This window comes from Enhydra lutris, unplaced genomic scaffold, assembly GCF_002288905.1.
Source record: "Enhydra lutris kenyoni isolate GAN:26980312 unplaced genomic scaffold, ASM228890v2 scaffoldscaffold66, whole genome shotgun sequence".
In the NCBI taxonomy this organism is placed as follows: Eukaryota; Metazoa; Chordata; class Mammalia; order Carnivora; family Mustelidae; genus Enhydra; species Enhydra lutris.
In genome coordinates, this window is record NW_019154150.1 from 8,592,775 (window position 1) to 8,664,863 (window position 72,089).

Here is a 72,089-nt window from a genome sequence, read left to right on the forward strand (position 1 = left end):
TGCTGATCCCTCAACCCCTTTCCCTTTGGCAAGCATCAGTTTGTTCTCTGTATTTATTGGTCTGATTCTATTTTTTGTTTATTTATTTGTTTTGGTTTTAGATTAGCAGCTTTATTTACAACTGATCAATATTGGAAGAAATCCATATGTTTTTCAGCAAAATAAGTGAGTGGATAAATGAACTGTAGTATAGCTATACAACGAGATATTATTCAGTAATAAAGCAAAATGAGCTATCAATCCTTGAAAAGACATGGAAGAATTTCAGAGGCATGCTGGTAAGTGAAAGAAGCCAATCTGAAAAACTACATACCATATGATTCCAACTATATGACATTTTGGAAAAAGGAAGACTATACAGACATAAAAAGATCATTGGTTGTCAGAGGGAACTTTTAGTGCAATGAAACTATTCTGTGGGCTACTACAATGATTGATGCATATCATTTTACATTTGTTAGCCTATAGGATATCTAACACAAGGAGTGAATCCTGATATAAACTATATAAATTTAGTTAATGATGTATAAATATTGTTTTATTAATTATAACAAATGATCACACATATGTTAATAAGAAACTAGAGAGTAGGCTCATAGGGCATATAAAAACCCTATTTACCAAGGTGCCTGGGTGGCTTAGTCAGTTAAGAAACTGACTATTGATTTTGGCTCAGGCCATTATCTCAAGGTTGGGAGACTGAGCCCCAGATTGGGTTCTGCATTGGGCCTCTCTCTCTTTCTCCCCCTCTCCTCTTCTTCTTTCTCTCTCCCACACTCATAAAAACAAAAACAAAACAAAACAAACAAACAAAAAAACCCAAAAAACAGAAAACAAAAAAAAAACAAGACCAAAAAACTATTTACTTTCTAATAAGTTACATGTAAATCTAAAACTTCCCCCAAAACAAAGTCTGTTAATTACAAATAAATAAATAAATAAGTGTGTTGAAATTCTAGAGCTGAAAAATTAATACCTGATGTTAAGAATTTGTTGGATGTGCAAAATAGAAACAATAAAATACAATTGGTGAAACTAAAAAAATTAAATAATGAAGGGATAATAATGGGATAATAATGAAGAAGAAAATAGAATAACAGAGAATGATTTCAAATGTTTAATATACAATTAATTTAATTTCCAGAATACTGGAAAGAAAGAGAATGGATCAGATGACATTTTTAAGAAGACAATTGCTGAGAATTTCCAAAACTGGTGAAGAACATTGGCCCCCCTATATAAGAAACTTAGTGAACCCCATCCAAAATAAATTAGAAAAAAATTTCACCTTGAGCATCCTAATTAAAACCACTGAAAACCAAAGATAGAATGAAATTCTGAGAAGTAACCAAATCCCACCCGCCCCCCCAGAGGTTTTCTGTTTTGTTTTGTTTTGTTTTGTTTTGTTTTGACTTTTGGAGAGTTTCCAGTCTGGGGCTTTTATGAATAAAACTACTATAAACATTTGTGTACAAGGTGCTGTATGAAAATGAAAATAAGACTTCATTTCTCTGGAATAAATGCTCAAGGGTACAACTGCTGGGCCTTATAGTAAATCCATTTTTAGTCTTGAAAATAATTGCCCAACTAGTGTTCATCAGGTACTGGTTTACATTCTCTCCTGAAATATATGAGTGATGTGGTTTCTCCACATCCTTGCCACCTTTTGGCATTATTACTAATTTTAATTTTAGCCGTTGTGATAGATGTGTTGTGATATCTCATTGAAGTTTTAACTTTAATATTTTTAATGGTTAATGATGTTGAACGTCTTTTCAGTAGCTTATTTGGCACCTGTATATTCTCTTCGGTGAAATGACTGTTAAAGGTCTTTTGCACATTTTCTAATTAGATCATTTGTCTTCTTAATGTTGGGTTTGGAGAATTTAAAACATTCTGGGTATTAGATTTCTGCCAGGTATGTGACTCAGAGATATTTTCTCCCAGTCTGCTATTTGTCTTTGCATCCCTTCCATAGTGTCATTCACAGAGCAAATGTTTTAAATTTTGATGAGGGACAATTCATTTATTTATTTATTTTTATGGATCATGTTTTTGTTGTCAAGTCGAAAAACTCTTTGCTAGTTCTAAGCCTGGAACATATTTTCCCTGTATTCTTCTTTAGAACTTTTATAATTTACATTTTAAGTTCATGATTTATCATGAGTTAATTTTTGTGGGAGGTGTGAAGTTTAGATCAAGTTTTTGTTTTGATTTTGGCTTTGGTCTTTGGGTTTTCTGTTTGGGTTTTTTTGTGTGTGTGTTTTTGTTGTTGTTTCTTCAAGCTGATCATATATCTGGAAAATTTACTGAACTCAGTTATTGGTATTAATAACTCATTTTTTATTTTAGTGCTTTTTCTATGTAACATTATAGTTTATAATAAGAAGACTTATTTAAAATTAAAATTTTTAAGAATTTCAAACAGCTTAAGTACAGTGATATAGTCAAAAGGAACAACAGACTTTCTCTCAGAAACATTGGAAACTGGAGTCAATGAATTGACATTTAAAAGATATTGAAAGTAAAAATGCGAACAGTCTAAAGTTGCTTAATAAGCAGAAGTATACTTCAAAACATTAACAATATCAGGAGTAAAACGAGGCAATCTTCAATTCCCATGAGAATTACATGGGTAATTTGAGAATATTTGAAAAAAATCTTATGCCAAGAAATCCTTCAATTTAGATGAAACAGATAAATTTTTTGAAAGACACAAGTCACCAAAATTAACATAAAAATAGAATATCTGAGTTACTCTGTATCTATTAAATCTGATAAAATAAAAAAGTAGTTAAGTTTCCCCAACAAACATATGCAGAGAGTACTTCACAGGCAAATTAAATCAAACATTTATAGAAAGAATACCAATCCTACAGAGACTTATTTAGAAATCAGTAGAAAAAGAAATACTTTTTAACTCATAAGACCAGCATTAGTTTGATACTAAGTCCAGAAAAATATGCTAGAGGAGTGGATAGCTACAGATCATTATCCCTTTTGATCACAGATATAAAAATCCTTGACAAGTATATGCAAATCTATTTCAGCAATATGTAAATAGGAAAATGCATCGAGGTCAGGTCAAATTTATCCCAGGAATCCAAGTCATTTAAAGTTAATACAACTTACTACTTATACAAAATAAAGGAGAAAAAAAATATATTATCATCTCAATAAAGACAAAGCATCACAAAATTTTAAATCCATTCATGGTAAAAATTTTGAGCTAATTAGCCATATGGGAGTTTTTATAGGATGGAAATCAACAAATGCTACAATTTTTTTTTCTCCTGCCTCTGAAGAACTGATTGTTAAACATTTACTGGCACATCACTCATCATACAATCTTATGGCAGAAGAAGAAACAGTAGAGAGAACTACAAGCACAAACTTTCTGTAATTAAGAAAGGTTCAGGAGTACCTGTGTGGCTCAGTCCATTAAGCATCTGCAGGAGTAAATTAGAACTCTGGAGTTTGACCCATGTTATCTGTGTCAAATTTCCATATTTCTGTCTCCCCTTGTGGCACACATTGAAGAGTAAAGAATGAAAACTAAAATAAAAAGAAGATCAAGCAGGATATAGTCTCTTTCTTGCTTTCTTGTTCTCCCTATATATAAAAAGGGAAGATTAAAAATTAGCTCATTCAAGCAAAAATAAACTATTGGGACTACATCAAAATAAAAAGCTTCTGTACAGCAAAGGAAAAAATCAATAAAACTAAGTCAACCTACAGAATTGGAGAAAACATTTGCAAATGACATGTTTGATAAACTGTTAGTATCCAAAATATATAAAGAATTTATAAAACATATCATCCAAAACCCAAATAATCCAAGTAAAAAAATGGGCAGAAGACATGAACAGACATTTCTCCAAAGAAGACATCCAGATAGCCAACAGACACATGAAAAGATATTCATTATCACTTACCATCAGGGATATATAAATCAAAAATACAATGAGATATCACTTCACACCTGTCAGAATGGCTCAAATCAATAAGAAACAACAGGGGATGCGGAGGATGTGGAGAAAATGGGGAACCCTCTTACACTGTTAGTGGGAATGCAAACTAGTGTGGTCACTCTGGAAAACTGTACGGAGGTTTCTCAAAGTTGGAAGTAGAACTAGCTTGTGATCCAGGAATCACACTTCTGAGTATTTACCCAAAAAATACAAACACATTAATTCGACGGGACACATGCACCCCTATCTTTATAGCAGCATTATTTACAATAGTTCAGATATTTAAAAAGTCCAAGTGTCCATCCATTGATGAATAGATAAAGAATATGTGATATATATATATGTACTGACTATATATGCTTGAGATATATATACATTTGCATGTATATATATTGTGTGTGCATCTATGTGTGTATGTATGTGTGTACATATACATACATATGTATATATACATATACATATGTGTGTATGTGCATACACACATATGTATATATATCATGGAATATTATTCAGCCATAAAGAAGAATGAAACCTTGCCATTTGCTATGATGTGGTTGGGGCTAGAGAGCATCATACTAAGCGAAATAAGTCAGAGAAAGACAAATACCATATGATCTCTCTCATATGTGGAATTTAGGAAACAAAATAAAGGGGAAAAAAGAGAGAGACAAACTGAGAAACAGAGTCAATTGTAGAGAGCAGACTGATGGTTACCGGAAAGGAGGTGGTTGGGAGGATGGGTTAACAAGGGATCGGGATAGAGGAATGCTCTTCTCGTGATGAGCAATGGATGCTCTACAGAGGTGTTGCGTCACTTTATTACATATCCGAAATTAACACTGTATGTCAACTGGAATTAAAAACTTAAGTAAAACAAAACGATTTTTTTTAAAAAGCTCATTCACTTCTCTTTGTCTAGCTCATTCAGTAAAGAGAGAAATTGACACAACACAAAACTTCTTTGTTGTTTTACCTCTGAGCTGCCTCATGGAGCTTTATTTCTCACACCTCCATTCAGAGTTTTTAAAATGTATCTCTTTCTTTGTCTCTTGTATTTGTCGTCTTTGGAGCATTTTTAGCTAGAATTATTAACTAAAAAAAGCAGTGACAGATGTCTCACTAGGCATGCTGGGGTTAGGTTCAGACAGGAGAATACAGTGCAGTTCAATAATGCTCTTCCTTTGAGTACTTCTTGCTCAGCAAGAGATCCCTTAGCCATCCAGAGGATTCCTTCTCCAAATTCCAAATTTACTGCAAGGAAAGCCAAGACACCTATATCACATAAAATGAAAATAAATTTATGGGGACAATTTACCCCATAAATTCACATTCGTAGGTTTTGTTTCCTTTTCCCCCTGCTTAGAAAGGTAGCTGAGCGTATTGGAACGCTGCGGATGTTGGACCGTCAAAAAGCCAACCTTTTATCCCAGCACTGCCTCTTGCAAGCCACAAGTCCTTTAATGTCTCTGAACACCAATTTTCTTTCCTATAACAAGGGATGGCAATACCCACCTCAGTAGTCATTACGGGATTAAATGAAATCCTAATAAGAACTTGACACATAGAAAATGCTGGAGAGCCATTGCTTATGTCATTAGAATTATTGCAGTAATCATCATTGCTATAGGAAATAAAAGTTGTCATTGCTAAGATTCACCTGTCTTTGGTAATAGCTAGGCTCATTAAAACAGGAATAATGCAGTAAGTTTATCTTTGAAATTAGGAGGGGGCTGATGGGTATTGAGTTTATATAGTTATTTGAAAGCTTTGATGGCATACAATCTCTCAAGATACTTGGCAAAAATGCAGGTTCCTATGTTCCAGCTCTGCTCTGGAACTTGAGGGTCTGCACCATAGCAAGCAATCTTACTGTTGGGCTGGCACAAAGAAAGGGCTACTTAAGATGGAGAAAGTTCCCGCCACAAAACCTGAGCTCGGACAGGAGAACAAAGACCCAAGCAGGAATCTGACCCCCCCCCCACCCCCCACTCCCCACTCCGGGCCCCCGTGGACCAATGGGACCCTGACAAGCAGGAATCTGAGACCCCCGCCCCGGGCTCCAGTGGACCAATGGGACCCCGACGAGCAGGCGAAATATCCAAACAAGGGAAACTTGCCAAAAGACCCCTGAACTCCCTTCGAGACCCCTTAAAAGCCCCTTTCTCCCTGCCTCGGGCGCGACTTCCCCCACTCTGCTTTCCAGAGTCTGGGAACCTCGCCCGAGGGTGCCCTCTTCCCATCGCAGTTTTCCTGGCTCCCCTTCTCCTGAGCCCTGAAACTTCGCTGGAGAGTGCCTTTAATAAATCTTGCCTTGTGCCTACCTTGCCTGGTGTGTTTAACTCCCCGGAAAACTTTACACTTACCATTCTCTTGCAGGGCATTCCAGGAACAAATCAGGGGCAAATACTGATTTGTTTCTGTGATGGGGCATGCAGTCTGCATTTGTTATCTCATTTAGTCTTGAAGGTTCAAACTGGAAAAAAAAAAAATAAAGCTGCTAGATTTTAGATGTATTTAAATATATCCAAAACAGAGTGTGTTTTAAACCTTTGCTTAACCTATGCATAGCAGGTCTATGCATGGTGTGAGGCCTGCCGGGCCCTCAGCAGAGAGTCACACATCAATTTACGTATGCTCAGTCAAGGTCTTCTTGAACCATCCCCCCCCCCCCCCCCCCCCGGCCCCCAGGGCCTCATGGATGATTACCTAGGGGAGAGGGATTTACAGAGCAGGCTTGCCTAGCAGACGCCCTGTCCACAGCCCTATACCTGCCTTAATGTTCTGCTGTAATTGTTGGGACATTTACAGTAATTTTTGCACAAGGCGTTTCTCATCTTCTTTGACACTGAGTCCCACAAATATGTCCCACAATGAGGAAGTTTGGTCATACCAAGACCTTAAATCACTCTTAGGTAGCAAATGAAGTAAAAGTCTCAGATATGGATTTATTTGCCCCAAATCACACTGATCAAAATGCAGAAAGCCAGGATTTAAATTCAGGTTGGTGTTTAGCCATAAGATCCTTATTTTGCAAATAACTGCGGAAGTCTTCTGGGAAAGGTCCTCATCCATGAGGCCCACAGGCAAGAGCCCCAGCGAAAGATAATTGTTAAGTCCTAGTGACTTGTCTTGCAGCCAAGCAGACAGCAGCCCTGGGCCCTCCTTCCTGACTTACTCCTGCTCCAGTCCTCCTGCAGCGGCTTGAAGCCCGTTTCCCTGGACTGGTGGTGCAAGAGGGAGAAAGATAACCAACCACATTCCTTCTTTTGCACCCATATTTTCAACTTAAAAATGTTCACTAATTTTTGTCCTACTCATAATTAAAGCAAAAACAACAGTAACAACAACAACAACACAGACACACACAAGTGCTTTCTTCTTTTTCCTATGTTCCATTTTCCTCTTTTGTTTTACATTCAATGTGCAAACCATGCCAGGATAAACTCCATCTTTCTCTCCTCCCTTCATCTTCAATGGCATTTCCCAAGGGTGTTTTTAAAGTGAAGATGAAAAAGTAACACAGAGGGAATACCAAAAAAGAGGAAAGAAATGCTAAGTGGTTAAGAACTGTTTTACGGTTTTCCTGGTGATCTGTATCTGAAACAAAAGCATTTGGTTTTGTTTCATGTATAATAGAACTAAGCTAACTCAGTAACACCTGTAACTTCCAAGCCCCAAATATATGTCCCCACAAAACAAAAGTATAGTCCCGGTGTTAGGGAGAAAATGAGAGGCTAAACATAGGAGGTAGTGCAGTGAGGAACAGGCCACAAGGTATTTGCAAGCAGGCAAAAACGGGTTTGTCTTCCAGAGGAAGCATTTGAGCATTGTGTCACTTGGGAGTAATTCTGTGCTTCTGTCAGTCTGGGTTTCCTTGTGCCTGAAATGGCAATGGCACTGGATACATCAGAAGGTAGATGCTAAATTTAAATAAAAATGGATCGAGAGCAGACAGAAGAGGGTTAATTACCCTCTCTGGGAAATATCCATCTCCTAGAAGTGCCCCCGCTTCTCAGCTTGTTTCCATCAGGAGAGATGGTGGAAAGACAGATGGCAAAATGGACAGATCAAGCAGGGTTGAGAACAAAGCAAAAGACCCACATAGCTGAGAAAATTAGTGGAACAAGAGAATTTGAGCTGGTCACCAAGTGAGGATGGAGCCAGAGAAAGTATGAAAAGCTAGAGGAGCAGCTGGCCGGGGAGATTCTAAGAGCCTATATGTCTCTCTTGTAAGAAGAGATCAAGGGCCCAGGTTATTTGCTAAAGGGCCAGCTTTGCCCTCATTCCCAGTTTCTGGTACTTTGGAAATTTCTGCCAGTCCTTTGCAGTTGTATATAAACATTGTTTAATTATAAAGAAGTATGTAAAGGAGAAATAGAAACATCTCAGGGGAGAGTAAGACAGTCTTGACCTCTGATGACATTCTTCCTGGAGACATATTCCAAGATAGTGCTTCCTAAACTGTAGTATGCCTCAGAATCTCATGGAAGAAATTTGTTAAAAATGACTGAGAGACACACCTCCAGAGTTTCTGATTAGTAGAACTGGGGTAGATCCTGAGAAGTAATATTTCTAGTAGGTCCCCAGTGATGCTGATGGGGCTAGTCCGGGGACACTTTGAGAACCATTGCTTGAGGAAATTAGTTTAACTGCAATTGGAAACAGTTATTAGGACCTCCAAAATTAACATATTGGTGGTTATGTCTTATCTGCCAGTTTCCTATTTTCAATGTTCAGCACCCAGTGCCATCAAACTGCCATCAGAATTTACTGGACACGACTGGTCCCCAAAAATGAAGTCTGCATCTTCTAAATTGGAAATCTTTCTTTGTATGTCTTCAATGTTTGATTTCCCCCCACTTCAAAGGCGTACTTTGTTATACTTTCAGTAATAGTTGCTTACAGAAGAAAGGGGTAAAATCCTTACATGGGAATATAACCTTTTAAAAACCATTATAGAACCCAGCTGAGCCTCTGAAAAGTGCATTAGGAGGATAGCTGTGGAAGAGGCATTTTGAGGAAATCTCCCAGATTGCAATTTGCAGGTCCTTTTAACCACCTCCAGTGTCCCAAAGATCTCAAGCTTTCATTATTACAGATAAAATGATATTTCCAGGGTTTTCCCTTTGGTTGCCTAGGATTCCAACATGCCAACACATGAACCCCTGTTTATTTTTTTTCTCTTTTTATTTCTAACTCCTTGGAGCTGTACTCAGAGCTTGCCCCAAGCAGTTAGTGTGCTGCAGATGTGTGAGAGCATGGTCAGCAGACCTTGACCATCTTCAAACCACAAAATAGCATTCATGTGAATAAAATCAAAGTGGAAGCAAATAACAAGAGAGTGATACCCTGAGTCAAATATTTAATCCTTTCTGGTATTTGCCTCTCACCCCAGTAGGTAAAGACAGCAGGCTTATGTGGGAATGGCTTGCTTAAAGTTTGGAGCCACACAGGCATTAGGCTACATCAGAATAGATAACTAGAAGGAAACAAAAATCATGAGTCCGTTTTTTGTGGTTCTACTGAATGGAAATGACGTTTCAACAGCAATTTAAGAAAAAAGACATTTGATTGAAGATGCCTACCCATGTGACCAACTTGTGAATGACTCGCCAAGTGGCCTCCACCTGTTTTACTCCTGTGGGTTATAGCTATCCCTATTTAATGGCTTCAAAATGAAAACTAAAAAAAAATTAGGGGGTGTCTGGGTGGCTCAGTTGTTAAGAATCTGCCTTCAGCTTGGGTCATAAACCCAGGGTCTTGGAATTGAGCCCCGCTTCGGGCTCTCTGCTCAGTGGAGAGTGTGCTTCTCCCTCTCCCTCTGCCCCATTTTTGTGTGTGCACACTTTCTCTCTCTCTCTCCTTCTCTCTCTCAAATAAACAAATATATAAATTTAAAACATAAAAAATTAAAATATTGAAAATATTCATTCATTAACTTAATATAACATTAATAAATCCATTAAATTTTAACAGAAATTACACATTAAAAAATGACTATATTTCCCCAAACCAAAATGAATTTAGTGAGAAGAAAGCATAGTTTTACCTTTCATAATTATCTTTAATTTCTGACTTAATAGAAGACAACTGAATTCTCACGGTGCCTCTGCATGAAATGAATTTTGTGCCCTTTTGTTTTGGATAAAGTAAATGAAAAAAAAAATTGGCCTCATACATACATGCAGTTGGAAAAGGGAGGGTGATTTTTCAGAGCCTTTTCAGATAAATATGGATATTCTTCTTTGAAACTACACCTACTCTTCACAAGTGCTCATTTTGTAAATGTTAGTTAAAATGTAGAACCTGAAACCATATCAATGAAATTTTTCATACTGTTATATTAAAACTCATTGGTCTCGGGCACCTGGGTAGCTCAGTGGGTTAAGCCTCTGCCTTCGGCTCAGGTCATGATCTCAGGGTCCTGGGATCGAGTCCTACAACGGGCTCTCTGCTCAGCCGGGAGCCTGCTTCCCCCTCTCTCTCTCTCTCTCTATCTGCCTCTCTGTCTACTGTGATCTCTCTCTGTCAAATAAATAAAATCTTTAAAAAAAATAAAAATAAAACTCATTGGTCTATCTTGCTTGTTAAATAGACATTTTACTCATGCATGGTTTCATAACCCAATACGCACGTGCACACACACACACACACACACACTCACACCTAGGTTATACCAAGGAAATTTTGAACAGAAAAAAGTGAAGCAGTATTAACAAACCAAAATTGACATGAGGCAAGTAGGATAAAGGATCTGAAGAGAAATCATTCTTCTTCAATATTTGGGGTCTCAACAACATATCTTTTTTATCAATAAAGCAAAAACTGTGATAAAAATAGGGCAATTCCATGTCCCTCCCTCAGAAGTTGGCAGGTCAGAAAATAAAGGAAAAAAAAAATAAAGGTAGACGTAGAGGAAATTTGAAGACTAAAATGAACAAGTCTTATTTCATAGATGCAGTAGGAATAAAAGAAGGATGAAGGAAAGAAAGAATCTTTGAATCTAGTAAATATAGAACGCTAATTCTTAGCAAATGTGCTTAGCAAGTACATGTTGATGTAAGAAAAGATAGGGTTCAGAAATCACAGCCAAGAAAGAATTCTTGAGTTGTCTTTGGTGCAAAAAGATAGTTTTATTAAAACAGGGGGATAGGACCCTTGGGCAGAAAGAGCTGCACTGGGGTCATGAGGAGTGGCCAATTATATACATTCAAGTTGGACGGGGTTAGGGATAGCTAAGTTTCTAAGGAATTTTGAAAGCAAGGTTTCCAGAATCTTGAGAGGTCTAACTGATGTTGAAAAAAAGTCATTTGCTACCATCTGATAAAACCTGAGTCATGAGACCCTCAGATGTATATCAGTAGGTCATATGCTTGGGGGATGATTGCCAACATGTATCAAGGATACCAAGGATATAGATAAAGAAAGTTTCCAAAGGAATTTTTATATGTTAACGTAGACTTACAGGATCCTGGGGGTTGGGCTAAAATTGCCTTTTGCCCTTAACAAAGTATTAGTATCAGGCAAATGTGTTCCTAGAGGAAGGTCACTCTGCTTATTTCAAGGACTTGTGAATGGGCCGTAAGTAGAGAGGAAATTTTTCTTTTGCCTTTATTTCCCACATCACATGTGATATTGTATGATGTCATATTAACCTGCAAAGGAAAACTTCACAAGTTACAAAAATAAATCATAGATGCCGTTCTCCTGACCGTGATGCAAAAATGAACAAACAGACACAAATAGTAGAGCTCCCAAGTATCTATCCAATGAACGTTTAAATTATTGTCCCTGTGTAGCAAGAAGTAATCAGAGGAAATATAACAGACAATCTGCATTAACCTTAATGTAAATCATCCCTGGAGAGTAAGGTGGAAAGTGTATGTTTGTTTCCATCCTCCTGCAAAATGCAATTTATCTTTATAATAATAATTTTACAAAATCAAAAAATTGAGCACAAAACACTGTATGTCTATTTCTATTAGTGGCAAATGACAAGCTTAATCAATTAAAATAAAGGTGGGGGGATTTTGACTCACTATATGCAAGGGTCCATTGAGTAGATTTAGTTGAGACATGAATGAGTTCAAGTTCTTCAAGTGATGTCCTTAAAACCTGTGGTCTTTTTCAAATGTTGATTTGGTGCTTGTTGGGAGAAACTACAGCAAGCATTTCTAGATTTGCATCTTAATAGCTTAGCAATTGCAGTTAAAAGTGAATTTCCCTTTCCTAATAATTTTAGCAAAAAATCTGGATAAGAATTTCATCCCTAATGTTGTAACTCCCTGCAATAGCAAAGTGAAGTGTTTGTGGGAAGAGAGAGAATATGTCATTTCAATTGATGGCAAGAATACAATTGGTAATTTTTGAAAATGCTCATTTGGAAAGCTAGATTTTTGCCCTAGGAATAAGAGGAAAACTCCAAAATTTGATTAAGCCCACAAAGAGAAAACAATGAAGCTTTAAATAAGCATAAAATAAGATTGAAATGAAATATGACTAACATATTACAGGATGATAAAATATGAAATTATAAAGATGTCAATTGTTGCCAAATTCATCTTCATTGAAATCCCCGAAGAATTTTTAAAGACTCTTAGCCAGGATATTTTAAAATTTATCTGCTCCCACCAGGAAAAAAAAAAAAAAAAAGTGAAGGAAATGTTAAGATGTTTATGAAATTATGAGAAGATCTTTGTAGGTATCAGAAAAAAAAATACTCTAAAGAAATAATAATTAGTCCACCATAATATTAGCATGAGGATTTATAAATAAATGCCAGATTCAATGGAGAAAGACCTATGAATAACTAACTGGAGGTGATCTTTATGATGAATTTCACACTTTAAATCACTGGAGTCAAAAGAGACTCTTTAATAAATTAATGTGTTGATGTACTATTGGTAACATTTTGGGGAAACAGATTTCTTTTCCTCACCCTGCAAACTAGATTTCTCCATGTCAGCAGATTTATTCTTGTTTGTGCCTATTTCCATTCATATTTATAAAAGCACAGATTACTTTATCTTCATAAAAATGATTAAAGACCAAAGAAAAGGGAAGAAGAAGTAAAAAGAAAGAGAGAGGAGAGGGAATGCAGGAAGACAGGGAGGGGAGCTCTGTCCCAGATGGGAATTAGGTTTCAGAGAGAGGTCACAGATGGTCCAGCAGGTAAAGCATGATTAGCACCAAGCTCTGGAGAACTGAAGGAGTGGTATAGAACTTTGTGGCTGTATAGGGAGGGAGAAGTTGAGAATAACTCTGAGGTATCTCAATTTCTTTCCTTTTTTACGATTTTCAAAGCTGAAGAGGCCAGATTTTAAAATTTAACATCCAAAATAAAATTTTTATCTAAGAAATTCTAGCAATTTTATATTCCCAAACCTACAATTTTTATAATGCTTTAAATCTAAGAAGAGATTATGGTAGATAATCCTCTCTAGAGGAGATGAGTTTGGGGTAAGGGTGGGAAATAAATGAAATATATTTGCTTTTCGCCATTTAATTGACAACCACATAAACAGGATTAACTTGAATTAGAAATATATCTCATTTCTACAAATCCCCAATGCTCATGTCCTTGCTGTCCTCCTTGGGTTGGTTCTCATTGGCTTTCACAGTTGTCTTGACTTTTTAAATGTCCTGTTCTCATAGACATTATTTTCTCAGAGCAGCCACCTGGAATTACAGTCATTGGTAACCATGAGGATGGGTTTCCTGGGGCCAACCTCCAATCTGGTGGAGTCCTATTGAAATGCCAATCAAAGTTCTAGGTGGCAAGGGAAGAAGGCTTCCCCAGAGCATTCATATTCTGAAATGTAAATTATGGTTTGCCTTGACTTCCACTGCAATCTTTAAGATGTCCTCCTCCCTTTGTTCAGAAAACATTCTCAGTGCAGCTGGGAATGCTATTTTCAATTAACAGATAAATCTCCATGTGAGGAAAGTAAGCCTATTAACATTCTTAAAGTTGAGCTTGGAGGCTTTTTCTCATAGGCCATGTCAGCTTTGCACTATGTGGGAAGAATCATGGTTGGGGTGGAATATGATCGATTTAAAATGGAATAAAACTGGGGCACCTGGGTGGCTCAGTGGATTAAGCATCTGCCTTTGGCTCAGGTCATGATCTCAGGGTCCTGGGATCGAGCCCCGCATGGGCTCTCTGCTCAGCAGGGAGCCTGCTTCCCCCTCTCTCTGCCTGCCTCTCTGCCTACTTGTGATGTCTCTCTGTCTGTCTCAAATAAATAAATAAAATATTAAAAAAAAATAAAATGAATAAAGTTTTACCAGGAAGTATGCTTATTAATAAGAGTTTAGGAATCATAAACAAGCAACCCTTACCAGACTATTTAGGTTTGTGTACCACCATAATTAAAGAGCATTTTATAAATACAAATAGATGAAAATCTATTTTGTAATTCAAATGATCACTTTTAAATATTTATCTTCCTCTGGGTATGTTAGAAATAATGAGGAAAAATGACTTTTGAGGAAAGTCAAGGTTATATGCACACACTCAGGATCACACATACATGGACACACTGACGGCCTGTTTGTACCTTTTCCCAACTGTGCTAGAATTGAATTATTACTTTCAACAAGTCACCCTCCTGTCAGGATGCACATTTGCCCCTCATTTTGCCATCTCTTCCACTAAAAGTGAGTGCCTTTCACCACCGCTTGATTTTGGCCAATAGGATATTCGCAGACTTGAGGCAAGCAAAGGTGGTCAATGAATGCTGTGCTTGAAAGTGTGTAACAACTGGCTCTCCACTTCTTAACCAGCCTAAGTGCAGAGCCAATTGCTGAACAACCCAAGGAAAAAGTTTCTGATTTGGTACAGTTAATGACTTCCATGGTATAAATACTCCCACCACAGCCTATTTCAAGCTACCCGTGAGACACTGGTCTCATGTAGTATGTAGTAACAATGGCATTTTATGTAGTAACAAGAGTATTTTATAGGATGCCTACAGAAGGGAAGGAAACATTCTTCCTCCACCCTTCAAGGTCTTCCAGCTGGACTAGAATTAAATTGACATGAGACAGATTAACAGGAGAAAAACCTAAAAATTTATTACATGTGCACAGAGTTCCAGTAATGAAATTGGGATTTAAAGAAATGACCAAGGCAGGCAGTTTTTTATATTTTTTAGAAAAAAGGACAATAAATCTGAGGAATTGATAGGACAAAGATAACTTAACTTGGTAAGCTTCAATTAGTAAGAAACTCTGAACAGAATTTGGGTTGGGTTAGTAAATTAATAAAAAGAAACAAGGGTTGTTTGAATACACTTCTGGGCTCTAAATTTCCCATCTCTGGTGATAAGGATGTCTCTTTACCTCTTGGTACAGGGAGGGCACTCTTCATACCGAGATTTATATCCTGTTGTCAGGGGGACAGAGGGCCTGAGTGTCCTTCCTGCACAGGCTGTCTCTTAAATAACTTTTATTTAAAATAATCAGTATGCCAAAGTGGCACATCTGGAGGCAGCCTGCCCTTGGCCTCTACCATATGTGTATAATAGACCTAAATGACCTCAAGAAAATGTAAAAAATAGTTAGAAAATAATTATTAGAAAATAATTTTATTTTATTATTATTAATATAATATTTTATTATTAATTAAAATTATTAGAAAATAATTTTATTATTAGAAAATAATTGTTATTAGAAAATAATTATTTCTAATTATTATTATTTCTTTTTTTAAATTTTATTTTTTATAAACATATAATATATTTTTATCCCCAGGGGTACAGGTCTGTGAATCACCAGGTTTACACACTTCATAGCACCCACCATAGCACATACCCTCCCCAATGTCTATAACCCTACCCCCCAACCCCCCTCCCCCCATCAACCCTCAGTTTGTTTTGTGAGATTAAGAGTCACTTATGGTTTGTCTCCCTCCCAATCCCATCTTGTTTCACTTACACTTCTCCTACCCCCTTAACCCCCCATGTTGCATCTCCTCTCCCTCATATCAGGGAGATCATATGATAGTTGTCTTTCTCCGATTGACTTATTTCACTAAGCATGATACCCTCTAGTTCCATCCACGTCATCGCAATTGGCAAGATTTCATTTCTTTTGATGGCTGCATAGTATTCCATTTATTTTATAAAACATTTTATATTCAAAACTCATTTTGTAAAAAATGAGTTTTGAATATGTCTTTGTTTTTAATATATTTAACTGTTTCTTTGCATAACTTAAGCTTTAATAATAGCTGTTTTTAACAAGCAGCTCACAAAAGGCTGAAAATGTAATGGTCAACTCTTGTAAATAAGTGCAACCAGCTGAAGCACTCCCCTGCCTGGAATGAACTTTTCCCATTGGCCATTCCCTACTCCACCCTTGTCATTGCTCTGAGAAGAAGGCACCCCAGCCAGCTCACTGGCTTAAGGGAAATAAAGACATGAAGCAGTGTCTCCCAGCTTATTCACGAGTCTGCAACTTGAAGCAGAACAGCCCTGCTAAGCTTTGCCAAAGCTTGAGAAGACCTACAAATGCTGAGATCCGTGGACATGAATGATTGCTATTTCAAGCTACTGAGTTTGGAAGTAATTTGTTACATAGTATTAATGCAGTAGTATGTGACTAATATATCGACTTTTTAGAGGGGAAAACAAACAGTATCACATTATTTTTATGATAAAATATTATTGATATATTTTGATGTTGATATTGACATATGATGATAAGAGCCAGTAAGTTATTAATCCTTATCTGAGCTAATTATTGTTATTTTTGTGCTTTCTGTGGAAAGTAATTTTAAACAATATGAAGTTATATCCTGGATCACCTGGCTGGCTGGTTTATTACCAGGGGTTATTGAATTACTTTAATGATAGCATTTGCTTGAGATTTACAATTATTTTGATGCCAAGTAAGTATTCATAGTAACAGCATTTAGCTATTCATGTGTTGGTAAGCAAACCTGACATCAGTAAGGTGTGTTTTGATGTCAACGTGTCCAAAGTCACCCCAGGTCTGCATCTGTGTTAAATTACCAGTAATATAGATATACTTCTTTTCACAATAATAACTCACAATCAGAGGAAAGTTCTACAGATGAGACTCTGTGCTTAAGTTTTTAATAAAGTGAGACATTGATTTGACATCATGAAAATGCCAATGCAATAGAGCCAATGGAATTAATTTTATTTTAGTTGTCTGATGAAAAACAAAAGCCTAGAAAAGAATTTAGTATGCAACCATCTATATACACAGTGTAGTCATAGTGTGTGGGACAATGGTGGTTTCCCAATTGTTTAAAAAAAAGGCGGGGGGAGACAAAAAAAGAAGGCCCATCAATTAGACCTTACAAGTATGCTGGTCTTAAAATCACATATAGATTAGCAAGCAGTTTCATACTCGTATCACAACCAAAACATGTTCTGCCAGAAACATGTCGCTCCTTCCAACTTCCACAGCTCCCACTCTAGTCTAAGTTGCCAGGGGTTCATACCTGCTCCCAACCTGAGCACTACTCTTTTTGCCCTTGTTTCTTCTCATTCTGCTAAAACAGAACTCACATCAGGTTATTCATCTGCTCAGAACCTTCCAAGGCCTTCCCACCTCACTCAGAGAGCCTTCCAGTGTCTTAGGGATCCTTCTCACCTCCCTGCTCTCCTTTCTCTTTCTTCACTTTCCTTTCTCTCCAACCCTGTGTCTTACTGCTTTGCTCAGCCTAAGAGCACACCACCTCCAGACAATCAGCCACCATGGGTTAGAATTGTGAGACCTTTAGTTCTTGCTGTGCCCCTGTGCCCCAAGTTTGCTTCCCATGTTATTCTTACAGCTGATTCCTTATGTCCAGACTCCACTATGACTGTCTTCTTAGTGAGGCCTTCTCTCACCATCTTACTTGAAGTTGAACACCACGCCCTTTCTCTCATTACCTCTGTCAGTACAAAATAACTATTTGTTATATTATGCCAATTACTCTGTTTATGACCTCTTCACACCCACAAGAATAGAAGCTCCATGGTGGCAGGAATTTGGGTCTATTTGGTTCACTGTGGTATGTTCAGCACCCAGAACAGTGTCTGCACATGGTAGGTGCTCCACAGTTGCTGATTAGATATTTGCTTATAAAGTTGTGAAGGTCAGATGGGGTCACCTATGTATAAGGCTTGGCATTGATCCTGTTTTATAGAAACCTCCCAACAACTGTTCATGATAATCATGATTTTCTTTTTCTTACTGAAAGTCAAATGTAGGTGACAATTGTAGAGGAGGGAAGAGTGACTTAAAACTTAAGAGACGAGCACATTTTTAAAAAGTGTTCTAAATAAATCTCTAACAGACCTGATGATTTTTCAAAACTATTTAGAAGCTCTGGACTTAACATTATAAAATACCAAATTTCAAATTTGCTCAGATCTCTCTCCATTTCAGTTCTCAAGAGAAAGTAAATAAAGTGACAGATGAAACAAATGTGATGAAAGGCTTACATTCTTGGGTACTTCTCCTTATGTTCGAACTCAATAAAGAGCTGACTTGTCTCTGGAGCCTTTGCCAGCAAATAAACACACTTTTCCTTTGCTGGCTCCCCTTCCTGCCAGGCTTAGTAACTATGCATTGTTCCGGGCTCTTCAGTTTCTTCTCTTCAAGGCATTGTCCCTCAATGAACTCACTCCTCACGTGTTTTTAGCTATCACCCGTGCTCAGATTTTATCAACTTTCCCCTGGTTTTCCTCATTTCTCATTCTTCCAACAGTTTTACATCCCTTGCTATTTCTCAGATCTCTTTATATCTAACTGTCATAACTCTGTTAGGAATGTGAAACGCTCTCACCAGGATGTCACTTGCCTAAGTGATTCCACTGACTTCACTCTTTTTTACTTTGTTGCCTTGGAATGTTTCACCAAAGATCTTAACTCTTTTTTTTTCTTTCTCATAGTAATTCCTTGCATCTTTTCTTTCCCTTTTCTACCTGCAGTTGCATTTACAACAAAGTATATTGAAAAGCATTAAGATATGTTTCCATTGTTTTCTGATTATTCATGAATACTATTATTATAAAATATTTCTTCAATATGAAGTATATTGAGAATAAATATCCAATATCCATACACCTATCACTCAGAATGAGAAATAAAACATTAGAAGATGTTGAAGCCCCTTGTCCACTCTTCCGCAATCACAGTTTCATTATCCACAAATGACAACTGATCTACAGAGTTCATTTTTTATCTTTCCTAAGAATGACTTTTAAATGTAAAGGTATAAAATTTTGTTCATATTTGTTTCTTTAAACAATAACTACTATTTTTTTCATATTTTGCATTTCACGTAAATGTTGTCATGCTCTTTTTATTCCCAGCATCATGTTCAGAGGTTCATCTGTGGTAACATACATACTTCTAGTTCATTCTTTTTCACTGCTGTATAGTACTCTATCATTCAAATATACCGCGATTAATTTTTACAGTTTGCAATAGATTATTTGTTCTCCTCTAACAACTGCTTAAATAATCTTTCCTAATTGCCAATTTAGTTAATCCCCTGCCCCACTCAAGAACAGAAGTAGCTCTTCTTTGCCTATAATAACACTAATTCTGCTACGGCTTTCATCCCCTAATAACATCTTCCAAATATACCACAGAAAACTAGCCAATTGAGTAATTTTTATTCTCCTTTACTCCTTTATCTACTTCCCTGTTGTTTCAAGCTTTTACATAATTTAGACCTGGTCCTTCTGATTTAATCTCTACCTTCTTCTCTTTCTTGCTTCTGCTGACATGCTTCTTACACTATTGGCAAATACTCTTTTTCATGAATACTCAGGAAAGTACCCATTCTATTCTAGAGTATTCATTGGACCTCCACTGGAAATGAGTGGGATGCAAAGACAGATAAAGCATGAAACATAACCCCTTTAGAGAGTCAGATAATTATATGTCCAGAAAGAGACTATGGCGGTTCAGCACAGTGAATATAACATTCAGATGTTATGTAAGGTGCTGTGGAAACACAGACACAACTTCTTGCTTGCCTTTGGGAGAGAAGGAAGTACAGGATTTGGGGAGCAAATAATGGGCCCATAATGAGATTTAAAAGATGAATAGCCAGATGAGAAGGTGAGATGGGAAGCAAATGGAAGAGGAAGGAAGCTGAACAAAATTTTATGAACTACATCCATCACACCACACATGCACAACATGGATTGAGAAAGTTTTTTGTTTGTTTGTTTGTTTTGTTTTTATAGATTTTATTTATTTGTTTGACAGAGAGAGAGAGGGAGAGCACAAGCAGGCAGAGCAACAGCCAGAGAGAGAGGGAGAGGCAGGCTCCCCACTGAGCAGGAAGCCAAACGTGGGGCTGGATCCCAGGACTCTGGGATCATGACCTAAGCTGAAGGTAGACGCTTAACCAACTGAGCCCCCCCAGGCAGTTTTAAACCTTGAGAGTTAGGGAGTAATCAAGGGATCAAAGAGTTAATACATCTAAAGGGCTATACTTCTTTTGTTCCCCACACCCAGTAAATACTTTCTAATTGTTAGCCAAACAGTAGAAGGCCTTGAATGCCAGGCTACAGTACTTGGATCAGGGCAACTGTGAAAAGGGATTTAAATGAGGTAAGCTTTGCTTTTTAGAGGGAACACTCTGAGGGTATTGTGAATGGATAAGACAGGAGAGAGGAGCATGAGTCAGGAGGAAACTGAAGTTCCCACTGAGGGACAACTAGGCCAGGGGAGAAGTCGTTGCAGTGAAGTTGAGGAGGAGGTGGGTTCAACAGCCACTGAATGTGGGAACTGAGGGAGAAGAAGGAAGACGCATGAAGGAAGTAGAATGAAGAAGTTCTCCTTAAGAAACAGAGTATTTCCCTTTTGTTCCTCACTGAACCATCTAATAATAACTTAAAGCATGGTTTTCAATGCAGTGTGTCCAAAAATGTGTCTGATGATGACTGAGACTAGGAAACAATGTTCTCTAGTAAGATGTATTATGACATATGGGATTAATGGATCATGTTTGTTAACAGCAATTAGAGCAGTGTTAGATGAGTAGAACGAGCATGGTTTTTGGTACTTAAAGAAAAAAACAGGTATTAATTTACAAAAACAAAAACATGCTTCTGAGAATGACTCCTAGATTGAGACTTACAGCCACTTGTTTTATGATTGAGAAAATTTTGTCTCCAGAGTACTATATTAATTGTGGCTGTCAGATTCATGTTCTTTAATTGTTCTGTGAGATGAATATAATATTGTAAAATGTTAATATCATACTGAAGCTTAAAATACAATCAGAAATACATTATGGCAGCTTCCTAACATAGACACCAAAATTTAACTAGCTATTTTAATTCAATAGTCATTAAATAAACTTCCTTTGTCTTCTATGTTTATCAGAGATCAGGAAGTGTTTTAGGAAGTGGAGAAACAAGGATAAAGAACAAAAATTCTGCCTTGGATTAGGTCACAGTTAGCCCAGTACAAATAGACAATTACAATAGAGAAAACCCCAAATGTAGCAAAAGCATGCATAAGACACAAGGATAGTCTGTTGAAGGTTTGAGATCCAGGGAAGGATGGGGAAGCATTGCAGGGTTTTAAAACAGAAATGGGAAAGATCTGAAATATGTTTCTAAAGCATCTCTTTGGTTGCAATGTGGGGAATGGATTGAATAAAACCAACATGAGAGGCAGGGGAATATGATACTCGATTGTTGGACTGGCCAGTTGAGAAAGAATTCATCCCTTAACTAAGGCATGAGGTAAAATGCAGGGGTTGGGGGAAGGAGATGGTGGCCAAAGGAGTTTTGGAGCAGAGCAAAAAAATCATGAAATTGGTAGTCTATTGAACAAGTGGTGACGTAGGTATACGATGTCTATCTAACACAAATGGATAGACCGCTACATCTCAGCAGAGGTGACATGGCATGGTGGGCAAGGGCACATTTTGCCACAACTTGAATCCTGGAATCACCACTTATTTAGCTGCGTGTCCATGGGCTTGTTTGCTTACACAAGCCCCTTATTTTTCAAGTCACAACAATCATCAGAGTCCTTCATCTCTAGAGTAAATAAAACCAGCCAAACTGCATAGTTACCGTCTTGAGACCTTACCTCTCTACTACCTACTTCATTGAGTTATTGTGAAGATATAATGGATTAAAATATAAAAGTGTTTAAAATAGTGTCTGACACATAGGAAACACAATGGGAGTGTTGGCAATTGTTATCTTATTCCAACATCCAGGTGCATGTTCTGGTAGCATCACAATGCCCTTCTGAGAATTTCCAGAGGATGTCTTATATCTTCTTCTGCATCCTAAAAGTAGATGATGCTTTTCTGCCAGAAGGAGAGTGTCACACACAGGGAGAGGCTGGCACTCTGCATGGCTCTCAGCACCCCAACCTTGCTCCCACTCACCAGAACTTCTTCCTCCTTTTTAATTAAGGCCTCGTTCAGCATCATTCAGAAAAGTCCCTCATGCTTAATCTGTGACTCATAGTCCAACCATTTGAACAGTACAAATGTTTCCTCTGCAGGAAGGAGCAGATGCTGTGGTGGAAAACAAGGAGGGGAGAAATAAAGCAGGGAGCCTCATAAATGCGGAGGAAGTTGAGGCTTAAAGAAATCACAAGTTTTCATAGACATGTTAGCTTATACAAGCTTCTTATTTTTCATAACACAACAATCATCAGAGACCTTTGTCTCTAAAGAAAATAAATCCACCCACGGTCACATCAGTTACCATTCTGGGAGCGTTGATCTGCCATTGGATGCTGCACCAGGTGGGAAAGTCTTCTCTCCAGGTAGTAATAAAAGAGTTATCAACTCACTCTGGTACTCCTCTGGGACCCAAAAAGAAAAAAAAATAATCTAAGTCTGGCACCTAGGTACTTTCCTCAGTGGGTTGTCATGGCAACAGGGTATAGCAACTGTTTTCGGGATTCTAAGACCTTGGCAATTCTCACGCGTTTCTCTGCCTCAGCTTCTATGTATGCATAGACATATGGATACCAGAAATCATGCCAGAATTGAGAAAAGGATTTGAAATTCGTGCCAGAATTCCTCCGGGTTACACAAGACCTCAGCCGACCTCACAGAGTTTAGCTTTGCTCTGCACCACCACGGATAGCACTACCCATCCAGTTCCATTGCCTGCTGGGGCCCAGTTGCTCCAGCTGTAAAATGAGACAGGTGGACTCAGCAAGCAAAAAGGTTAATGCAAGCTCCACAATGTTTTGAATCTTAAGAATTTTGCAGAATTTACTTCTAGAGTTCTTCACGGTTGAGCTTGAATATACTGTTGTCAGAAAGAATAAAAAGCCTCCATTAGAAGTATTATTGATGTAATTATTTACTCTTGATCATGTAGTTTGTTATTGAAAGAAACCATTTAACTTACTGTGTATGATACACATAAGAAGGCATATACATATATATATATATACACACATATATATAAAATTGTGTGTGTGTGTGTGAGAGAGAGAGAGAGAGAGAGAGACTCCAGCTTTAACTCAAGCTTTATTCTCCCCAAGAACCCAGAAAGGAGAAAAAAAAAAGAATTCAGGAAAGGTTATACTTTTTATGAGTTCAGCGATTGTGTTATTTTGTACACTATTACATCCTTAGCACTTTGGACAATACTTGAAAAATGTAGATGATTAATAAATCTTTGGGGGCATGAATTGAATGAATGAATGAATGAATGAGTATATTAATGAAACAGAATAGGTCTACTTAAGTTTCTTTAGATTTGGTAAAAAGTGACTCTTGGAAAGAACTCCTTAAGTGTTGCAGTTATCTAATGTCATGTAACAAACAGCCCTAAAATGCAGTGGCAAAAAAATTTATTTAAAATTTTATACTCAGATTCTGTGGGTCAGAAAATCAAAAAGAGTATACTGATGCTGGCTCTTTGTTCCCCTGAATGCCTGGAGCCTCAACCGGGGATGACTTCAGCAGCAAGCACCAAAAAATATGGGACTGAGGGATCCACTTACAAGATCCTTCTTCATTCCTAACTGTGGTGCTGCTGGAGACTGCTGAAAGTCTGGATTTATCTGGGAGAACTCTCACATGGGGCTTGAGCTTCAGCCAACACCGGGGCTGGCTTTGGAGAGGAAAGACTTAGAGCATGGGCAATCCAAGAGATTAAAGCAGAAGCTGCAAGACTTGTTTTGACTTAGCTTCAGAAGAAAGTGTCACTCTGTCATGTTTTTTGACTATGAGTCATTAAAACTAGTCCAGACTCAAGAGTGAGGGACAATGCACAGTCCCAGTTATGCTGGGATGAGGGACTGAGCCACCAGTAGCAAGAAGGATGGCAGAATACAAAAGGCTTTGTTAAAAAATATGATGCCAGTCTGATTTCTGTTTCTTTGTACATGGTCTGCATTCTCTCTGAGAGCTTTTACAGCATTCTTTGTGTCTTTTCTGTCCTGGGATTTATTTCATTATGTTGAAACATGCATTTGTCCTTATTAGCTCTGCTAGGCATTCTATGAGCCACTTCAATCTTGGGTTTTTTAATCTTCATTTAATTATGGGAATGTATCTTCATAAAATATTTCCTACCCTCCATTCTTTGACTCCTTCTGGAACATTATTATCCAGTTTTTACCACTTTAATTCACCCTATTTTTCTTGTATCATAGCCCACTACCTGCTAAGAAAATTCTTTCATCTTATCTTTCACTTTCATAATCAAAGTTTCATCAGTGTCCATTTTGGTACTTATACCATCCATTAAATGTTTTATTTTGTCTACAAAGTATTTGATACAAAATATTTCTACCTGTTTAAAATTTAAAACTTCTCTTTCTGACTTCGTATTGCCAATATTTCCCTATTTTAAAGTATTTTTACTGAACTCATTTACAATAGTCATCAGCTTGATTATTTCTTTCTTTTGTAAAGTGTTTGCAACTTTCAGGTGTCTAGTCATGTTGATGTGGGACATGAGCCCTGTGATAATATATAACGTGGTGGGTAAAAGGTCTGACCATGGTGGGCATGCCCTTTGAGATAGCGCAGAATATCTTCGGATGTTTCTCTGTGCCATCATTCTCACAGGCAATGCTGCCAGTCAGCAAATCATCTTTAGGTTTTTAGGGGGAAATGACATATTATAAAGAGATATTTTTCATAGTTGTAATCCACCAGCCACAGAAACTGGAAGGGGCTAAAATAATGAATACTCAAGAGCTGTTTTAATCAAGCCTTCATCCCAGAGGTTCTTTTATGCTGCTTTCATACTAAACATTCACCACCAACAACCTGGTCATTGCAATTTCTTTGGGTAAAGGTCAAGAAATAGCTCTTTAAGTGGCTATCTTCTCAACTGTCTCAAGTCCATAGCATGCGCGTGCGCGTGCGCGCACACACACACACACGCGCGCGCGCGCGCGCGTGCGCGCGCACCAGAGCATGATGATAACCCTATATTTTCCTCAAATCCTCTTACCCTTATATTTTCCTGATTTCTCTGGGGTTAATTTTAAGACAGGAGACCCAATACCCCATGTTAATTTTTCATCTCATCAAAAATGGAAAACTCCTCCAGTATTTTCTTAAGTTTATTAAGGGACAACAAAATATCATTATTCCTAAGTGCGCCAATTATGGATGTCGCTAATGCGGTGCCCATAGAACATACGTGTTCAAATGAGGCTTTTGGAACTTCACTTCAGAGATAATAATTATGATGATAATTATAATCAGCATTACCATCATCATCATCATCATCATCACTGTTGCTGTAGCTATTATTGTAAACATTCTAAAGTATTCACTAGGTCATATGTGCCATATTCTATAATAATCATTTTATATATACAGTCATTTGAAATCTAGGGCCTCTGGACAGGTTCCTTAATAAGGTCATATGCAAAGCTTCAGAATTCAGAGATTAAAATAAAACAAAAGGAAATGAAGTGAAGAAACCAATTCCTTATTCCAGTCTCTCAAAGAGCACAAACAGAAACTTAGCCTGCCTCCTTTCCTCACTTTCCCAGCTCTTGGCTTTCCTGAATTCTCCAGACTTCTGTTGTATACTCTCCTCCCACCTCTCTACTTTGTTATTTATTCACCTAACTTCTCTGCTAATCTCTTCCCATCTTACTCTGAGTCTTAGGTCTAACTCTTTTTGGCTTATTCTGTATCACAAAGGACTTCTCTGGCAGAGATGCACTCTAGATATGGGTCAGACACTGGAAATTTGGAGTTATAACTGAAGCATTCTTTTTTTTTCCAAGATTTTATTTATTTTTGAGAGAGAGAGAGCAGGAAAGCAATAGCAGAGCAAAGGAAGGGGCAGAGGCAAAAGGAGAGGAAGCATGCTCCCTGCTGAGCAGGGAGCCTGATGCCAGGCTCAGTTCTAGGACCTGGAGATCATTACCCAAGCTGAAGGAAGTCACTTAACCGACTGAGCTTCCCAGGTGCCCCTGAAGCATTCTTTTCAGTAGAGTGAAGAGTGGGTGAATCTCTGAGTACTTCCTTATTAATATTTTCTTCTCACAAGTCTATGACCTCATTTACTTCTCTCAACAACTCCATAACTATATTTTTCATGTGAAGACAGCAAGTCTCAGAGACATCAAATTCTTGCCCCAGGTTATAGTAGACTGTCTCGTGAATGAAGAAATAATGATTTAGAGACAGATTGTCTGCTTTTGGTGTCCATGCCTTCACTACTCTACAGTATCGCTATACTTCTTCTTGAGGTACAATTCCAAAAAGAACATCAAGGTCCAGACTCTCGCATAAACTCTCTTTTTTATATAAACGTTTTTGTCAAGGGAGATATTGTATTTAAAAGAATCTGTGTAAAATAAAATAAAATAAAATAAAATAAAATAAAATAAAATAACTTGTCCGAGTATTCTGAATTTGCTTCTGCTTATTCAAGTGTATCTCCTTTCCCAAAAGAACTGCTCTCCTGAGGTCATCAGTGCAATTTTAGTCTAATTTAATAGACCTGTTACCAGTGTAACAGCTATTAACAACCCATTAGTAATCATTCAGGCAAAGCTAGACAATCTCATGTACCAAAGCTTTTATCGTGGAATTTTAAGTCATTAGATTAATAAATAATAAACTACCTACCAGAGATACTCACTATAAAAGACCACACTTCAAATGTGCTGGCATACTTTATTAAATATAATTAAGTTATCCAACTGGAGTGCTGAGGCAGCATTTCTCACACCCTGCAGTGCTCATGAACTTATAACCAGCTCAGGAAATCCAGTCCTCACAATCTGAAACTAGGATTCATTTTCCAGTTGCCTTGGAAGGCGAGAATGAGGTCTGTCTACTCATTCAAGAGATATGCCTGCAGAATGCCAACAGTCACCCCACCTGGAGAGATCTTGTTATATTTGGTAAACTGAAGAACCAAAAGAAAATAATGGAACTTCTAAGGTATGACACTTCATTTGTACCTGTGGGCCAAATCTCTAACAGAAAAGGGGAAACAAACATTTAGACAACAATTTAGAGAATATTTTACCTGCTTTCTTAAAAAATTTAGACAGAAAAAAAATTTAGACAGAAATAAACTGGTTACTTTTTTGTTTCTGGTGTGAAAAACAAGGAGAATGGAGAACAGTCAATTTCAGGGTTCAGAATCTGCAAATCTGTGAAAACTTTAAGTCCAAATGATAGGCTTTTTTTCTCTCTGTGCATTATTCCAGATCAAAATAGTTAACTTCCTGGTACTTAGCAAATAGATAATGAATGAATTAAAGAATAAATGAACTTTATATTTCTGTAAGGGTTTTTTTGTTTTGTTTTGTTTTGTTTTTTAGCTTACAAAATATATTTACTTATGTCCTAATAAGAAATGGCAGAAATTGGTACTATTATTGCCTTACAAATAAAAAAGTCAAGGCACATACAAAACAATATGGAAGAAAAGACAAGGACTTTGGAGTAAAGTGGATCTATCATAAATTTTACCTTTATTGCGGCACCTGGGTGGCTCAGTTGGTTCAGCATCTCCTTTGGCTCAGGTCGTGATCTCAGGGTCCTGGGATTGAACCCTGAATCGGGCTCCCTGCTCAGCAGGGAGTCTGCTTCTCCCTCTGTTCTTCCCCCTGCTCCTGCTTTCTCTCCCTCTCTTTCTCAGAAATACACAAATATAATCTTTAAAAAAAATTACCTCTATCTTCACGCTAGCTTTTTGTTCAGACATCTCTCTCCAGGCTCTGCTCTCCCAGCAATCCAACGGTAATACAAATATCTACTTCTGGAGTCCTCATAAAGTGTAAAGGATCGTGTACCAGGAAATAACAAGTATCAGGTAATTCTTCCTTCCTTTCTGCCCCATTCTCTAGCTTAGCTTATGGAAATCTTGAATGTTGATCTTGCTTTATGGCAATTAGAAAGATGTTACTGCTTTTGCTGCTAGATGTGGTTTCTTTAAATTTGCCAACCTTGAGAAACATGATATTCTGATGGAAATTGTTCGTTAATTTTACTTGTTGACCTAATCTTTCTCTATCACTCACATATTCCTATTCCATCCCAGAGTAGGACCATGTTATATCCAATGCTAAAGGAACATTCAATAATGCTGATCTTGTCTTAACCTAAAATTTTGATACTTGGCTTACTGTGGATTTTCTACATTAATTTTCAGTTTTATGTATATTATACTGAGGGGCACTTGGCTGGCTCAGTTGGGAGAGTATGTGACACTTGATCTCAGGGTCGTGAGTTCAAATCTCACATTGAGTGTGAGGTTTACTTTAAAAAAGAAGGAAGGAAGGAAAGAAATTAGGAAGGAAGGAAGGGGAAGGGAAGAAAGAAAGGAAGAGAAATAAATAAATAAATAAATTACATTGAAATATTATTTGAATAATGAGTTTTTTGATAACTCACTTTATTTTTGCACCTAAGTTGAGCATGTCATTTGCCTCATTTCGTTCCAGGCCCTGCAACCCCACCATCATCTTCATATGTTCCATTTCAGTTTTCATCAGTCTGAGCTTGCTTAAGCTAACACACACCAGAAGTGTTCAAAAAGTAGGGGAGACCTCTGCCATTGGGTCTTAGAAGGCCCTGGAAGTAGAAGAACTTCAACTGTTCCACAACATTGAAAACATCAAGGCAAAACACAGTCTGTTAAGCCCAGAGCTTAACTGGAATGATTTTATTTGGTTTGATTGCTTGCAAGATTTTTATTTATTTATTTGTTTGTTTTTATTTATCTTTGCAGCAAGCTATGAACAATCTTAATTAGCAATTGAAGAGAGGAGAAGAAGATGCTCCCTTCGGACACTGTTCTGCCCGTCACTTTCCCAGAGTTGGGATTTACAAGATGATGGGCTCAAGGAGTTCCATTAAATCTCTCTCTACCCTTTATCTCGTGGCAGCAAGAATTGCACTTCTCAGGGTTGTCCAGAGCCCTAAACATCCCTTTCTCCATTTTCTCAAGAATATCAACTCAAAATCATACACACCAAATAGAGAGGAACACAGGTGATACTGCAGGAGTTGAACCCTTGTGTTTCCTGACCAGCATTAGCTCTGCTGGAGTCAGAGCATATGTTTGCAGCTGGTTCTCAGAAGGACATGGCATTGGTTACCTCACTGATAAAAAATTAAATGCTGAGCTTAATATTGATAACAGATCCCATTTTGGCAGATGCTAAAAAATGAGAAAACAAAATTGACTTGGTACAGGAAAAATGAACAGTATGACCAGCAAGCATAATTTACTTTAGCACTTCCTAAAATACTGTCTACACAGGATATTAATGATAATTAACATTTATCGCCTGCTTATGAGGAGCCTGGTGCTGTTCTTGGTTCTTTTGTTAATATATTTAACTGTTGCAATGACCTTATAAGATAGTTATTATTTTCAGGATTGTTGAAGGTCACTCTGCCAGCCCATGGGGCTCTGGCAGACTCTTGAATCAGTGCCCTAGACACCCATATGTACCACTCAAGCTACTAAGGAAAACTAGCATTAGAAAAATTCAAGTAAACATCTTGTTTAGTGGGTACTGTTATGGATGAAATGTTTTGTCTCCTCAGAATTCATATGTTGAAGTCCTGTGCCCCAATGTGATGGTTTTGGATATAGGGACTTTGGGAAGTAATTAGGTTTGATACGATCCCAGAGGTGGGGCCTACATGATAGGATTGGTATCCTTTTAAGAGACTCCAGACTAGATCTCTTCACCATGTGAGAACGTAACTAGAAGGCAGCTGTCTGCAAATCAGGCAGAGGATTCTCACCAAGAACTGAATCTTCTAGCACTTGGATTTTCTAGCCTTCAAAACTGTGAGAAAAAAACTAGTATTGAAGCCATCCTGCCTATGCTATTTTGCTATAGCAGCTGGAGCTAAGACAGGTGCAATACATGGTATGTGTACTCAAGTATGTATATGTATTTGGGATCTGTCTTTCCAAGGTAGAGATTTTGGAGGACTGTGTCAAGCAAGGTCAAATAGATTTTTTATTGCAAACCTTATCAGAACCTTTAATAGGCTAAGGTGAACAGGGTTCTCCAAAAGAAGAGTTTTGAGTTAAAGTTTTCCAACAAAGGTATTTGACCTGGACTATCCCACTGTGATGGAACATTGTTTCTAGGATGCAATTCATTTTGCCTTGGTCCTTTATTGTTAACAGTGGCTGCCTGGATGGTAGCCAGAAGTTCACTACCAACAACAGGTCATTGACACCACATTGGAGGATTCTGCCTGGTCCTGAGTTGTCACACCACCTCTGAGTGAGGAAAGTGTGGCCATATATGCCAGTCCCAGCCCTAAGAGACACATACCAGGCATGAGGCAAGGCTGGCCAGGCAGCCAGCTGAAAGTGTAAATAATGACTGAGAAAAGCATGCAGAATCTTTGGGATTTCTTAATGGGCACTTACTGCCCTGAGGAAAGGTTAAGGAGAGACTTGATGGCACTTGCTGAGTCTGTTGCTGTGTAAGTCCCATCTCTGGATCTCTGGGGAAGTAGCTGGTGCAACAGTTATCTGATGTCAGTGGTACAGACACTTAGCAGATGTGGTGGCGCCACACTTACCAGCGTGCGAGCTACAAGGGAGGATCTGGCTGTGTGAGCATGGGAGTGTATGCGGATTGGTGTAGATGTGTACCTATGCTGCCCACCCAGCAGGAGCAGAATTTGAAAGGTGGAGTTTGACTTGAGATTCGTTGCGCACTGATAGAGGTAGAGGTAGCTTCATTCTCGCAGCTGCATTTTTAAAGCAAAACCCATACACATACTCATTCTCTTCACACATACGTGAGAGAAATCAAATTGCCCGGGGCACCCATGGGAAAGGCGTGCTATTACTCTGCTTCCGAAGCAGTTGTCAGATCTCTGGTAATATCTCGAACCAGAGCCTTGCCTATTATGTGACAAAGACTCTTAAAAGCCTGATAGCTTGTTCTAGGGGAAATTAAAAAAAAAAAAAAAGGAAGAAAGAAAGTGAATAGATAGAGTTATTTGAAATTAAAGTTGAGAGGAAAGGAAAGGCAGAAGATTTATATGAATATGTGATATTTTATCCCTGTTATGCATTTTTATCTTCTGTTTTTCAGGCAAATAGTGCCCAAAGTAGGGCTGGTCTCAAAGCAGGTCCTCAGAATTCTGGAATTGTGTTGAATTAAATTGAATCAAATCAAGCCAAATCAAATAGATTCTGTGAGTGTTCTCCTCTGTCCAAGGAAAGATTATTTAGGACTGATTCTGGATTTAAGAGAGAGAGCATTAACTCCCAATGTGGCACATGAAGCAGGAGGAAAATGAGGACAAGAGTGTCCTGGGCAAGAGTTTCTACCAAGCATGAGAAAGTCTCAGCCTTTATGTCTAGAGTGAGACCAAGATCAGAAGCAAAGTTTTAGACGGGAAATAGATCTGAGAATGTAATTTGGAATTTAGAGCCCAGAGAAAATCCCCAAATTCCTGTGCTCAGGGCAAAGCTTATTGGGGCTGGGAGTAGGTTATTAATGTGGAATATTTATGATGGTCTAGTCAGTTGGTCAGGAATGATAGCATGGGGCCTGATGTTCAGAGTTGGAGCCCATTGTGGTGACCAGTCTTTTCAAAATTTCAGGAGCAATGGCTATGAGGACTATTAGGGCAATGGAATCATTAACAAGTCTTGGTTTGGGACACTGTTCCTGAAAATCCTCACCTCTCTCAAACCCAGAGCATTAGAAAATGGTTAGGTTGCTTCATTCATGTGCATACATGGGGTTGAAGCACATGAGTCAAGCAAAACATCTGTCCATATTAAATAAGATGATTTTCACAGAAATAATTGTGACATTATTTCCTCTACTTATTTTGTACATCCAGAAGTAGAAATTCACGTGAATGGTGCAAAGTGTGTAGCCCTGCTCCCTTGCATTAAGTAAATATAGAACCAACAATCTGGCATGCTCTTGAAAAGATAGCAAATCACCCTCCCACTTCAAGGCTCTATTTTATGGGCCCCAGAATGGTTATCATGGCGTTAGAATCATTTAAAAATCTCTAGGACTACACGACCCTCAGCTAACTACTACTTAACCTTCCAAACCTCCCATTTTCCCACTTGTAAAATTTTGCTAAGAGTAATTGCCAGCACCCACCGGATGGTCACTCTTTGCCAAATTCCATTATAAGTATATTATATGAATTCAACTATTTTAATCCCCACAATCACCTAGTAACTCAGACTACAACTACCACCATTTTGGAATGTGAACTTGAGGTATGAAAAAGATAAAAACCTCATCCAAATCACATTGCTCCTAAGTGAGAGCATCCACGTTTGAACACAGGCCATGATTTCTAAGTCAATTTATTTAAACAGAAAGTTATGCCTCCTTTCAGGGACATTCATTCTTATGTAATATGAATATAATAAAAGTGAAATCCTAAATAGGCACATGGTAAGACCCGCTAAATGTCATTTTCCCCCTTGTCTTGTCTTGTCCAGCTTACTTCCCAAGCTCTCCCTAGATTACGGGCAGGGGAAGGGAAACTGAAGTGTATGTGACTTTTAGCTCCCTAGCTAATTCTGATAGAACTCCAAAATTGAGAACTTTTATATTCTGTGAACCCATTTCACAGTTTTATAACATTCATTTTCAGGAGGTTCCTTCCTGACTTCTGACTTAATTCAAACATGAGGAACTATAAGGTGTTTTTCTCTTGCTCTTTTAAGAATTCTGTTTTGTAACATTCCTAAGAGTTTATGATTATGTCAAACATGCCAAGTTTGTTTGGTCAAAAATCGTTTGGCTCTCTGACGGCTCTATTTTCTCACGATGTTTACTTGTACAGCCGTTGCATGGTTATATCCACAGACATCTCCTGACAGCCAGTACATTCTGCTTCTTGAGTTGCCAACAACTATTTCCAAAAATTAAGTCTGAGTATGATGTGCTGCAGTATCCTGATTCATTAACTGCAGGCTGAGCTACACTCATATTCCATCTCTGTTTTTTTCTCCTTCTCCGCATCCTGGGCTTCTTTATAGAAATCTTTGGAATCCTAGCAGGTAGCTTAAGAATAAGAAGAATGTCAGGTCAGTCTAGAAACATTCAGTGTCTCCACAGATTATCATGCGTTTAGGGTTTGGGGTATCTTCTCTTTCATGATCAAAGATGAGAAATATACTTAGAAGTGCCATTGTTTTTTTCATAGTTGGGTGAATTTGACCTCTGTGTACGCTTATGAACCATTGCAAAGCAATTTAGCACAGTGGAAAATGAGAGCAATAAGATAGGATGAGTATATCTATGAGGCACTTAAAGATTCATGTCTTATTTGAATAAAATTGGGAAGTGGAAATTCCGTAGCATTTTACAAGCATGAGGAGAATACTGCCCTCTTACTCCCATGGATTATGAATTTTTCAGATGGACTTTGGAGGATATCCATGAGCCACTGAAGTGATATTTAAAATTTTATAGTGGAATTTTGTGGGCAGGGTATTCAAAGTTTTTTGTTTTTGTTTTTGTTTTTGTTTTTAGATTCTTCAAATGGCCTGGGACAAAGTAGATTAAGGGCTAGGGAAAAAAAGTATGTGTGAGTTCAGTGTTCATATCTGTATTGATTGGAAATTTGGCCTACATGTCACTTGTTACATTTTTTTAAAATAGTTCAAAGACTTTTACTGAGTGTCTAACATGTGCCAAGCACAGTGCCAGGTGCTAAGGGCAGTATGGAACTTCAGCTCTTTTCCCTCACAGACCTAAACCCTAATGGCGAGTTTGGGGGCAGCTCTGCATTGACTCCTTGCCTCTGCTTGCCTACCAGGTCTGCCATCCACTCCACTTTCTCTACTTCCTTGTCACTTGAAGTGGGGTCTCCAATTCTTGCCCACCTCCTTGCCCAGGTCCCTTTTGTGGACCTCGCTGAGAATAGGGAAATAATGAAAGGCTTTGAATATGTTTTTCAACTCTGAGAAGAAGCTAGACTCTCTTCTAGCATAATAAAATGCAGAAGTTGCAGGTAGAGAAAGTTAATCTTCACAGGGCGAAGTGTCTGACACTATTTTGAAGCTCCTGCATGATTTCAGACCTCGATGAAGGTGTTAGTCTTTACATCCCTCCCCACCTTATCTTGTAGACCTTGTGCCAAAAACGATGGATCTTGACATTGCAAGGAGGGAGATAGATAATGGAGGGATTCCTGAGAAAAAATGTAGAGCACTTCTGCTGACCAAGGCCCATAGCCATGGGATATACCTTAAAATCTAGAATGAATTTCTTCATCTGTGGAGACAGCAAAAGCACATGTGTGTTGAGTAGACAAACTATTTAAAAATCTCCACTATCCAATGGACTATGTGTACCTTACAATTTATCATTTGAAAGTGAGGTAAAACACAGGCTAACATTCTCCAGGAATCTGTATGTGCCTGACCACCTAATACATAGTTTTACAGGAACAGTACCACTCTGTTCTTTCTTGATATTGCCAACCAATTCAGCAACCAATTTTTAAGATTGGAATGCCAAAATCAGTCAACATTACTCATCTGTGGACCGTTAATTAAAATAGTACATTTGTCAAAGTTAAAGAAGTAAGGGACTTGTAAAGGGAGGGAATGGGTGTAATGGTACCAGGAAACCTAAGCTATTTTGGTTCCAGCAACTATCAGCTTAACTCTGGACTTTGTGTGAGAAGGATGAACAAAATAAACCATGAAGACACAGAATAGGTAAGTGACCCCAGTTTGTGGCACAGAGGGAGAGAATTTGAAGGATAAAGTTCTTGTTCATCCATTTACTCTGAAAAAGTTGTAAAGTTAGCTCTGAGATTGAAGTTAATTGCAATGGAAATTTCATATTATAAATCAATTTTTTCCTAAATATTACTCTGTGTAATTGGGTCAGAAATATTAAGTACAGTGCTCATTCTGCTTTAGAATCCACAGCCTGTGGGAGATATAGCTGCTACTGTTGTCTTGGGTCTGATACTGTCCTAATCTTCCTACTTCTTTACTCATGCCCACATCCTCAATTTGGGCATTTGCAGGGGTAGAATCTGTTTTGGTACGCTAACACTTGTCCCTAAAGTGAAAGTTGGTGTTTTCAGACAAAGAACTACATTTTATTTAAAATTTTCTGGAATGAATTCAGTAAAGTTTGCTCTGAATTTCAGTTTATATAAACTGGGATTTCAGATTACATAAAATAAACTAGTCTATATTGACTCAGGACTCCATAATTAATCATTTTAGCCAAGAATGTAATTGGAAATATTTCTATGTACTATGTAATATTCTGGCAACATCTGTCCTGGAGACAGAGGTATGTTCTAAGAAAACGTTGCTTCATCTCTATAGAATCTCTAAGATGTCTGACATTATTTAGGCCACTGTTAGAACAAGATGGATCAGCAATTTTGTTTTTAGTCCTTAAACCATGAAAATATCAAACTCTTTTCCCAGTGGGTCAGTTTATCTGTTATGAAATCTGAGTGATTTTCATCTTGAAAATCTTCCGGACGTGGAGGTTCCATGAGTCCATAGGATTACAAACTCACCAGAGAAGGATTTGGAAGGACTGAGCCAACCTGTTAATTATTTACCTTGGTTACCCTGTAACCCTACTGTCCTGTCCTATACATATCACATCTTCATTAGCCATTCATCAGTCAATGGACATTTGGGCTCCCTCCATAGTTTGGCTATGGTTGATTATGCTGCTATAAACATCCAGATGCATATATCCCTTCAAATCTGTACTTTTGTATCTTTTGGATAAACACATATTAGTGAAATTGCTGGATCATAGGGGAATTCTATTTTTAACATTTTGAGGAACCTCCATACTGTTCTCCAGAGTGGTTGTACCAGTTTGCATTCCCACCAACAGTGCAAGAGGGTTCCCTTTTTTCTGCATCCTTCCCAACACCTGTTTGTTTCCTGTGTTGTTAATTTTAGCCATTCTGACAGGTGTGAGGTGGTATCTCATCATGGTTTTGATTTGCTTTTCCTTGATGATGAGTGATGTTGAGCATCTTTTCATGTGTCTATTAGCCATCTGGATGTCTTCTTTGGAGAAGTGTCTTATTCATGTCTTCCGCCCCTTTCTTAACTGGGTTATTTGTATTTGGGGTGTTAAGTTTGATAAGTTCTGTGTAGATTTTTGATACTAACCCTTTATCAGATATGTTGTTGGCAAACATCTTTGCCCATTCCTAAGGTTTCCTTTTAGTTTTGTTGATTGTTTCCTTTGCTGTGCAGCAGTTTTTCATCTTGACGATGTTCCAATAGTTCATTTTTCCTTTGGTTTCCCTTGCCTGTGGTGAAGTGTCTAGTAAGAAGCTACTAAAGCTGATGTCAAAGAGGTTTCTCCCTGTCTTCTCCTCTAGGATTTTGATGGTTTTCTACCTCACATTAAGATCTATCATCCATTTTGAATTTATTTTTGTGTCTGGTGTAAGGAAGTGGTCTAGTTTCATCCTTCTGCATGTTGCTGCCCAGTTTTCCCAACATCATTTGTTGAAGAAATGTGCTCCACATTTTTTTTCCATTGTATATTCTTTTCTGCTTTGCTGAAGATTAGTTGACCATATAGTTGTGGGTTCATCTGTGGGTTTTCTATTCTGTTCCACTGATGTATGTATCTGTTGTTGTGCCAGTACCATTCTGTCTTGTTGATTATAGCTTTTCAACGTAGTTTGAAATCTGGAAACATGATCCCTCTAGTTTTGTTTTTCTTTTTCAGAATTGCTTTGGCTATTTCTTTTGTGGTTCCATACAAATTTCAGGATTGTTTGTTTTAGCTACATGAAGAATGCTGGTGGTATCTTGATGGGGATTGCATTAAATATGTAGATTGCTTTGGGTAACATAGACAGTTTAACAATGTTTGCTCTACCTCAACATCATAAAGGCCGTATACAAAAGACCATCAGCTAATATCGTCCTCAGTGGGGAAAAACTGAGAGCTTTTCCCCTATGGTTAGGAACCAAGACAAAGGTGTCCACTCTCACCATTACTAATTAACCTAGTACTAGAAGGCTTAGCCTCAGCAATCAGACAACAAAAAGAAATAAAAGACATGCAAATTGGCAAGGAGGAAGTCACTATATGCAGACAACATGATACACTATGTAGAAAACCTGAAAGACTCTACCAAAAAAAATTCTTAGAACTCATACACGAATCATCAAAGTCACCGAATGTAAAATCAAAGTGCAGAAATTTGTCGGATTTCTATACACCTATAAAGAGGCAGCAGAAAAAGAAATCAAGGAATCAATCCCATTTATAATTGCACCAAAACAATAATATACCTAGGAATAAATCTAACCAAAGAAGTAAAAGATCTAAACTCTCAAAACTATAAAACACTTATGAAATAAATTAATATCCTTAAAACTAAAGAGTTTTTCCACATTCTCTACATTCAGAAAATTCCTCCTTGGTGTGGGTTCTTAGATAATGAAGGAGATCTACATTCTGACTAAAGGATTCTCTTCATTCACTGCATTGATAAGTGTTCTGTTTAGCGTGCTTTGGTGATAGCCCCTAAGGGTTGAATGTCAACTAAAAACTTTTCCACATTCAAGATATTGATAAGGTTTTTCCTCCACTAGGGATAAGCTGATGTCAAATAAGTGTTCAATTCTGACTGAATTTCTTTCACACTGACTACATTTATAGGGTTTTTCTTTGGTATGTATCCTCTTGTCTTAAAGACAAACATAACCCCCAGAGAATTTTAGTGGGACTAAGAGATGCATCTCAGAGACAAACAATGGGAGATAAGCAAATCTGTATCCAGTATGTTATAGTGTTTAAGATTCTAGACTGAGGATACTGACCTCAGGTGAGACTAGAACATTCTTTAGGATTATCTATTCCCTGGTTGAAAGAAAGCTTATTCTATACACAACCCAATTTTTTTTTTTTATATTCTGAGATGCCATTTCTGCAAGTGCTGCCATCCCCAAGTAAAGTTCCACTCTGGGGATTTATATATAGGACATATAGCTGCAGTTGGCCTTTGCACATATTTTCAAATCTGGCTCTTGGTCTTTCATAAGCAAGCACACCTAACCTCAGCACATTTGTTCTAACTTTTTCTTTTCTACTTTTTTTCTTTCCAAGGGAGTAACTTTTTTTTGTTGTTTTTAACCGCCTGGGAACACTGGAAGATGTAGAAATGCTGAAAAATAATAGAGAAGTTGACATTTGCTTCCTTTCCTATTTAAATCTTTTTCATCTCCTCTCTTTTCCTTCTGCTATTTTTCACTCTTTTTCCATCCTTCAATTCTTAATTTTTTTTTCCTAAGTGCAGTAAGTCTTGACTGCTATGATTATGCTTCTTCTCATGTCCTTCACATAATAAGCTCTACCAAAGAATGGAGAAGGAGGGGAGCTCAAATGAAAATAAAAAAGGAACCTCTGCAGCTTTTGCTATGTTCCTTATCCTACAGAGTCATCTTTCTTCCTTATGATTCAAGGACATGTTTATCGTTCTTTTATCTTTTTTTCCTGGATATCATAACACCTATTTTTATTCCCTCTTGAAACATTTATCAGTTAGGCTATATAACAAGTCATGCCAAAACTTAATGACTTAAAACAATAACCATCTGTTAAGCTCAAAATTCTATGCACTGTCAGTTTGCACTGGGCTCAACTGAAGAGTTCTGCTTATTCTGGCCAGGGTTGGTTGATCGCAGCTGGGTTTATCAGTTTGTCAGGAGTCAGCTTCCAGATTGGCTGTGGATTATTTGGTCAAAGGTGGCCCAGGTGGTTGGCTGGTTTCACTTGCTCTCTCATCCTTCTGCAGGAAAGACCAGGACTACTCACTTGGAGTGCAGCGCAGGATAGCTCAAAGCTGACAGGAAATGTACAAGTTCTCCTGAGACTCAGCCTCGAACTCACAAAATGACATTTGGCTGCATTTTATTAAACAATTCAAATCAAATACTAGAAGGGGAGAGGTGACATGGATCCCAAATCTCAATGGGAGAGCAAAAGTTTGCAACCATTTTTTGTAATCTTGCACAGCGAACAATAAAGTAGTGCAGTGTGGCTCTGAAGTTCAAGTTTAGAGGCAGAATATCACAAATCTCATCTTTCACAAATGATTAATAATGTTCACGTTCTTTAACTCTCTTTGGTTCCATTCCTAAATGTAAAATAGGGACTAAAATAGTATCTATGATATAGAGTTGTTGAAGATAAAATAAGAATATATTTATATTCCCATATATTATGAACTTAGCACAGTGCCTGATGCATAGTAAGAAAATATATTTGAGCTATTGTTACAGTGTTGTCATAATTTTTATTATTAGAGCTTAAAGCCTGGTTTTCCATTTAGATATACAATGGGTTATCTGTAATTTTTCAAGGCCTTGCAAATTCCATTGAAACCCACAGACACCTTTGTCATAAAGAAATATTATTTTTATACTTGTTGACCACGTACATACTTGACCTTGGGATGGCAAATATGACTCTGATCTTCTTCTAACTTCCTGACAGATGTAATTCATTGATTTTGGCTTTTTTTTTTTTTTTCAGACTTTTTTGAACAAACCTCCAGAAAACTACTACCTAATGAACAGAGGTGGTACAAGAGATAAAATGTTCTTATTATACTAGAGACAGAGTCAGAAGGCAACAAGCACTCTGGTAATTAGTCTATCTAATTAGGCTAATTAGAACCAATTAGGCTTCTAAAGAGGAAAAATAAACTGCAAAAACAAAGAAACCTCTTTGGAAAGGATCATAAGTCATCATAAAAAGTCAGGCTGATTTTCAGGGAGCAGCATGGCTTATGGGTGAGAGAATGTGCTGGATACCTGTTCTGGAAATTGATCATAACTTTTTCTTCCTCCATAATACTGGCACTTTCAGAGTCCAGAGAAAGTAACAGCATTAAAAAAAAAAAAAAAAAAAGGGTTAGTATAATCATTACAAGATTTTAGCAATAAATTTATAGAGGAGTGACTTTTGACAAACCACTTAATCTCCCTGAATCTGATTATTCATCTGTTAAATGAGAAATAGAGCTGAGAAAGACAAGAGAGGAGATGAAAAGAAACTGATCATGTCATTTGTAAGAACTAAGAGACTAGGCACTCAATTCAACTCTGTGTCTAAAATATAAAATATTTAGATTGAAATATGTTTCCAAATACTTCAGTGTCATGCACCTCATAGACAATACAGTTGCAAGTGGGTAGTTTCCCACTGTTTAAGAGAACAATTTGGATACTCTATGTTGCCAGGGTTCAAAAGAACTCTGAAGTGGACCTGAGATGAGAAGGGAAACTGCTTTCACAGTTTTCCTTGCCTCGTCTGACTCCCAATTAAATGATAGGTTTGGCTATAGTGAAAGGGACCCCTTTCAATAAATCATAACCACACAACAGTCTATAAGGTAGCAAGTACTATCCCATATATTGGTTCACATTCTTCACAGCAAACTCATGGAGGAAGACTTGTGGTTTCCCCTCTTTATGGTAAGTCTCAGGAAGTGAAATGCTTTTCCCAAGGTCATGCAACAAGTCACTGCCAGAGCAACTCCTCAAAGGTAGCTTTTCTCCCATATTCCTGGCTCAACCCATAATACTAGATGCTTAAGGGAACATGACCACTTGATAAGTTTATAAATGCCATGTTTGATTGCAAAAATGTCAGAAAAGTACTTAAATAAATATTTTCAACACAAAATCCTTATGATAAAATGTAGTTAATATCTCCATGAGAAAAATTAATTTGGACCTTTTATTAATTTCTTATTTTCTTGTGTTAACTTATATTTGGCATTCATTATATACATTATGTGAATAAAATCATCACTAAGCCAACAGTAAATAGGTCTTATTCCATATGATGGAATTATTGGCTTTTTTTCCTAAGGGTTCCAGAGCACTAAGATTATGTAGTATAAAATGATGATGATGATCATCATCATCATCACCATCATTGAGCTTCCAGGTGGCACTTTGGAACTACAAAATGTCTTGATGTCACACATTATTTTGCATAGCTATCCCAGGAGCTAAGTCAGTATGATGTGATGTGAAACGGGGAATGCCAAATGAAAAAAAAAAAGAAAAAAAAAGAAAGAAAAAATCCCAGTAATACGATGTTAACTTCCACCTGATTTTAACACACACTTCGAGAAATAGAACTGTTAGGATGTAAAAATAACACTAATTTACCACCATTTCAATACCTATATTTAGATATGAACGTAAAAGAACCAACAGGGGCTTGAAAACACCAAGTCCATAAAGAAGATTTATTCATTTATTCAATGATCCAGGTTTAGAGTTAGGTTCTAAGGACACAGAACATAGCAAGAGCATAAACATTGAGGTTCCTGATAGAGCATACAATCTCCTGGGTGAGAAGATTGACCAAATATTTAGGCAAGTAAAAAAATGTAAAAAATTTAACTACAAGTCATGGGGCTCTGGCATATTGAGGGAAGATTGCCTAAGAATGTAATGTTCAAGATAAGCAAGATGGTTAATTTCATGTGTCAACATTACTGGGCTGAGGGACTCCCAGATAGCTGGTGAAACATCTCTGGATTGTCAGTGAGGGTGTTTCCAGACGAGGTTAGTGTTTGATCAGTAGACTGAAGAGTATGTCCCCTAATAGTTGGTAGGTAACATCCAATCTGTTGAGGGCCCAAATGGAACAAAAGGGTGGAGCAAGAGCAAATTCTCTCATTCTCCACTTGAGCAAGGACGTCTATCTTCTTCTACCCTTGCACATTGGAGTTATTAGTTCTCTAGACTTTGGACTCCATGACTTATACCTTTGGCCCCACTGGTTTTCAGGCCTTGAGACTCAGACTGAATTATACCACCAGATGTCCTGATTCCACAGTTTACAGACAGGATGCCATGGCATAGCCAAGCCTTCATAATCATGTAAGCCATTTCCAGTAATAAATCAACTCCTCTATCTATCTATCTATCATCTATATACCTGTGGCTTTGTTTCTCTGGAGAACCATGATAACATAATGAGACACTATATTCTGTTAGAAGTGAGTTAACTAGAAAAAGAAAGAGAATGAGAGAGAGAGAGAGAGAGAGAGAGAGAGATAAAGCCCCTGCAGGCAGAAGGAACAGTGTGGCTAGAGTCCCAGTGATGGGAAGAAGGAACACTGCCTGTGCCGCATGGCCCAGGAGACAAAACTGGCTGGGGAAAGTGGTGTAAGACAAAGCTGAGCAAATGTCAGACATGGATTTTGACTTTAAATGATTTTTGACTTTATCCTAAAAACAAATGTGGTGTCTTAATTGAAGATAGATGCAGATAGTGAATCAGATATGTATCTTGAAAAAAGGTTTCTGTGGTTTTAGTACAGAAAAGCATTCAGAGTGGGGAGAGTGCATGAGGATGGTGGGGCCTGCAATGGTACTACTAACTTGTTTAAAGGGAGCATGGGTTAAGCTACAGAAAAATGGAGAGATTAGAGACTAAGGAGTAAAAGTTGAAGGTACATGGGTTGCATTAAATGATAAGGTTGGGAAAAGGGAAGAAATAAGAATAACTATGACATTCCTGGTTTATCAAAGTGCACGTGTGGTGGTGCCCTTGACCAAGATAGCTAGAACTAAAAGAACTTATGGAATTTCCTTTGAGGGTGGATCTGGAAGAGGAATATGGATGTACTGTGTTTGCACATCTCAAACATCTTAGAGAATATGTGAGGTGACCTTTCTACTATAGGAGGCTAGAATTTGAAGGACAAGTCTTAGAAAGAGATATATGAAGAAAGGAATCGTTTGTAGAGAAAGGCAGAGTAAACACCTTGTTGACCATGGGCCTCAATGTTGAGAAATTCCAACATTTAACCATGGAGAAAACAATGTAAGTGAATCAGAGAAGAGGAATAACCAGAGATGAAAGAGAAAAACCAAGAGAATAACATTTCACAGAAACCCAGACACAAGCCTATTTAACGAAGAAGACCATAGTTCCAAGTGCTGTTCAACTATCAGATAAAATAAGATCCATAAAATAATCAGTCAACTTAATGGCCATTACTACTCTTACCTGTTGATGGAATTATAGCAGCAGAATCCAGCTGGTGTAAGAATGAAGGCAGGAATAAAGTGGCTGAGGAAGAAGTATGGGGATAGAGAAGTCTTGGTGTAAAAAGCTATAAAGATCAAGAGAGTGGGAAGATAAGCCACAGACCAGGAGAAAATCTTTGCAAAAGATATATCTGATAAATGAATGGTATTCAAAGTATACCCCCCTCAAAAAACAAACAAAACAAAACTCCTGCAATTCAACAATAAGAAAATGAACAATACATTTTAAAAAATATAAGCAACAGATCTGAACAAACACCAGATGGCAAATAAGTGTATGAAAAGATGCTCCATTTCATACACCATCCAGGAAATGAAAACCAAAGCAACAATGGGTTATCACTATTAGACACACCTATTAGAATGGCTAAAATCCAAAACACTGACAACATCAAATACTGGTGAAGCTGTGAATCAACAGGAACTCTCATGCATTATTGAAGGGAATGCCAGATGACACACTCATTTTGGAAGATAGTTTGGCAGTTTCTTATAAACCAAACATACTCTTAGCTTACAATCCAGGAGTTAAGCCCCTTGGTATCTGCGCAAAGTAGTTGAAAACTTATGGCCACACAAAAACCTGCTCAGAGATATTTATAGCAGCTTTATTAATAATTTCCCAAACTTGGAATCAATCAAGATGTCCTTTAGTAGGTGAATGGATAAACTGTGGTGAAAACAGACAATGTACTATTATTCAGTGTCAGAAAGAAATGTGTTATCTGTTCAACAACACTTATCATAAGGGAAGTGCAAATAAAAACCACAATGAGATATCACTTCACACCTATCAGAATGGCTAAAATCAAAAAGACAAGAAATAACAAGTGTTGACAAGGATGTGGAGAAAAAAGAATCCTTGTGCATTGTTGGAGGGGATGTAAATTAGTATAGCCCTGTGGAAAACACATGGAGAATCCTCAAAAAAATTAACATAAAAATATCATACAATCCCATAATTCCACTACTGGGTATTTACCCAAAGAAAATGAAAATACTAATTTGAAAAGATATAAGCACCATTATGTTTATTGCAGCATTATTTACAATAGCTAAGATATGGAAGCAACCTGAGTGTCTATAGATAGCCAAATAGATAAGGAAGATGTGATGTATGTGTTTACACACACACACACACACACACACACACACACACACACACGGAATATTACATAGGCATTAAAAAAGGATTAAGTCTTGCCATTTGTAACAACATGAGGGGCCTAGAGGGTATTATGCTAAGTGAAATAAGTCTGACAGAGGAAGACAAATACTATATGATTTCATTCATATGTGGAATCTAAAAAACAAAATAGATAAATAACGAATAAACAAAGATCAGAATCAGACCTGAAAATATAGAAAATAAACTGATGGCTGCCAGAGGAGAAGTGGGAAGGGGATGGGTAAAAAGGGATTAGAAAATGCCAGAGGAGAGGTGGGAAAAGAGTGGAATATTCAGGCTTCCAATTATAGAATGAATAGGTCGTGGGAATAAAAGGCACTGTATAGGAAATATAATCAGTGATACTATAATAGTCATATAGTGACAGATGGTAGCTACACCTGTGGTGAGCATAGAATAACATATAGAGAAGTTGAATCACTAAGGTGATTCTGAAACTAATGTTAACATTGTATGTCAACTACATAAAGGTTACCTAGTATTATTCCAACTATATGCCCCTCTGGAAGAGGGAAAACTATAGAAACAATAAAAATGTCAATGGTTAACAAGGGTTAGAGGAGAGGTACGAAAAAATAGACAAAGCAAAGAGGATTTTAAGGGGGTAGGTGAAATTATTGTCTATGATACTGTAATAGTAGATATATATAATTATACATTTGTCAAAATCTATAAAGTACATCAAGAGCAGCCCTGATGTGAACTGAGGATTTTGGTTGATAATGATGTATCAGTGATATAGTTTCATGGACTAAAACAAATGTCCCACCGTGGTGTAGGATGTTGATAATGGAAGAAACTGTGCATATATGGAGATAGGTGGTATATATGAACTCTCCATACTTTTCAACTTTGTAGTGAACTTAAGATTGTTCTAACAATAAAATCTATTTTAAAAAAAAGAAAGAAAAAAAGAAGGGGGGAAATAGAAGAAAAAGAATAGACAGTAACTGAAAAGTATAATAGAAAGTTTTTCTTTTTCTTTTTAATGGGAAAGACTTGAACAGGCTTAAATGCATGGGAATAAACCAAATAAAAGGAGAGAATAAGTAGAATAGATACATAAGGATTTGCTCATTAATCCTGGAAAATTGCACTATTTTCTGCTAAAAATAGTGTAATACTACATGGATAGAAAGATATTAAATCAACTTAGAAATATAGTAGGACATGTGTGCAGTGTTGCATACTCACTTAGGATTGGTGATCACTCGCTTATAATGAAATTAGTCTATACTATCAGGTAAGATTCTCTAGAAGTGCTCAGCTTCTCATCTTGTAGGCTTTGAAAAAGTGACTATTTGGGTTTATGTAGGGTTGGGATTTTGCTAGATAAGTGAAAAGAAAAGATGAGGGCAAGTGATTTTATGACATTCCCAAGGGTAGACCACAGACTTGAAGATAAGTTAATATGATCCAAAGACCCTTGATTACTTGATTTTATACATTTATTCATTTTCGCTTTTTATTACCTATTTACTGCATGCTAAGTGCTATTTTGGGCATTGGGGTTAGAATAGTGAAAAGAGATGAATTATTCTTTTGTGGAATTCACTTTTTGCATGAATGGACAAATGTATATACAAAACATCAGGTTTTATGAGTTTATGAAAAAATAAGACAGTGTATGGAGGATATAGAGGATCTGACACTTTCTCAGATTTCAAGGTCAAGTGTGGAGAGGTAGGCAGGAAGAAGCAATATACTGTGCAGTGGTTTTTTATTTTATTTTATTTTATTTTATTTTATTTATTTGAAAGAGAGAGAAATATCACAAGTAGGCAGAGAGAGATAGGGGGAAACAGGCTCTCTGCTGCGAAGAGAGCCCGATGTGGGGCTCGACCCCAGGACCCTGAGATCGTGATCTGAGCTGAAGGAAGAGGCTTAACCCACTGAGCCACCCAGGTGCCCCTTGTGCAGTGTTTTAAAGACCGTAGTAAGGACTTAGACTTTTACTCCAAGGAAGAACATATTTTGACCTACATATTAACAAAACTCTCTGGCTATGATCTTGAGAATAGATTTATGGAGTAGGATGGGGATGGAGGTAGTGGGTGAACAACCAGAATCTTTAATGAGTCAATTAGGAAGGAAGAGACAGATGAGAAGTGATATTGGCTTGTTCCAAGATGGCAATAGTAAAGATACCAAGAACATATCAGATTCTTTTTTTTTTTTTAAGATTTTATTTATTTATTTATTTATTTGACTTGAGAGACGGTGAGAGAGGGAAAACAAGCAGGGGGGGGAGGGGGTGGTGTGTGGGAGATGGAGAAGTAGTCTTCCTGCTGATCAGGGAGCCCGATGTGGGGCTCCATCCCAGCACCCTGGGGTCATGTCCTGAGGTGAAGGCAGACACTTAACAACTGAGCCATCCAGGTGCCCCAACACATCAGATTCTTGAAACATTTCAGATGTAGAGCCACCAGGACTTACTGTTGTTATGAAATTTGTATACTATTATACCAATAAATACTGCCCCCTTCTATTGCAACACAGAACATATATTATTTTTTTAATAATTTTGCGGGTAAGAAGGGAATAGAAATATTTTTATGTATTTGGAATTTGGAGTCCAACATCTATGATTTGGATCATGGCCACATCAATTGTGCAAGCCTAAACAAATTCTTCCATCCCTTGGTTTTATAGTTTTGTCATTAAATGAAAAGATGTGCATATGACGCTTCATACTGTGCCTAGCACAGACACATGCTTGACTCCTGATAGCCACTGGACTCCTGTGCTGTGGACCCTGCCCCTGAATGCTTTGGTACCTATGGTTAGCCATTGGCACTTGAACTGAAATGAGCAAAGCATCTCTTTGGACCTACACACATTTCATTTATTCCATATTATTGTTTTTATTTCTTCAAGGTAGTTGAAGAAGTAAGATGTAAAGCATAGACACTGTGACCTGCCATGTTTTTTTATCATGGAACGAAAGCCAGATGACAGCAGGGAGCCTAGATAATGCTATAGATCAGAAGGAAGCAGAAGTGAGATGGAGAGAAATGTCATTTCTGCTTGTTTCTGAGTCTCTTACTGTAATTGCCCTTCTGGAAGCTTGCTTACTTGTTTTCTGGACAACTCCTATATCTATACAGTATTTTTCTTTTTTTTGCCTTAAAGATGGTTGTGTTTAAAATAACAAAATTATTATTAGTCTTTTCATCATCTTTATTATTATTTACATCCTAAGAACTCCCTATCTCTTTAAAGAGGTTGCATTTTGTAATAAATATAGTGAGGATGTTAAAGTGTTTTATTTGGGAGATTGCAATGAATAGATCTGTATTTTGGGACTATTGTTCTCAAAATTGTGTGAAGGAGGGAGATGAGAGAAAGAAGACTGGAGTTGTGAGAGCTTTTTGAGACAAGTGCAGCAATGTAGGTAAGGGATGGTGGGGGACTGAGCCACACTGAATGCTGAGAGGGAAAAGAGCCATACCTGAGTGGTAAAGATAATCATGATTTTATAGTGATTTGTTGAATACCAGGAAGAATACTGAGACAGGATGAAGCAAATTTTAAAAACAAAGTTTATACTCGAAATGCCAAATTAAATGAATTGTTAAAAAAAAAACCCACAACATTAAAATGAAAATCATGCATTCAGCTGGAATATACCGGCCCGAGAAACTGTCATTTCTGTGGTGATTGTCATGGACAGCTTGAAGGAGTAGGAGAGGGGACTGCTCTTGAGGTACAGATTGGGGGGTCAGCAGCATATCAGGGTAATTAAATTCATAAAATGTGTGAGAAGTCCCTGGGTGATGACAGAATGTAGACAGTAGTGAAACAGTCCGCTGGGGAACTATAAAATTTAAGGGCCAGACAGCAGAAGAGGATGTCATAAGAATTGAAAGAGTCGTATCAGAGAGGTAGAGGCAGAATCTGGAAAGGAGGCTATCAAAATGAAGGGAGTATTAAGGAGGAGTCCTTGACCTTAAAAGTCAAGGAAAAATATACTAAGGAGGAGTCAAAAGTAACATTTGGGAGTTTACAGTTAGAACAATGAGTGCCTGGAACTAGCTCAGTAGATACATTTAATTGGATGAAAGATGTGATGCATATTAAAGCATTCAGAGAGAAGGTACCTTAAAATGTCAGTCTTCTCTACAGATCATTATCAGGAGCTTCCAGTGTGATGAAGATGCTTATAGAAGGTAAGGCCCAGAGCCTCGAACAAAAGAAGTTATGATTCAAAGTCCTCTTTGCCTTGTCTTTCTGTTTAGACTCAGTTTGTGTTAAGGGAGAACAAAAGAGAAAGAGCGAGAGAGATGTTGCCTGGGGACACGCTTTAAATGCGAAGGTAATTTCTAAAGCAGTTCTTTATATGGGTCACTGCAGTGCTGGTTCTGGAACTCAGCTTTACTGGTCAAGAAATCTGATGTTGTCCTGGTGCTAGAGCTGACTCAGAGGAAGTGACTCTCTTAGCCGAACTCTCAAATGGATTATAAACAAACCAGGAAGCTAATTTAATTTCCATGGCTCTGAATTGACCCAATTTTTCATGTCCACTGAATTATAGACCTCTCTAGGGTAATCAGAAGCCATAGTAGACCAAAGACATCTGGTAAACAGGATATCAGGGCATGGAGAGTAGGAAGGAAGGTTTTAGGCAAAACTTGTCAGTTCAAAACCAGCTGAACATTCTTGCCCCACATCAGAGCTTTTTCCCTGGACGCAGAAAGTACATTGCTTGCTCAGTGGATTGACCATGGACATTCTTGTGTGTTTACTGACTACTTTTTTTTTTTTATCTTTGCTCATCTTTCCTTGAGCACCATTCAGATTGCCTTTTTCATTTGTGTCCCCAAACACATCAATTTATGAAATACAGTGCACTGTACAAGTAAGTTTGGGAGTCAGGCCAGCAATTACTTATTTATTTACTTATTACTTATTTACTTATGAATGGCTTTGAACTAGTCAAGAGATTCGATTGCTTTCTTTGCCTGCTTCATTACATGTGAAAAGCAATACCTAGTCTTCAGTTATATTGTGAAAGTAGATTAGACCCTGTTTATGTTTTCTCTCTGTTTCTCTCTCTCATTCTGCTATTTTTATCCCTGGATTCAGCTGCACATGGCTTTGATGTGGCCATTCAGCCCAATAAGCATGCAAGCCTTTAGTAATCAGGTACTGATCACTGAGAGGTGAAAGGGAGGAAGCCACTAAAAAAAACTGCATGAATTTGGGTGTTACTTCCTTTTTTTTTTTTTTTTTAACACATCAACTATGTTGAAATTCATAGAGATTAAAATTTAAAATAACATCATATTAGTTGCTAGGTGAGCATTTCCTTAATTCATTACATATATTTAAATTTTAAGGCTTCTAAAAATGTGTGAGAACTTTGAGAAACTATAGAAGACTTTCTAACAAACTTAGGAAGACTATTATAGACTGTAACTCTCAGAGGAAATCCTATAATCACAGTGAGGGTCAGACAATTATAAAAGAAAGAAAAGAACAACTGGAAATACAAAAACTAATGAAATAATGCAGGACAAATCAAAGATGGGTGCTTGATGTGAATTGTCAACGAATTATAATCAACATGGAAAAACAAAATCTGAGCAAAACATATTGCATCTGTGATCCATGTAATGCTAGATATTGGGGGCACAAGTTAATAGCAGCAAATACATGTGCTCATTGTTAAGAAGGAAGATTTTGCTCAGTTACTCACTGCCTGATATTTGTTCTATTCTGAGACACCGAGTTTACTTGTGAAACAAATCTATAGACAGTGCAATTTAGGAAAAGTCACTGAGATTAATTTACCTCCAGTATCTAATCACAGATAACTGTGTGTTAACTCTCACAAGAATTTAATCATGTACTCAGTAAATTCAGTATTTGAGAAGAACATGATTGTTAATCATCTTTACAATTTAAATTAATTAAGAGTATTAATAGGAAACTCTGTTAAGTGATAATATGTCTATGTATTTTAATCTGGATAGAGCTAGTTGTTCCTCTTGTTTTTGTTTTTGTTCCTGTTGTTAGTGCTTTCTGATGTATTAATATTATTGCTATCATTGATGAAGGTCTACTCGGGCCTAATTGTAATTTATTATGACTGTGTCCATTTTAGACACTTATTACAATTTCTTACAATAAGAAAATAAGAAAAAAGAAATTACAGTTTCTTTAGATACAACATCAGACGGGTTGGTACATTTCATCTTCCTGAGATTTTTGCCCTGGGCATTTTAACTGATCCAGCCAGTGTCACATGTTTTCAGTCATAAATTTCTTGACTTTTCCTGAGCATAGTTCATTTTTAACTGATTACTAATTTAATTCAGGTTTTACCTGCGTTTGACTTGCTTAACATTCTGTGGTTGAAATTATTGTCTGTATGTTAAAATATTCTGTATTCCACAGTGTTTCAAATGTGTTTCAAAAAGGTCAAAATGGAATCCAATTAAAACAAAAATGATATAACTAAAAATACGATATGTGTTGCCAAATATGGATAATTTAAATAATATAAAAATACAAGGCTCTTTAAAGTAAGTGAACAGAGTGAGACTTTTTGCAAATTACTTAAACTGCTTTGAGCAAAAAAAAGAAATGTGATTAGTTTAGTCACATTGTCCTTCATGGGGAAAAATACAAATCCCTACAGCTATTCCTCTAGAGTAGCATATCTGTTGGGAAGCAGAAGTGATTAAGGCTATCCTTATTTCCTTATTTTCTGATGCGGTGAATGGGGCTCGCTTCACACGGAGAAGTCAAGTCGGAGGATAAAATATCACACCTTGTATTCAAAGCACTGTTTCCACCGGGTTTTCCAAATTTTACTCCTGATACTTTTTCTTGTAGAAGTTTTGACTTTGAAAGTTCAGGCATTTTTAAGTTTTATCCGTGTGCAAAGCACATCTTGACTTTCTTTAATGTAACTTGCAAGCTTGTTCTGTATTTATTTCACCCTTGCATAACTCAAAAGTAGCGGAACAGATTGTACTCAGATTGGGCAAAAGCAATTACCAAACCCTTAGACTAGGGCTAGTCATGGTCCCAGAAGATAATTTTGGGGAAAGCCATGATGGCACGTAAATACAGGGTTATTAAAGGTTTTCACTGACAGCTTGGCAACACAGTGCTTTCTAGCACCAGTCCTCTCAGAAAGATCTACAGGGTCACCTCAGAAACTGGGCAGCACATTTTACATTCGGCGTTAACTTCGGGTTTAGCATATGCTCCTGGCTCTGTGTTCATGCTCGTGACAAATTACAATGGCAATGAAAATACTCAGTAACAAATATAGGCTGAGATCTTGAACATTGACAAGGTGCTTTCACTAGTATGTTTTCCAATAGATCTTTACAAATCTGTGTCATGAATGACTTCTCCTTCTTTTTACAGGTAAGAAAACAGAGACTCACTGAATTCATAAAATATTGCAAGTCTACTTGGGCTTTTAAGAGGTTGGATCAGAGCTCTGACAATTGTATCATGAGAGCGTACTAGGTGCCAGGCTCTGAGTCTGGCAAGGGAGATGCGGTGGTGAGCAAGGCAAACAGTTTCTTTCTTCACGAAATGTACAACCACTAGAGGACATGCATGGAAAATGAGCATAAAATCATGAATAATTATGCCATTACAAGTCGTGATGGAAAGGAAAAGAGAGCACTCTGCGAGGGGAGCACACGGGCACCTGACTATGATTAGGTGGCTTCTATGAAGAAGATAAAGTGAAATGCAGATGAGAAGGGAGGCTCGTCTTAGCAGGCTCTGGCTCTCCACCTCACTTTTCAACGTTGTACTCACTCTCTTAGAGCAGTGATCTGACAGTAACATGAAGAAATTTCAACGTGAAAAAATAAAGACCTCATCTTTGTCTTTATTTAAAAAGAAAAACCGTACTGAATAATAGTCAAGATTCACGTCAGCTTTAACAACTTCCAGGATAATTGGCCAGAATGTAAGTGCACAGCCTTCTCCAGAAACCACTTCTGGATCCTGAGCCCAGATGTGACAGATCTCCTCCTGAAGCCATGTAAGCCTTTACCAAGTCTCCTCTTCAGTCACTTATGCCTGCCTCAGGTATAATTAGTTCTGCCAAGTTATGCTGTCCTCAAGGGCAGACACCATGACATTTCCGCATTTGCATTCTCGAAGGTGTGCTGCTTCTGCATTTGATGTTTAATTGACTCGGTGGATGGAGATACATAATCTGTGTATGGGAACAATACACACATAAGAAACACCTGGGTATAGCCTAAGAGGAGGGATTGTGGTGCCCGAGCAAGCTAGATTTGAGTCCTCACCCCATCTGACCTTTTCTCCTTGCTTCCTTACACTTCCCTGGGCTTTGGATTCCTGTCTGTAAACTAGATCTCCCCTTTAAGGCTGTTAGGCTGTTGTGGAAAACAAACACAATATACATGAAAATAAGATGGGTTGATGCAACATCTCACAAATTGGTAACTATTATTAACTTCTTATAATTTTCTTTCCTTTATGGTTACCAATCTCCTATAGCTATCTGGAATTTGGTCAAGGAAAATGGGTAGGAGGAAGTTTCTGGGTGTTAGGATATTTAGCATACCATGTAGATGATTGTGACATATCAACAGGTAATAAATGATAAAAGGTGCCGAGACATCGTGATCTATGAAGCAAATGACCAGATATAGATTACGTTTCAGTCTGAACGACAATTAGCTATATAGCATTCTTATCCAATCAAAATTTATTATGGTATGAATAATACAGTTTCCAAGATTTTTTAAGGTTACTGTGGGATGTATCTGAAAATAATCGCAAAGTAATAGGACTGCATAGGACAGAAATCACTTAGTGCTCTCTATGTGTGCTAAATCGACTTTCCTTGGTTCCTATGAAGGTATCTTTAATAACCACCGTCTCTGGCACATCTTCCTGCTGACTTTGCAACTGATGAAAATAAGCAAACAAGCCATGCCAACCCCAGCCCTTCTCTGATGCAGGGAGGGAGAAGAGTGTGGGGCATCAAGGGGAGCAAAGGGAGAAATGTGAATTCAAGCTGGTCAGCCACATCAGGGGTGTTAATCCCTGGAGCTCATGGAGATAATAAAGTCAAAATAATAATAGAAAATATCCATCTTTGTTAGTGTTTCAAACTCGCCAAAGATAACATGAGCAAGAAAGACTGTAAATAAACAGAGAGCATCTTTTCGATAGCCCATCAGTGTCCCTTTATAGCTACATTTGCCCTCAGAGAGAAAAAAACAATACTACAGATCTATTTACATTTAAATCTCTTCTAGTTATTGAAACAATATCACCCCACTTAAATCCTGCTGGTCGGGAACATAGCAGACAATGGTCTGATTATCCTTATCATTATTTTCAATCTCTCACCTCTCCTCTCCAGATAACGGTTATCTGGGATCATAGTCAAGTAAAGAGGAGATTGTGTTTCCAGCCATCCCTGGGTGTTTCTTGGTAGTCTTAATTGTCTACATGTGATGGACCATACGGCAGAGCTTTCTTTGTGGAGTACTTTGACTTATGCATTCACACATTTGGGCGCTCTGAGCAGCTTTTGCTAGTAGATCCCACCTGGTGCACAGCTGATAATCCCAAGAGAAATATGGAGCTGCCCTTCCCACGTTCAGCTTTATGAACTGTGGCTTTTATCCACTTGGCTGATGCAAAAATCTGTCTGCGCCAGGAGTGGGAAGAGTGTGCTTCAAGTTCCTTCGATGCCAATTGGGCCAAGTTATTCCAATCGAGGGTACCTGACTCATGTCTCCCTTCTCTGCAGTGACCATGGAAACAGCATTGCTGATGCTCTGTGTGTGCAGTAGGCTGAGTGTCTGTTAGAAATGCTCAGGGAAAGAGAACCGCTTAAAATTTTAAAACCAAATTTTTTAACACAGCCCTGACACTGAGTTTAAGGAAGCTAGAAACAACCCACCAACATAGAGTACAATTGTTCTCTGACATTGTAACCAAAGTGGTTCAGGCTGATTGGTCTAGGTTACAAACACACCTGTAATGTAAGTCTTCAAGAGGTAAGACAAAGAACACTGTGTGGTGTTTTAATTCAGTGCTGCATTGGGGGGGGTGTGTGTATGTGTGTGTGTTCGTGTGTGTGAACATGCATGCCCTCACCCTTGGCGCATGTACACATGTCTTCCTCCCCAAACGCCCTTCTTTCCTTCCACTCTGCTCCTACTGTCATCTGTCTGTCTAGAGTCTACCTATTTTTAAAGCTCCACTAAAACATCACCTACTTTGTATAGTTAACTGGGTCCTCTTCACCTGGAAGAAATCTGTTCTTCCTCTGAATTCACAGAGCATTGCATCTCATCTGATTCTAAGGACCTTTTTTGTCTTGTGTTTCAGTTAAGTGAACATAGTTCACTCATGTCCCAGGAGAAGAGTATCTTAACACCTATATTTGACACATCATTGGCCCTTAGAAAATGAATGTTAGGTAAATATAGAACACTCACGAATATCATACTACAAATCCAAGCCCTAATGTGGGTAGTACAGGTAATGGAGATCAATACACCAGCACAAAATTCAAATGCTCAAGATTCTCTGATTTCCTGAGAAATCTGAATGTGTTCTTCAAGGATCAGTAGAGCCTCAGTAGAGGAATCTGTGTTTGCTGCACACAGTTAGGTAGGTAAATTAGCCCAGCTGATGGGTTTTCTTTCCCTGAAACTCTGCCTCCATCAGACAATGTACCAACACTAAGAAAAGCAATGTCTTAACTGGAGTGGGGATTCCAAAAACAAGTAAACCAAAGAGCAAATGCAAAGGCCAAATGAGAAGAGGACTTCTTAGTTCTGGCAAAGTAGCCATAGCTCACTTAATGTTGACTTTAGATATTTTGGTAAAACATGTTCTAATTGATTCAAAAGCACTGATGAATAACTTTGCTGGGTTCTGTGGGAGGGTACTAAACAAACAACAAAAAAGAAGCACCTGTGCCAGCAATCAAAACTGGACATAGAGGTGTAAACAATTTAATGCTTTATTATTTTTGAGGATGCCACCATCTTTCGAAGGAGCCAAATGCCAACTTACCATTTAATGTTATTTCTACCTTTCTTTCAGCATTTATTTAGTTGCTATCTCTAATTTCATATCTTCCCCCACCTATTTGCTTATTTATTTATTACTGCTTTACTCATTTAAATATGTTAACAGTATATTGTGAGGACTTACATAGGATACATGTATACTATGAGCATACCCAAATATACTTTGAGTGTACTGTATTGTCCTTTTAATACAATGCCCCTGCCATGTTCCCCTACAAAATGGACATTTTTGTTCCCAGAATCTGAGTGTTGGAACCTATTTGAATGTCACTCAGTCTAGGTTTCCCCCAGTTGGATAAGTGCCCTTTTCAGGAAGCAGACACACTCTGATCAACATGTACATGGCAGCCTCCAGTGTCAGCTAACTAAATCCCTGGGTAACTAAAGGCAAATTTCTCTTCTGGACAGCTTTCATTTTACAAAGTAGTGTGCTTATTTGGTGGGCTGTGTTTTGTTGTTTTTCATTAGTTATCAGCTACCTACTTATTAAATTAGGAATTTATTTTTCCAGAGCCGTTTTAGGTTCACAACAAAATTGAGGGGAAGGCATGGAGATTTCCTCTATGCCTCCTGCCCCCTTACCTGCACAGCTTCTCCCATTAGCAACATTCCCCACCAGGGTGACATACCTGCCAAAACTGGTGAATCAACTTTGGCACATCATAATCACCCAAAATCCATGGTTTACTTTAGCTTTATCTCATGGTGTTGTGAATTCTATGGGCCTGGATAAATGTACAGAGCACAGAGGGTAGTTTCACCGCCCTGTAAATCCTCTGTGCTCTGCCTATATTTATCCTTTCTCTCCTTCCTGAACCCTGGCAATACCTGATCACAATTTTTACTGTCCCATGAGTTTTTCTTTTTCCAAAATGTCACATAGTTAAAATAATACAGTAAGTAGCCTTTTCACACTGTCATCTTTCACTTACTAATATGCATTTAAGACTGCTCCATGTCTCTCCCTGGCTTGAGAGCTTATTCTGTTTTAGTGCTGGATAATACTCCATTCTCCAGATGTACCACGGTTATTTATCCACTCACCTACTGAAGGGCATCATGCTGTTTCCAAATTTTGACAATTATGAATAAAGCTGCTCTAAACATCCATGTGCACGTTTTTGTGTGGATATGTTTTTAACTCCTGTAAGTAAACACCAAAGAGCATGGCTACTGCATTATATGGTAAGAGTATGGTTAATTCAGTAAGAAACCATTAGATTGCCTTCTAAGATGGCTTTACTATCTTTCATTCCTGCCAGCAGTAAATGAGAGCTCCTATTGCTCTATATCCTTACCAGTATTTGGTGTTGTTAGTGTTTCAGATTTTTGTCCATTCTAATGTGTATCATTCTAAGGTGTATAGTGATATCTCATTGTTGTTTTAACTTGTATTTCTATGATGACCTGTGATGTGGAACATCTTTTCATATGCTTATTTGCCACCTGTATACATTCTTTGGTGAGGAGTCTATTACGGTTTCATTTGGCTGTTAAGGTTTTTGACCAATTTTTAAGTCAGATTGTTCTTTTTTCTTATTATTAAATTTTAAGAGTTCTTTGTATCTTTTATTTCAGTCTATGACTTTTCTTCTCATTTTCTTGCCATCATCTTTCACAGAGAAATTTTTACTTTAACTGAAATCCAGCTTACCAATTATTACTTTCATGGATCATGCCTTGATGTTGTATCTAAAAAGTCATCACCATACACAAAATCATTTATGTTTTCTCCTATGTTATCGTTTAGGAGCAACTTGTTTATTTCACTTTGGGAAGTGCTAATAATATTATGTTTTTAATTTCAAATTCCATTTATTTATTACTAGCATATAGGAAAGTGATTAACTTTTGTCTATTAACTTTGTATCCTGCAACCTTGCTATAATTCTGTATTAGTTCCAGGAGTGTTTTTGTTTTTTTTTTCTTGATTGCTTTGATTTTTTACATAGACAATTAAGTCATCTGTGAACAAAGACACTTTTATGTTTACTTACCCATTCTGTAAAACTTTTTTCTATGTCTTGCCTTCTTGCTTTAGCAAGGACTCTAGTACTCTAGTACAGTGTTGAAAAGGAGTGGTGAGATGGGACTTCCTTGCTTTGTATCTAATCTTAGTGGGAAGGCTTTAAGTTTTTCACCCTTAAGTATGATGTTACCTGTAGGTTTTTTGTAGATAGACTTTATCTAGTTGAGAAATTTCCTCCTTATTCCTAGTTTACTAAGAGTTTCTATCATGAATGTGTGTTGGATTTTGCCAAATTTTCTGCATCTATATGGTCAAATGATTTACTTTTTTTTTTTTTGAGCCTGATGATGTGATTACATTAACTTATTTTAAAATGTTAACTAGCCCTTCCTATCTGGGATAAATCTTACTTGGTCATGGGATAGTACATAATTTTATGTATTCTTGGGTTCAATTTGTTGACATTCTGTTGAAAAATTTTGCATCTATTTTCATGAGAGATTTTGGTTATAGTTTTCTTGTAAAGTTATAGTCTAGTCTTTATGTTAGGGCAATGCTGGACTCATAGAATGAGTTAGGAAGTGTTCCCTCTAAAAAAGGGAACTGTCCTCTAAAAGAGATTGTAGAGCATTGACATAATTTCCTCCTTAAATGTTTAGTAGAATCTGTTATCTATTTTTCTATTAAACTTCAATAGACCTGATTTCAGGACCAGACATGTACTTATCTATCTACAGTTCATCTCAGTCAGCCATTCCAAACTAAATGTCAGAAGTTCAGTTTGTGTGGCCTTGAAATAGAAAAAAAAAACATGTTTTTTCATAAGAATAGAACCACAGCTTTAAGCTTTTCATTATCTTGTGCATTCTGACTCTGAGTGTAAACCTTAGTTCACCATTTAAAATGTAAAACTTTAAGTAATTTTTAAAAAAATTCTCTAAGCTTCAATTTCTTTGTAAACTTTGGCTTGTGATATTATCTTTGTCTTTCTCACATATTAATTTTGAAGGTCAAATAAGTTAAAACTTATAGAAGTACTATATAAGCTGCCTATAAATGAATAACTTGTAACAAGTTATTCATTTATAGGCAGCTTATATAGTACTTCATTCAAAATATTACCCTGAAACAGGGTTTCTAAGTGACTATGTGATTCTGGAAGAAAAGAATGACTGCAGACTCTCATTTCATCTGAATACACACTACCATGAGGAATATTTGGAGGTCAAATGCCATTATTAACTTGCTCCCTTGTGACCCCTTTAAGTATTCCAGGGACATTTGGATATGGAAAGTTCAGGAAAAGCAATCTAAGGTATTTTACTGTAGGCTGGCTTTCTGTCTGATTATTCTAACACTCCAGCCCCATTTCATTTGGCTATATAACGTGTCCTTCATTTCTATGGATTCTAGAACCATTTCTAGGCTGTGGTGGGGAAAAAATATTTCTTTTTCTTCTTTTTTTGGCTTATGGATTTGTATATAGCAATTGCATCTAAGAGGAACCCTTCTCATGCCCCCACATCCAGATTTGTCACTAAAGTGGGGATAATCTCTCCCAACTAGAGACCATCAAATAGAAATCTGAGTTGCCCCTTCTTTTGCTTAATTGGACTTCACATGGGACCTAACACAAAAAAATCCATATTTTCTAGGAAACACCCTTTTCTTCACTTTAGCCTGAGATAACAACAGATCCAGCCCCTGATCAAGCATTGGTGGGAATATATCTGTCATGTAATTGAGGAGGTTGTGGCATTGGAAGACCTAAGTCTTTGTCCTATAACCTTCCATTGCCTGCACAAAGAACACAGCAGGAATCACCTTATTCATTGTGGTGGCTAATTGAGGAAGAGTGTATGTAAGGATTTACTTGTGTAGGATTTTTCATTTAATGAAATGGGAGTTTACATATGCACAAGGAACCTCACTGATAAAGGGAGGGCGCTGGAAAGCTTTGTTGTCCTACAGCCCCTTATTCCTGCTATAATGAAAGGTTGTCCATTTGTTTCAGTTCTCAGGGAAGCTTATTGTTCTTGAGCCAACACTGTCACCTCTACCTTGTATTTATGGAGTAATCTTATTAGTTCTGTGACCTTGGGCAAGTCACTTAACCCTTCTGACTTGGTATCAAGCAAAGTTATTAATGCTCACTAGCAGAGCTGTTGTCAGGATTACATGAGGTAATGAATGTGAAAGAGCCACATTACTTAGAAAGGGAACCTACCTGCATTACTTCGGTTCAGCCTCATACAGTACCAGTGGGTAGAGGATTGGCCACTTTATTCATCTGGGGTGTGTGTGTGTGTGTGTGTGTGTGTGTGTGCGCGCGCGCACACACACTTAGATTAACCCTAAATTCCAAATGAGGATTCCGGTTCAGAAATGTTAAGTAAGCTATCTAATGTTGCAGACCTGGGAGGTGGTACAACAAAGATTTCTTTCTGGCTATTTTGACACTTAATCACACATCAGACCTGTGCATATTCCCTGATGCCAAAGCCTGACCTTATTCAGGAATCTCACATTGATTCTCAATATACTGCAACATATCAGGTATTTAAATGAGCAAATAAAAGACTCCATTAGGAATCTACCAAAACTGCCCTAGAATGGAGAACACTCACTCTGCTGTAAAACCAGTAGTGTGCTGAATTAGTTCACACTGTCTTGTGAGGCAAGACTATTCAATCATTAGAGATTTTTTTGAGTCAGTTGTTAAACACAGCCATTATTAACCGTAAACTGCAAAAAACAAAAATGTTAAATTCATAAACAGTGAATTAAATTATAGTAAAAACAAAGATAATGAATATTCAAAATTTATCACTTCCTAATTTTATTTTTACCTCATTTTACTATTATTTATGTCCTTGGGCATATTGTGTCTGTATGTTAGATATATTATATAATGGTCACTTACTGAGCACATGGAAGAAGTACTGGCATGTCCTTCTAATATTAGGGTATCAGAGACTACAGCTTCCATCTTGGGTTTCTCTCTGTCTCTTGGATCACTCACTCTGGGGAAGCCAGCTGCCTTGTCTTCAGGACACTCAAGCAGCCCATGGAGAGCTTATGTGACAAGGAAATGAGGTCTCCAGTCTCCAGCCAGAGAGCAACTGAGGCCTGCCAATAATCACATGAGTTTGGAAGTGTTCAAATGACTACAGTCCCAACTAACAGCTTCACAACAACCTCATGAAAGACCTTGAACCACAACGAGCCAGTTAAGCTTCTCCCAGCAACTGATAATTACTAGAGTAGCAAAGCAAATAATGTTCTTCAATTTGATATCTGATTTTAGAGGGCTTTGTGTAGAGGTCAGGAAACCTACATTTTTTCCTAAACGTTGCAAAGTTGTGGACAAACTCAAAATTATGCCCACACTTAGTATAAATATTTCCTTTTTTATATTTTGCTAGTTAGTAGGTCCAGGCAAAAACAATTAACCCTGCTATCCAAACCTATTTAATTTAAGGGAAAGGCTTATTATTTTAAGTGTGAATTTAGATCTGAAATAACATAGCCTGGACAATCTTCATTTTTTCTCTTTAAGTGTGAACCATCAACATACAGAATTAAATCAGAGTTATCTAAGAAAAAATCTGGTAGGTCTAGGCAGGTTATGAGTTGTTTCCTCTCAACAAAAGTAAAAAATGATGGAGTTATCCTTTTTTAGGTAAGAGAAGAATGTTGGTCAGGCAAATTAAGAATAGTTATCGAAGCAGACAAGACTAAGTTATAAATACCTGAAGACAAGAAATATTTATAGATAACATTGTAAAAAACATACTCAATAAACAATGATTATTAAGAAGTAAGCTTTTAAAAAATAACAACTAATACTTCAATGATTTAAGAGTATGAAAAAGGCACAGAGAACTAAAAGAATATTTTCGGGCCAAGGAAGAAACTTTATAAAATTCTGTCACAATATAACCTACAATTAGGTAGTAAATTTACAGTCTTAAAATATAATATCAGTATGTTAAGTAAAATAATATATATCATATTAAACCAATCTTCATAAACAATAGTTTTATAAACAAACAGAAAATCTTACCCACTATTTTGTATACATATTCAAATTTCTGTATAACTGTTAAATTAGTATAGTTGCAAGTTTATAGTAATTATTATCTTTAACCAAATTCTGTTTTCTCCAGACACAAGGGAAAACAGAAGGACAGAAACCTAATACCTAGTCAGCTGTTATATAAAATGACCGCTTATTCTGCATATTTTTATAATTTGCAGCCATTTTAAGAGATAAAGATACATTAATGTATGTTTAGTTACTAGTGTTTTGTGTCTTTTTTTTACTTTGAAACTGTGAGCACCTGAAGATTATATACTGGTTAACGCAATCATATGTCCAAGGTCTTAAAATTAAATCTATGGAAATTACTATTTGAATTTACACAGGAAACTCTTATGATTTGTAGCATTGTCAGGATTTCCTACAAGGCAACCTTTTAAGAAGACATCCGTAATGAGTACTGCATCTAGTTCACCCTGCCCAGTCTTATAAGACCTCTGAAATTCTGGTCAGCTTCCCAGTAGCCCTGCTCGGCTTGGCCTCCAGAACAGTCTCACCCTGGACCACAGGCAGCTGAAGACCAGGTTTTACTCAGATTTTCACAATTCTTTTGCTCCATTTCACTTTTCTGTAGTATCCTGCCCCTGAAATCCCATCCGTCCCAGTAGACTTAAACTCTGATTGCTATTTCTTCAGGTTAGTTCTATTTAGATTCTATTTCATCCGTATGGTAGACTTCCGTATGGTAGACTCCTGCATCATCCCAGAGATTTAGATGTTTCCCAATTTCTCCCTTGTATTAAGTCATGAAATAAAAATTTTGCTTTTAAAGAGCATATTTCCTCTCAGATTTTTTTTTTTTTCCTGGAAGAAAAATCTCAGGAGTTGGGTTCCTAGGGACAAAAAGAATGAACAGTTTTCAATAATTTTTTAAATGCCAAACACTCCCTGATATACAAGTGGGAATCTTTGCTTTTTATAGGAGTGGCACAGGTCAGATACTTTTACCTTAAATAGCCAAGGAATCCTACACCCAAGCATCACTAGAAAACATATCTATTGGGACTTGGGTTTGCCCACAATGTGCCCCACATATCTTTAGAAGTACCCAGGCTTCAGATACACACACACACACACATATATAAATCTATATGTATATCATCTGTCTATATATTCAGATTATCTCATATAAATAGAAATGAATTATAAATGATAACATAAACTTAATTCTACAATAATAGGTCAGGAACTTCTCTGGACCTCATCATATTTGTGTTGCTGAAAATAAAAATCAGCATCTACAATTCCATGGGACAATCTCTTGCTTTTAGGCATACATACCAAAAATGATAATATTTTGGAAAATATGAAAAAAGATGTACAGAATTTTTAAGTGCTCCAAAAATTGCCAAATGAAATCATTTCCTGAATTGAAGGACTATGCCAAAAACATTTTGAAGATAAGATTCTGAATAAGAAAGTTCTTGAGTCATTGGTTGTGCTGTGGTTTTATAGCAGAGGAAAAGCTAAGGCAGCTCAGATACAGTTACTAAAATAAGTGCAAGACTCACAGTTTTTCTTCCTTGTTCTGTCTTTTGTGCTGTTGTTTCCCTTTGTGTGTGTGCATGTGTGTGTGCACACATGGAGGGATTTCCTACCCTAGATCCTTCTACCTCTCTTATTTTTAGGAAGTTGGGGGTACTGAAGGAAATTGCAGTGAGGCAGTTTCAAACCTGGGAGACATTTTGTCTTTCATGCATATTTATGCATGTGAGTTATTTCAGTCTTTCATTTTTCCCAGCCAAGGAAGATGGCAGTGGCAAGGTTATTTTCTAGGCAAAGCCTCTCTCTTCTGACACACAGACAGACTGCTTCTTTCAAATTTAGCTTATTTATGGAAAACTTTATTCAGCCCCGCTCTTCTGATTTAAGAAATGAACTTGGTCTGGGAAAGGTCTTCCCTGGGCATACGCACCTCATTTCCACCTTTGAGAAGGAGAGGTTTCTCTTTGACATGCCGGTATGTTCCTCACCTTTAGAATTGTTATTTGCTGGCTCCCTAAACTCTACAACCACAGATGTGTACTCAGAAGTTCCTCCTTCTATTCCTCTGTTCAGTTTCAACTACTCTGGGCCATCTTTCCTCTTATTTTGTTCATATTTTCGGCTTTCTCCATGTTTCACTGAAAACACATTTACATTTTTATTTCCTATTCCCCTTGATATTTTGAGAGCATTTCTCAAAAGAAAAGGGGCAAATGTTGCTTTTTGCCATTATTTTCAAACTTGATGCCCTGTTCCTTGGTTTTAAATATATTGTGTAGAGTACACATAATTGGATCATTAATCCAGTCCGGAGATTTTCTTTAGATTATGATACTGCTTACCTTTTAGAGTTCAAAAAACATTTATACGTCTAAAGCATTTACAACAGTGGAGAAAATGATGTTGCTAATATAGAATTCTGGTATTCTGCTCATTTCAGTTTTCTGCTCTAAGCAAACCTCAGTAGGTACAACCGTTTACCAGGTTTAATAATATGGGTACTAGAAAAAGCAAACAGGCCCTCATCAGCTGTGACTCGTCCATTACTGACACTGCCTCAAAGTTATCTTCAGCATAATTTTAATATTCACAGGGTAGTTTTCAAATGAGCTTGAATTTTATTCCAAATGCATAGCAAATAAATTATATCTATTCCTTGAATTTGTATCCAGGTTTTTTGATGGGCTTCTGGTATTGGAATTCATTTACAGCATGGTAAAGCTCTATGATTCATTTTTAAAAAGAGAGATCATGAGAGTTGAAAAAGAAAAAAAGTGTGAGAAATTAAATTCCATATAAAAATAACTGCACTTTTGAAACATAACTAATAGGGGAGATTAAAAATCAACACGTCTAGATCTTTGTGGGTTTTTTCCCCCCTTTGGCTTGAATTATTCCACCATAGTATTTAATCCAACATTAAATAGCAGTTCTAGACAATCTCCTCTACTTCATTTTGGAATGCCTCAGGGATTGTCAATAAAAAAAAATTCTGGCCAAAAGATTCTCAGACTGATGGTGTTGTAAACCAAGGCTCATGATGATGTAAGAAGTTCTTTGGTCTGGTTAGGGATTCTGATTATCAGCTATGTGTTCACCTTCTGTCAAGTTCAAGTGAACCTGCCAAGACTAATATGAATGAATTTTAATAAACAGGTGAAAGTGTGAGTCATTTCCTGTGCAAAATGGGTCCTGATTTCTCCTGATTTCTCTTCTGCTGAAGCCCAGACTGTTCTAGGAGGGTAAGGACACAGCCCCTTCCAGAGGGTGTGTTGAAGAAGTAAACATGCACAGAAAACTTACCAGTCTGTGCAAGGCAACAGGAAACAGTAGAATCCCAGAAAAGCAGAGAAACAGGGTAGTCGGCGCATGCCAGAACTGGCCAGGAGTCCACACAGATTCAATGGTCAATGTCAAGAACAATCCGTGTAGCTCAAAAGATGTAGTACTTAAGTGACCAAAAATATAAGTGGTGATACTAATGCTGTAGCCAATGTGGCTAGGCATTGTTAAAATAAAATAAAATGGAGAGCAGGCTTGAAAGCCCCCCAACAGATAGAACCACTTCCACCATGTAAACAAAACTAAATCTACCTTATTTCATGATCATAAACAAAACTTAAGTTATTTCTTATAAATGCCTCTCATAATCATAAAGGAAACATCATTTTTCTAAAATGGTGTAAGATCATAACTTTTCACCAATCCCCGGCTGTCTAGAAACCCCCATTGTAATAACCAATCATGTAAAGGTTAAATATAAACACATTCCTCATTTTCACTTCATGAGCCATCCTGTGATATCGTGCCTCTGGGCTTCTTATCAGTTTTGGATTTGTCTTTTTTCTTTTTTGCACGTCCCAGTAGTGGGATGCTCATTTCCTCCCTGCCTTCCTCCCTAGAGTAAGTTCAAGTTTGCCTCTCTGAGACTGTTATTCCCTGTGTCTCAAACGTGCATTCTGGGCCTCCCTGGGAATCTGTCTCATCCAGGATGGTGGAATTTTTAATTTTTTTTAAATTTTAATTTCAGTAGGGTTAATATACAGTGTTTTATTAGTTTCAGGTGTACAGTATAGTGGTTCAACAATTCTATACATTATTTGGTGCTCATCATGATGAATGTACCCTTTAATCCCCATCATCTATTTCAAACTCCCCCCCGCCCCGCCCCACATCTTCTCTGGTAACCATCTGTTTGTTCTCTATAGTTAACAGTCTGTTCCTCAGTTTCTCTCTCTCTCTCTCTTTCCTTTAGCTCATTTGTTTGGTTTCTTAAAGTCTACATATGAGTGATATCATATGGCATTTTTCTTCCTCTGAAAGGCTTATTTCACTTAGTATTGTACTCTAGCTCCATTCATATCATTGCAAATGGCAAGATTTCATTCTTTTTGATGGTTGAATAATATTCTAGTGTGTGTGTGTGTGTGTGTGTGTGTGTGTGTGTGTGTGTACCACCTCTTAGTCATTCATCAATCAACAGACACGGGCTGTTTCCATAATTTGACTATTGTAGATAATGCTGCTATAAACATAGGGGTGCAGGTATCTCTTTGAATTAGTGTTTTTGTATTTTGGGGTTTATACCCAGTACTGTGATTGCTAGATCATAGGGTAATTCTATTTTCAACTTTTTGAGGAAACTCCATACTGTTTTCCATAGTGACTGCACTGGTTTGCATTCCCACTAACAGTGCACAGATGTTCCTTTTTCTCTGCAACCTCACCACCCATATCTATTATTTCTTATTTTTTGTTTTGTTTTGCTTATTTGTTTGTTTGTTTGTCTGCCACTCTGACAGGTGTGAGGTGATAACACACTGTAGGTTTTATTTTGGATTCGAAGACTCACAGTTTGTGAACTGTTCTTTTGTGCACAATAAACTCTTACTAAATAATATTTTATTGATCTGTTTTAATTTTTTCTACTTTTGGATTTTTGACAGTTTGGGTACTTTAAAGTCAGACTTACCCAAGGCTTGCCCATAGAGGCAAGTAGCCTCAAGCTCGGGACTTTGCATCTTAGAATACAAGGAGATATACAAAGGATCAAGAGGTACTGTTCAAATATATCCCACCCCAACAGCCTAAAAAGCTAAGGCAAAAGTACTATTGTTGATCCCTATCCTAGAACTATGGGTCTCTGTTCTGAGTTCCCGTTTTTTTCCTAGTAAGAACCAAATAAACTCAGTATAGATAAATAAAGGAATTAATATCCAGAAGTGATCCTTATTTCTGCCAAGGAGTTAGAGCGATTCAAGTATGCCACTTGTGAATGATGTAGGTAAAAATCAATGATTTAAGCACTTATGTGCAAAGATGTAAATATATATGTACATTAATACTCATTTATATCTTTCTTCTTATTTATTTATTTTTATTTTTTTATTTTATTTTTTCTTTTTTTTTTCTCCTTATTTATTATGTGCCCTCTGGAGTTTCCAGGGTAACCTAACCAAGGTAAGACTAGTCTGGCTAGGTAAGACCCAGTAAGACTAGTAAGACTAGTCTGGCTAGGTAAGACCCAGTCTGGCTAGCTAGCACAAAAGGAAATATTTTATGGAGATGTATACATTGCACTAGGCTTTTCCCAGTCCCTTAAAATTCCGTACTTCTCATCTATTATCACAATGGGGATTCTTACCAAAAGATATTTTAAAAGGCAGTATTTATCCTCAGAGTTTTCTTGGGAGTACTTTGGAATCTTTTGGTGAAATTTGGCACCTTCCCAATGATACAGAACATTTTTTTCAGATAAGTTGGTAACTTGAACCATCTCTATTCAAGAAAAATCTTTTATAAGAGCATCTTATGAAGAATTCTAGCAGTAAATAATAATATCTTAACCATAGAAGATGATATTATAAATACCTTAAGTCACAATGAAACATATAAATGTAATGCAAAATGACATTTGGTAAAATAAAGATAAAATTCAAAGTTTTCAGGTGAGACAGGAATCCAGAGAGCTTGCTCAGGTATACAGGGCATCCTTCCTTGCTGATACAAGAAGCAGGCTTGGACCAAGAATTTGAGTGTACCACAGCCTCAGTCTCCTGTTTCCAGAGCTGCCCTGGTAACAGCCGATGAAAATAAAATTTAGAAGAAGCCATTTGACTCTCCTCAGAAAGACATCAGTAGTTAATGAAACAGTAGCTATTTAAGCACCTGTAATAAGTAATGGGAATTTCAATTCTACTGATAAAAGGATGTTATTTATAATGATCCATACCACCAAATGAATTTTGAATGTGGAAGACTGTTACATTGTGACTCAGAACATTACCATAAAATCTAGTGCTGCACATGCTGATTGCAAGAAAAACCAGTACATGGAGAAAGCATGAGAGCTAATGAGCCCAGCCTGCAGGAATATTAGCCTCTATATTCTTCTTGGTTTGTTGGGGCAGAAGGGAAACTAGTTCAGAGAAGGGGCATTTGTTTTCATATTAATATAAGATTCAAAGGGAAATCCAGTGGTTTTTTAATAGTGCTAGAATGTTCTGTATTTTTCCTCTAGGAAATGTCAGCAGCAACTGTACACAGAGAAATCATCCAGTGATATAAAATGGCTAGGATTAGGGTTTCTTGGCCCTAATAACATTTTTAGAACATTCTCTTTCCTCTTCCAGCAAAAACCAGCTTTTAAGTTTGAGATCTTCATGTATTTTCTACTACCTTCAGTTCTTATACTACCAAGACTCAGAACTTTTGATCTCGTTGAAGATTTAACTCCAGGATTATAGCCATCTCCATTATACTCTGACTGCCATGGTCCTTAGTGATGCCAGTATTCACATAGTCTTCTAATACAGTAGTTTTTTACTTCCCAGACCTCCTCTCCTCGAATGAATTTGTCCTCCACTCTGACTAAACTATGGTCATACCTAAACCTATTCATTGCCAGAGATTAAAACCCTCCATAATCTCAAACTTAACCTACTGACCTTCCAGTTCACTTAATTCAGTACCCAACACTAAACATCCTTGAATCCCACAAGGATTCATGAACACTTCATTACTGATCATATTACCTTTTTTCTCTGGCCCTTACTTTCTCATGCTTTCAAATGTTTCCTTACACTACATGGATTCAATTTTACATCTTTAATTAACATTCTTTCTTTATGTTATTATACTCGTTTAATAAAATACAAATTTCCACCTATTTTATGCCTCCACTCCCTTAGCTATATATGGTGAGGGGAAAAAAAATACACATTTGTGCTTACTGGTCTTAACCACTAAAGGGCACCATGTGGGCATAATCTCTTCCATGGATCTTTGTTTTCTCCCACTTCCTGAAGTGTCTTCCTCCCCATCCTTGCTCTCAGATGATAACCTTGCTCCTTCACTGACAAAATGCAACCATTTTGCAAGACCCATATCCACACCTGTCCATCAACCTCCTTGCCCATAAATCATGCGTGAAAGTTTTCCAGTGTCTAAGAAGAAATGAAAAGCAAGGAGTCCACCAAGGTTTTGGAAAAAGTAGATTTGTGAAGATCTTCAATTGTGGTTGACAATATTTGCCAAATTTGCTTCAAAACAATTCTATGAGAATGCCTTGATTGCTTAGTCAGTTAAGCGTCCAACTCTTGGTTTTGGTTCAAGCCATGAACTTGGGGCATGGGATGGAGCCCCACATAGAGCTCCACGCTCGGCATGGAGTCTTCTTGTCTCTCCCCCTTGGCTCCTACTTGAGTACTCTCTCTCATTCTCAAATAAATAAACAAACAAACAAACAAAATCTTTTAAAAAACGCAATTCTATGAAAGTATCTTGCAGGATAGATATATTAATAAATATTACTGCAGAAAGTACCAGATCCTAGTACTGCCATCTTGGGTAGCCATTTAATTAAGATCTGTAATTAGATAATCATAGAATTAATGATATAGCCTGCATTGTTTCATTTTGAAAGAAGTTTAACATATATCTATAATCCACCAATTCTTTGGCCTGACACTGCTCTAAATACAGCAGACACAGCAGTGAATAGAAAAGGTTTTGCATTTATGGAGCTTGGATTCTACTACTTGGAAGAAAATAAGTCAGCAAACTAATATTAGGACAGAGAATTGTGAAAACTCTAATAGAAATAAATCATAGATGGGGCTATAATGATGGGGTAGGAAAAAATAGATATAAAAGGGCCTGTTAAATATGACAGTGAGTGAGATAGATAGACAAATGCCTTTGAGCAGAGTGGACAGCCAGTGCAAAAGTCCCAAGGTAGAAGCATAAAATGGAGGCAGAGTTTGCCACCCAAAATATGCCTCTTTGGCATAAGGATTATCTTGAGCTGGTTATTTAAAACAAACAAAGAAACAAGAAAGCAAGCTAAAGGAGAAGCTCTGAAAACTTAGAGGTTACCCTTTTGTAGGAGACATTTACATTTATAAAGGCATCTTCATTTGTGACAGTGTCTCCCTCTCTATGCCAGGAAGAGAAGGATGACTCTAAGTCTCTAGAACTCTTCTCACTGGAGAAGACTTACATTGCCATAACAACCTGACCCTTGTTTCCTATGCTTTGCCTGACACCTCCTATAACAGGTCCCCTCCCCACAACAATTTTTGTCTTTAGGTGCAGGAGATGGGTTGGGCCACTGTGGAGAGTTATTCAGTTTTCCTGGGAATCTCACGGGTATAAAGAGGTATACATGTTATTAAACTTCTCCTTGTTTTTCTCCTGTTGGTCTTTTATTATAGGGGCAGCTCAGCCCAGAACATCCAACTGTGGAGGGAAAATTATTTTTCCTCCCCTACAGCATACTTGGTATGTAGTAGGGACAGCAAAGAGGCCAGTATGATTGGAGCCTAATGAGCAATAGGGTAAGAGTAAGAAGATGGCAATCAGAAGAGGAAACTCAAGCACCAGCGGAAACTTCAAGACAAAGGGAGCCTTTGGGATTGAACCCTTCATATGGTTTATAGCAGGGGATCATCCAGGCTTCTGGGCAATTAATAAACCACAGAGGTGGACAGTGACTATTTGGGACATTCTTCTTTTAATCCAGGTTAGAACTAATGGTTGCTTGAAGGACAATGACAAGGTAGAATTAGTCATAAATGGTATAATTCTGAATATATTTACTGATATGTTTGATTTTTATTCTGTTGACCAAGAAGTAACTCACTGAAAATTAAAGCAACCAATCGTTTATTTGGGCTATTAGAATTGCAATTCAGGAGACACAGATTCAATTAGAAATCTGACTCATGTTCCCAGGAAGAGGAAGATGGGGCAAGCTTATAAAGAGGAATGTTTTCAGGGGTAGTTCTCAATCAGGTCTGTTATTTATTTATTTATTTATGTATTTTTAAAGATTTTATTTATTTATTTGACAGAAAGAGAGATCACAAGTAGGCAGAGAGGCAGGCAGAGAGAGAGGGGGAAGCAGGCTCCCCACTGAGCATAGAGCCCCATGTGGGGCTCCATCCCAGGACCCTGAAATCATGACCCCAGTTGAAGGCAGAGGCTTTTAACTCACTGAGCCACCCAGGCGCCCCAGCCAGGTCTGTTATTTAAAAGGGGGATTGAAACAAGGCTAACTGAGACTGGTTGTGTTAATATGCAAATGAGGGATTGAAATGTGTCCAATCAAGTTGGCTCCTTTCAGAAGCAAAGAATGTGAACAATCCAGGTGTCATGGTGACAAGGAAGTTACATCCAGGCTTGAGTGGGGCTTGCAGCTGACAAAAAGTTCGTATTTCCTCTGATGAGGTTGTCCATATTTTTGTTTTTCTACTTTAACATACTTTAAAGGACTCTCTTAGCCAGGCTTCCATGCTCCATTTTTTAAATCTTCTCTCACAGTTACCAGAGAACATAGAAAGACAAATTTTTCGTCTGAGTAACTGCTCAATTTACTAAAATGGAGAACTTGAGAAAAGAGCAGGTTGCAGACCAGGGTTTGGAAAGTGTGTGTGTGTGTGTGTGTGTGTGTATAATTTGAGTCAAAATTTGATTCCCTTAGTTATTCATTGGTCATTATTCAGTCTTTTTAAATCTTGCAAGAAGTTCATCTGAGAGCCTTTAGAACATACAAAAATAGTAACTACTTCTGATATGAAGTTTCTCTGTTCTGTGTTAAATATTCTCATTTTAAAATGACTCACTCTATATTCTATAATTGGTTTCCTAGACTCTTTACTACTTTATTCTTCCCCTAAAATATGCTGATAGTTAGCAATACTCCTTACAAAACATATATCTTGAAATGAGACAACCACGGTTCTTTTCATCATTTATTTTAGGCTAAAAGTAAAACG